The sequence below is a fragment of the Pinus tabuliformis genome, chromosome 9, assembly GCF_031772625.1.
Source record: "Pinus tabuliformis cultivar Carrire ecotype Pingquan chromosome 9, CPIR1, whole genome shotgun sequence".
Lineage (NCBI taxonomy): Eukaryota > Viridiplantae > Streptophyta > Pinopsida > Pinales > Pinaceae > Pinus > Pinus tabuliformis.
In genome coordinates this window covers 1,358,824,821-1,358,896,909 of record NC_142307.1, presented here as the reverse complement: position 1 = coordinate 1,358,896,909, position 72,089 = coordinate 1,358,824,821, and the positions used below count along the sequence as shown (strand labels likewise).

General features: G+C 34.7%; 1 protein-coding gene across 2 annotated transcripts; it reads left to right on the top strand.

The window, feature by feature from the left end:
• Positions 1–19,866: 19,866 nt before the first annotated feature.
• LOC149153555 (Leucine-rich repeat protein kinase family protein) lies at positions 19,867–24,212 on the top strand. Of its 2 annotated transcripts, none has more exons than XM_089439554.1 (3): positions 19,867–20,883; positions 21,021–22,630; positions 23,140–24,212. In XM_089439554.1, the coding sequence occupies exons 2-3, from the start codon at positions 21,124–21,126 to the stop codon at positions 23,856–23,858; spliced, it is 2,226 nt and encodes a 741-aa protein (XP_089295680.1). In that variant the 5' UTR covers positions 19,867–20,883; positions 21,021–21,123; the 3' UTR covers positions 23,859–24,212. The 2 variants fall into 2 exon arrangements, with proteins under 2 accessions (XP_089295680.1, XP_089295681.1); XM_089439555.1 differs by having other exon boundaries at positions 20,982–22,630.
• Positions 24,213–72,089: the final 47,877 nt, after the last annotated feature.

The window sequence follows — 72,089 nt, the reverse complement described above, 5'->3', positions numbered from 1 at the left end:
TTCACAGAAGGAAAAGCACGTATACCTTGGAAAACTAAGTTTCTAGTCCGAAGTATTTGGTCCATGATATTTTGATCCATGGTATTTTGTCCAAGGTATTGACCCTAGGTATTTGTCCTAAGTGGTTTTGGTCCATGGTATGAGAAAGGCCTAAAACTATATAAGGAGGAGACGATCATTAGGCCAATGTAGACAAGTATTTAATATTTGATAAAGTGTGAGATCCAGTATGCAGGTTATGGGTCTATGATGCTCTGCTTGATCTGAGCCAAGGAGGAACCTTAGCGGTTGGTGGAGTACAAGATCAAATGATGGATCAAGATCTTAAGGCTTGGAATGAATTATCTTTATATGGTTTGATCATGTTTATTCTAGATCTGTACACTGACGCATGTGTTGTTCTGTAAATATTATGATCTGGGTATAACTGAAGTCTGGAATAGCTGCAAAATTATGAATGAATATTTATAGATGTATACGTTGGTTGACTTTGGTAAAAGCGTGTATGCACGCAGGTTTGACACATCGAAGTAGCGTATACCTTGTGAACTATGATGTTTGAATTTCCAATTGATTCTTGTTGTTGATGCAGAGTTCTGGGTTTTGCTTTATGTTCTGGTGACTACATTCTAGTAACAGTGTTCAGATTGATAATGATTTGCTTTAGTGATGATGGTTGATGGATCAGGATCATAATGACTTATCATTATGTGATCTGATTGGCTAGATCTGGTTGCTAACACATGTATTATCCTTTATATGTGATGATCTGGGTATGTCTGGAGTCGGGAAGTGTAGCGAAGTTATAAGTAAGTATTTGTAGATCTATATGTTGGTTCGCATTGATGAAGTTGCATATACACATTGGTTTGGCTCTTCCAAGTTGCCTTTACACTCTGATGTATGGTTTTGAGGTTACAGCTGGTTCTAAATGATGATGCAGTGTTTTGGGTTCAGATCTGTGTACTAGTTACAGTGATCTGTCTGTTCCAACTGATTGATTGAATTTGATTAAGTTTGAATGAATGCTTGATTCAGTTGTGTCAGAGGTTCAGTAAGTGTTTGATTTAGTTGTGTCAGAGATTCATGGATTGTCAGTGATTGATTGATTCAGCTGTGGTTGATTCAGAAAGTGATGATTGAGTTTCAGTGATTAGTTGATGCAGATGTATTTGATGGTTGTATTGATTTTGAGCTTCAATGTTGTTGATGGGTCCAGTATGAAAATTGGATGAAACATGGCCTTTAGATTATGGTGTTGTGTTCTAGGAGTATCCAGTTTGAAAATTTATGAAACGTGGTCCCTGGAGGAAGAAAGAAGGTTGTAGCCTTTTGTAGGTCAGTGCCTATGTACTAGTAAACATATCGGCTAGTACAAGAGCTAGGGGGTTGTAGCTCCCTTACAGTAGAAGCTGGAGAATGAGAGAATGTTGTAGCTTTTTGTAGGTAGAAGCCTGCGTACTGGTATGAGTCTGCACCAGTACAATGTTGTAAACAAATTTTCTTATTATTAAAAGAAGACAGAGATGACAGCAGCAGGTGGTTTTCATCCACATTGGGTTTCCACCTTAAATCTTGGTGTTCATGTGTGTTGCTTATGTGTGATGGTTAAATCTGTTATTAACTGCATATGGTTACTATTTAATGTTTAATAAAGTATTGATGCACAGATTAAAGATCAACATATGATGAATTAACTGAATCATTAGTTTGCTTGAAATAAACTTGTTTCCTTAAACACAGTTGCGTGTACACGCGGTTTACCCACATGGAAGTAGCGTATATAAATTTGAGTATGAAAAAAAAAAGATTATTGACTTGAATAATACTGATTCACCCCCCCTCTCAGTGTTATTTCCAACAAAGAGACTTTCTCTAATTTACACCAAAACTAGACGTTATTTGTAAAGGCTTGCAGCCTAGAAGCTGCCAGTGTTGAAGTTGTCAAAGTGGAGTACAACATCTCCCATGTTTTCTTGTGCATGTCTATTTGATCAATTGGATGAATTTGATTAGTATTGAAGGAAAAAAATGATTTTTTATAATCTTCATGAGTCTTTGGGAAAGGGACCTCAGCATGTGGGAGGGCTATCTGTATTTCCCCTTTCTCTTTGTCAAAGGCAAAGAGTAACCTATGTTGTGAAGAGGTTGTCTACTTCCAAAACTGTGTATATGTTGTAGATTTTCACAGTCCATTTTTCTTCTTAATCTCTTTGTACTTAGAAAATATGTTTGGTTCCGCTTAGTCATGAACCAATTCCCCTGATTGAGAGGTGTCTAATGGCTCCTGGGAGGTAGAAGAGGATGGAGACCCTACAAAAATATCTTCAGTTCTCCTTGAAGCATGAGGGTATGTCAAAATAATGGTGGACTATGTATTCTCTTCTTGAAAGATTTCTTTTGTTGGATTAGTCCTTTGCCATTTCTTATAGATTTGAAACTCTTTCTCTGGATTTCTGTGATTGTAGGGGAAGTCTCTTCCCTTGGTCTCTTGTCCTGCTTCTCTTTTGGTGTAGAAGCCTGTGTTGTTGTAGTGGAGATTACCTGTTCGTTTGCATCCTGCAGAGTGTTTTCCAACCATTGATCCTAGTTCATGTATTTCTCAATCGCTGGCCTGGTTGTGTGAATGTATGGAGTAGTGAGTGGGGGAAACCACTTTTCAGATCCCCACACCCTCACCCCCTTGGTTAACTGTCAGAGGGGCAGGGGGTCCGAACTCCTCACTCACCTTTGATCTGGGTGGGTTAGATCTTTTGTCGTTGATTGTTGTGCCAACATTATTTACAAACAGAAAAATCAGTTCGTGTCATACAACTTTATTCAACCACTATACATAATCGCGTTTATACAATGCGATAATTTTATTACATTAACTTTATTTTATTCTAATTTAACCACGATTACACAGTGTGGTTAATTAATAAAACCTTAACTAACCTAATTAAAACTCAGTGTGGTTAATTAATAAAACCATAACTAACCTAATTAAAACTAATCCGGCCACAATTAAAATGTGTGGTCAAAAAATTTATATTATGACTAAACTAACTTTATTCAACAAGTCTAATCACACTTAAACAATGTGATTAAACCATTAAACCTATCTTGTTCTAACTTTAGTGTCGCATTTTAACTAGCTTCACATTATTTAAATTTCTAAAGGCATTTCTCATGCATCTTTCTTTATTTTTGAAATGTGGTGGCATTTAGATTTGCTCACTTATTGGGGTATTTTCATTTTTTCACACATATATTATTTTTTATATATCCCATTTTTCTTTTTCTTTTCTTTTCTATTTTATTTTTTCTTGGAAAAATATTTCAAAACAAAACATTATTTACAACAATCACAATCATGAAAATTCATAGATAATCAACTTATGATCCTATAAATTATAGGACCCTAACACCAAACATATATATATTTGGAATCATCATTTACGAGACTGTGTGTAGAGGCTGATAATGTTGCTACAATACATTTCGATAGAGGAAGAAGATGCTGACATCTTAACAAAGGCCTTGTCAATCAAGAGGGAAGTTTGAATTCCACCAGTGCTGGATAAGGGTGGTTGAAAATCCTTTTCTTGCTTAGAGGGAGTGTTGAGAAGTGTAGCAAGAAAGTCTCAATTTTTTTTTTCATTAGTCAAATTGAGAAAATTCAAATTTCCACATCAACAAACAACTTGGAGGAAGTTAACTTGTGTGACATGGCTATTGACACTCAGTTAGCTCATTAAATTCGAGTTAGAGGGCTTGGATTTCAGTTAAGAATGTGTGATTTATAATTTGTAGCAATCAAGGTCAGTTATGTCCAGTTGTATTCAGTTAAACTAGTTCTAACAGTTGATAGACCTAGTTGGAGGTCAGTTGTGCAGTGGGACAACAGTCTAACTCAATAATCATCCAATTAACTAATCAATCAACTCAAAGTAGCTAGTGAATGCAGAGAATTCGATTTCCCCTGTTGTGGTGGACATTCCAAGGCAATGTAACATCATTTGCAGACTAGTATTGAGTGTACAAGTGTTGCATGCAATCAATGATCCAACCTTGGGAATTGTGCAATCAATTGGAGGAAAATTCCTATAGAATAGGGCCTAATTTCCTGAGTAATTGCGCAAGGAAATAGGGGCTCAAGTAGAGGTAGAAATTGACTAAGTCTAGGTCAGAGCTTCTCATTAACTAGAGAGATAGGTTATTCACTTTCAGGTTGTGCTCATAGTGGGAAAGAAATTGTAATACATTATCTATTCATCTTATTAATGCAAGGAAGCTTGAGGGGTTTTTCCCAATTGGGTTCCCATAGAAAAAAATATTGTGCATGTGTGGTTTTTCTTATTGCATGTTTGTGATTGTTGTTCTAAATTGTGAATTAATTTTTGCAAAGCAGTAGAGTAGAATTGTGTCTCTTGATTTAGATCAAATTTCTTGAGAAGTTGCAATTCTATCATCATATTTCTACATAATGTTGATCGATGGCATTTTCTTGGTATTAAAGGTTAGGTGGATTTAAAAAAAAATAGAGGTAATATTAAACTTTCCGAATCCACACTCACAAATGAGGTGTGAACCTTCTTGGGACATGTTATTTATTATGGAGATTTCATTGAAAACTTTTCACAAATTTCCCATCCATTATTTGATTTTCTTACAAAAAATGTTGAGTTTGTATGGACAAGAGATTTCCAACATGAATTTGAGGAACTATAGTCTAAAGTGTCTGAAGCCTCTATTCTAAGAGAGTCCACTTGGTCCATCCATTTTCAAATCTCTACAGATGCATCAAATAATGGCATCAAAGCTATTTTATGGAAACTAGAAGGAAACGATCCATATGCAATATAATTCATAAGCAAAAAACCTCTCGCTAGAAAAAATGAATTATACTATGAGTGAAAAATAATTCTTTTCCATGATTCATGCAGTAAATAAATTTCAACATTATATCATCGGGTATCAAGTAGTTTTTCATATTAACCATGATGCTACAATTATTTATTGAATAAACCAATTACTATTAGCAAAGCCACTATATGGTTCTTTTTACTGCGGGAGTTTGACATTACCATCTTGAACAAACCAAGGAAGATCAATGTGGTGGTTGATTTTCTTTCTAGACTAACATCTATTGATAATGAGCCATCTATAGAAGATACCTTTCATGGTGAAAATCTCTTTACATTATCTACTAACTATTTGTTGTTTTCAGATATTGTAAACTACTTGTTTACAAACAACCTTTCGGAACACTTAACTCTAAAGGAGCATTAGAAAATTATCAAATAGAGTTAGAGATTCTCATGGATTGCTAATAATCTTTTGCACATTTTCCCATATCTAATTATTATAATATGTGTACGAGAGGACGAGATTCATGAGATACTAAAAGCTTTCCATGATGACTTGTGGGGTTCACTTTGCAGACAAAATAACTAAGTAGAAGGTGCTCCATTAGGGGTATTATTGGCCCACCATCTTCAAATATGCCAACAATATGTGAAGATATGTGATAGCTTCCAATGCATGGGAATACTTGTACAATCAAATGAGATGTCATTACAACCACAGTTGGTGTTACAACCCTTTCAAAAATGGGCCATTGATTTTATGGAATCAATCAATCCTTCTTCTCATTAGAATTCCTACATTCTTGTCTGCATGAACTATGTCACAAAGTGGATGGAACAATGTAAACTTTGAACTGAGAACTATAAATTCAAAATGGGAACTCTAGCCAAAAACATGAAAAATCAACTCGAAAATGAAACGTGTTGATGGTGGAATAACACTTATTTTTTCTAGGGTAAATTTTCAACATGTTTTAAAAATGACGATGAAAACCAATTTTTGTGCAAAAAACACCCTAAAAGCGAAAATTGTTGATGTTGAAAAAACATCTGTTTTTTTGATAAATTTTCAACATTTTGATAAAAAACATAAAATATTTTATCATGACTCCAAAAAACATTAAGATTTCAAAAGAATAATGACAACATAAATTTAAAAATAAAAGCAAAAAAAAAGGTTAAAAAAATAACAAAAAGTAAATAAAAATATATATTTAAAAAAGAACATTAAATTAAAAAATGACAAAAAAATCAAATATATAAAAAAGCCAAAAAATCAGACGTAAAAAAATAAAAATAAATAAATAAATATATCATAAAAATGTTAAAAAAGAAAAACAAAATTAACCTATAAAAATAAGAATTTAAAAAAAAAAATACAAAGAAATAAATAATAACAAAAACATGTTTTCTAAAAAAAACCATTGAAAAAGTAAAAAAATTAAAATTAAAAAAAAAAAAAAAAATTAAAAACAAACCTGATTAAAAAAAATAAATAAATAAAAAAATAAATTAAACAAAAAACCAAAAAATTAAAACAATTTTAAATAATTTAAAAGCAAAAATAAAAACAAACTACCAAAAAAAACTGTAATTAATTAAAAAATTTAGAACATTAATATTAAAATCTTAGAAAAATAAAAATTATTAAAAAAATGTAAAAAAAATAAAAAAAATTGGAGGGCTGGGCTGAAATTCGATTCTGAGAATCAGATTTTAGCCCCGCCCACTTAAATTTTTTTTTATTAACAACTATTAATTTTTTTTTAAGTGGACGGGGCTAAAATCTGATTCGTGCAGCTCCACCTGCCCAGGGCCGCGCCCCCTTTGGCCCCTAGGTGGGGCTGAAACCTGATTCTCAGAATTGGATTTCAGCCCCGCCCACTTAAAAAAAAATTATTAACAAAAAAAATTGTTAATAATTTATTTTTATTTTTTAAATGTGCGGGGTGAAATCTGATTTTGAGAATCAGATCTCATTCTCAGAATCGGATTTCAGCCCCGCCCACTTATACAAAAAATTGTTAATAATTTATTTTATTTTTTATTTTTTTTAAATGGTCGGGGCTGAAATCCGATTTTGAGAATCAGATTCTCAGAATCGGATTTTAGCCCCACCCTCCAATTTTTTATTTTTTATTTTTACGTTTTTTTCATAATTTTTTTTTTTAGATTTTAACATTAATGTTCCAAAATTTTTAATTAATTATGTTTTTTGTTTTTAAATTTATTATATTTGTTGGGATATTTTTTTTTAATAGTTTTTAAACTTTTGTTAGTTTGTTTTTATTTTTGTTTTTAAATTTTTAAAATTGTTTTAATTTTTTGGTTTTTTTGGTTTAATTTTCTAGTTTTTTTGTTTTTTTTTTGTTTTTTAATAATCGGGTTTTCTTTTAATAGTTTTTTAAAATTGTTGTATTTTTATTTATTTATTTTTATAGTTAAAAAAATCAAATTTTTATTGTTTACCGGATAATTTTTTATTTTTTACATTTTTTAATGTGTTTTTTTTTTCTTTTTATATATATTTTTATATTTGTTTTTTAAAGTAATCAACATTTAAAAAAAGAGAAATAAGACAACTAGAATTTTTTTTAAGTAATCAACACTTAAAAAACAATTGGACATAAAAATAACCATAGTTAATAAATTAGAAATTATAAAGTGTCAAAAATAAGCCCTCTAAAAAAAGGGGTTGACACTGCATCAACACGTTTCAAAATTAGTATGAAAATCACGAACATTTAAAAACAAATATTTATATTTGATACATAAGAAAAAGTGTCAAATATATATATATATATATATATATATATATATATATATATATTCTGCGTCACCACTTTTCAAAATCGGTTGACCTTTTTTGCTACCTCAACAAAATAGGTAATCGTAACAGTTCCTGTTTCAAAGTTTACATTGTTATGGAAGCTAAGGCATTTTCGGTAGCAACAAAACAAGTAGTGGTGGAATCTCTCCATGAAGAAATATTCATAAGGCTTGGAATACTTCGGGAGATAGTGACCAATGGAGGAACTCCATTTACTTCAAGGCTCATTGAAGGATTAATAGACACATATAAAATCAAGAATAGGTAATGACACCATACCAACCCTAGTCTAACAAATAGGTGGAAGGGGATAATAAGATCATTGAGGAAAACATCACCCTAATTGTTTAGATGCACCTTATGGATTGGGCCAATCAACTCTCTAAAGCTCTATGAGGTTGGAGGGCTACTACCAGATGCTCCCCATATGAATTAGTGTATGGGAAGGGAGTTTTTTTTCTAATAGAAACAAAGATCTAAACACTAAGGACAATTATACAACTTGAAATGGATTTAATAGAAGCTCAAAAGTAAAGGCTCCTTCAAATTAAAGATTTGTATGAACTTTGATAGGATGCCTTACATCATACCACATTGGTACAACACCAAAGAGCCAGGCGACATGATAACTTCATAAAGAAAAATAAGTTTAAAGTTGGAGATTGGGCCCCACTATTCAACTCCAAGTTTAAATACTTCAGAGGGATATTTCGCACATGATGGTTTGGACCATATGAGATTGAGACAATGTATGAAAATGGAGCCATAATGTTGCAACACCATTGATGAATTTAGGACTCTTGTTATGGCCAATGGACACAATATTTGACTATATTATAGACCTATGTCTAAAGAAACCTTTTTGTAGAGGATCACCAATGAATGCCCTGATAGTAACCTAGAAATAACACGATACTTTCCATCATCGCCCGTCTCTATGCGCATTTGCAGGTCCTTCTCCTCCAAGGTACTGAATAAACTCTTGTTGCCGGTCATGTGGAATGAGGCTCCACTGTCCAGGTACCAAACACAACCCACCATCGATGTAAAGGCTCCTTCAAATTAGAGATTTGTATGAACTTTGATAGGATGCCTTACATCATACCACATTGGTACAACACCAAAGAGCCAGGCGACATGATAACTTCATAAAGAAAAATAAGTTTAAAGTTGGAGATTGGGCCCCACTATTCAACTCCAAGTTTAAATACTTCAGAGGGATATTTCGCACATGATGGTTTGGACCATATGAGATTGAGACAATGTATGAAAATGGAGCCATAATGTTGCAACACCATTGATGAATTTAGGACTCTGTTATGGCCAATGGACACAATATTTGACTATATTATAGACCTATGTCTAAAGAAACCTTTTTGTAGAGGATCACCAATGAATGCCCTAATAGTAACCTAGAAATAACACGGTACTTTCCATCATCGCCTGTCTCTATGCGCATTTGCAGGTCCTTCTCCTCCAAGGTACTGAATAAACTCTTGTTGCCGGTCATGTGGAATGAGGCTCCACTGTCCAGGTACCAAACACAACCCACCATCGATGAAACCATGCATGCGATGAGGGTGAAATCCAATTCGAACTGTGAGGCCAGTGCCTCACCATATGATCCTTTTGAGGATCCCTTCTTGGATTTCTTCTGTGGACAATTTGTTGCATAATGGCCCACCTCATGACAATGAAAGCATCACACTTTCGATTTGTCAATCTTCTTCCCACCATGGGAAGAACTTGATTTGGAATGGGAAGCCTTCCCTTTCCCTTTCCTCGCCTTACTCGCTAAGCCTATATTTTCTTCATCATCATGCTTTGACGAAGAACCATCTCTGGTGCTTCTCCTTATCTCCTCCTACAGCAGATTCGACCACAATCTGGGAGTTTCTCTCTTCCATTTACTGAGTCTTGGTAGCTATGCCAGCTCTTAGGAAGACCGAGGAGAGCAAGACTCACCATGTCATCATCGGCTGTCGTGATTCCTACACTTCCAAGCTCATCCCTGCAGGTGGTGAGCTTGTTTAGATATGTAGAGATCATGTCACCCTTTTCACACTTGATTTTCTAAAGCTTGTCTTTCAGCGCCAGCTTCCTTTTATCGTTGTTGTTCTGATATAGATCCTTCAATGTTTTCCACATTGAAAACAGTGTCTCCTTCCCATGGAGACTCGAGACAATGTGGTCTCGAACTCCCTCCAGAAGGATCCTCCTTGCTCTAGCCACACATTTCTTCCATTCTACCAATTCTTGGGCATTAGCAGCTGCTGGCTTGGGGACTTCTTGATCAATGAAGTCCTTCAAACCGTTGTCCTCTAATACCGCTTCCATGCGATCCTTCCAGGCTATATAATTCGAGCTACCATCCAGGGCATACTCGAGTCTCAAACCATTGAATTCCATTGGTGAAATTTGAGATGTGATAAGAATTCAATTTCTATAATCAAGAACTTTAACCTTTGAACTTCTCCCTTCTTTGTATATTGTTCTCTTCTTTGATCACCTTTGCTCCGATACCATGTAGAAATTCTCACTGTAGATCACCTGATAATGCAATATACTAAAGCAAAATACTTGATCTACTTCTACAAACAAACTTGCGGAAGCTTAATCGATTTTGAGCAAGATCAAATTGAACACATACAACAGAGAATGTGAAATCAATCACACATTAACACAAAAGAATACTCTAGGGAAAGCCTAAGTTAAAAACCCCGCTATCTGTATTATCATACAAGTAGAAATATCTCCAGATTACACAAAGCTTTAGCTCACAAGCTATCCAGCTCTCAGTACAATCCCTCAATGCTACTCATAGACAGAATAGACAACACATATGTCTTCCTTCAGTTCTCCAAGCCTCCTATTTCCTTGCGCAGTTTCTCCTGGGTCCTCTAGCTGCCACCTGTGTGAATTCTCCTCTCACACACAACACTGTCCTCATACTATACTGCGCAATCCTCAAGGAATGAATTCCTTATGCATGCAAGATATATCCTCAAGGGAATATTCCTGCAAATGATAGTACACTGTCCCATCCTTTGATCTCAACTGGGTCCCTGTCTGAACTGACATGCATGAGTTATTTATGAGAGAATATTCAGTTATCTGAAGTACACTAGTTGCATGCATGCATGCATTGACTAGCTGAACTCACAATCAGTTCCACAAACTGTTGGAACTAATCTAACTAGACTTAACTCAGTTAACTGAGCTAACTAATTACAACTCAAAGTATAACTCATCCTGATCTCCTTAATTAATGGATAACTTCCTCAATCAAAGGGATAACTGTTGCATGTCTTCACATAGACTTCATGTTTGATTTTCTCTAACTAATTAACTTCATGTTTGAAGGGACTAATTAAAATTTGAATGTATCCCGAAATGCTATTTATAGGAATGCTATTTTTAGCACTTCTATTTTTAGCATTTCTTGTTGCTATTTTCAACATAGGCTTCCTTTTGATGTACCATTTACACTCTGCAAAGAGGTTAATGTTTACATTTCTGCAAATAGGATTAACATTTACATTCATACAAAGTAGAATAATTTTTCCTTTCTGCAAATGTAACTAAGATTTCCTCTCTGCAAAAGTAATTAGGTTTCCTTTCTACAAATAGAGTAACATTTCCATTTTTGCAGTTAGTTTAGACTTGGATTTCATGGCATTCACTTCATTGCGTCAAATCAACGAAAGAAGGACACTTTGCATGTTGCACATATAGTGTCAACACCTTTTAAGTTTGCACGAATCTTGAGTTGATAATTTAAGTTGGTAGCCTTGGGAATTGCAACATTCTTGTTGCAATATTGAGGCTCATCGATACACATACAATTATATATATGTGTGTGTGTGTGTGTGTTTGTGTTGTCTCTTCTAAGCTTATCAAAATCTTGGCCCAACTTTTAGCATATACCTACATATAATTGCTAATCCTCCTGAGCATATAATTTACAAACCAAGGCCTACTGGCCTCATTATTTTCATACAATCATTCAACTAATTAGCATAGGTTTTCTACCTCTTCAAACACACGTCATATGGAGCAATTTGCAAACTCAGGATAGATATAGGAATAAACCATTTCCGAAGGAAGACATTTAGGAGAATTTCTATATAGGAATTCACATTCCTCAATGTTAACATGAGAAAGTTATCAACATAGAGACCAAATATACCAATATATCAGTGCAAATAGCTATTCTTTAATGGAGATTTCCATCTCTTCATGCTCAAGTAGTCTTGGGTTACTTTCATGCTCAAAATATGCATAGGAAATGAACCATTCCATAAAATATTTACAAAAGATAATGACATTCCTTACTCATGCAGGAAAATAACACTCCTCAACATTAACATAACATTATTTCAACTCAATAAACATAGACATAATAATCACAAGTACAAAACATAAGAGTATACTTATCTTATAAGAAATTTCGCAACTAAGAGTGGGACTCTAACTCTCCACCCAACCTTAGACAAGCTACAACCATAGTTACTTGTAGCTTTCACCATCGAGCCAGATTCAGTGCTTGAGGTGGAGTGCTTTTGAGAGGAAACTTAGATAATATTGATAGCTGAAGTAGGATGTCATAAGGCCACTCTTCCTTCATCCATCATCTACACAAGACTCCACTCAGTTTGTCCAGTTTTTAATACATGATTAACATCCATGCAAGGATACCATAATACAGAGAGTCTCAACTCACTTTTTGGAGGAGTCCACATTAAAGGAAGGTTCATCAATGGATAAGCTATTGATGACTAAGAGATCACCCTTCTAGGTAGTTCATCAATGAGTAAGCACCAAAGCTTCAGCCCCAAGGAAATTCCTAGTGGTTCATCATCCCTCACAAGTACTTGGGTGTCTCTTCCCAATCTAATAGGTTCATCAATCCACAAGCTTCTAATGGGTTCTTCAACCTTCTAGAAAACCACTGCTCTCTATAATGTTTTCACCCAGCAAGCCTCTCTAAGGGTTCCTCAGCTGGTTCCTCCTTTCCATAGTGATTGTTTCTCTCTCTCTTGATACACCTCCGACCCTTAGAGGAATTACTCCCAATGTTCCACACATTGTTCTCTTCCACTGCATATGCATGAGAGCGATAGTTCTTTGGATCTCCACTACGTAGATTTGAATGAATTCTCTGCCTCCCTTGTTGATTGGTTTTCATGCGTTCCCAAAAGACCAACTGCATGTCCTTTTCCAAGGCTTCATGCAGTAAACCTCCTTAGACAACACATCCCATTCCTATTATTCAATGTTTTGTCCTATATGATTGATGTTTGATCTAAAGGATGCCTGGGCCTGCCCTTTTTTTTCTAGTTAAATTTATTGCACAGTTAGCCCATTAACCTTCTCAACCAACCCATGGATGATGCATTTAAAATCATTAATTCCTTAAGAAATATCCCATCTTCAAGCAATTGGAATCCATGTCCCTTTCTATCAACCCCCCTTTTTTAATAATTACAATTATTTACAATGAGGGATTATTAACCAGGGGATGTCACAACTCTATGAGGGCGAGTTGAGGGGTCTAAGCATTAGTCTTTCCATACAACTTCCAGTTCTTCCCTTTCCCATCTATGATTAGATCTTGTAGTCATTTGGCACACCTCCCAAACCCGCTTAAAGAAAGGGCATAACATGAATAAGTGCTTGATGCTTTCTTCATCTCCTTTATAAAGAGCACACCATCCTGACCCCACAACAAATGCTTATGGAGTATATCCCATGTGAGTACCCTTTTTTCCATAAGGCACCACATGAATATTCTGGCTTTTGAAGGGCATTGGGATTTCTACAGTACCCTCCATCTCCACTTTGGCTCATCTGGAACTCTGTCTGCATTTAGGGCTATATATTCTAGGTTGGGGGTGTAGAAACTAGCCATAGAGACACTCCAGACTAGCTCATATTCACGATTGATGATCCTTATATGACTGTTATGCAAATCATTCAAGTATTCATTCCAAGCCTTAATAATTTTTCCTTGATGCCTAACTTCGTAGTAGGTTTCCAACCTGGCCTCCAAATGGTAGTATTTTTCGGGTTGAATATAAAATGATAACTAATTAACTACATCATTATACTAAATAAAAATTTGCTACACTCCGTTTTTAAAAATATTATTTGATAAGCATATGTAGATGCCATAAGAGAGAAGTTCAGTCAATAAAATTGTGGCACTATTAAAACCCTCACTAAAATTCATATCCTCACGAAAGACGCGTGCTTCTACAAGAGGATCATTGAATTAGTTGAGTAACGAGTTATCATCACCATTTACATAAAATTGACTATAAACAATATCCCACCTCCTAGTAGGTAACAAATGTTCCCAACTACAATGTAATGAAAAAAATTGTCCCAAAAAGTAATGTACAAAAGATTTTAATGCTTTTAAATTTTGTTCAAAATGAGTTGCACCAAGCTTTTGATTTTTATGTGTTTGTTTGTTTTCTACTTCACTTTTATACATAAAAACATCGATAAAAATAATATATTTTATACAAATTATAATAGAGTCTCATATATGCTTTTGTCTAGTAAATGTGAGGTGCATTTTATATCATAGGATGAAGGAGAATCTTTAACACTAAGATGGCATGACATGTAGTACAAGTTGACATGAATATAATATTTAAAAAATAATAACTCAATATAGATTATATATCATTGTTTTTGAAACATTGGAATGGGTAATTCATTAGAGTGATCCAAGTTAGACTTGGGATCAAATCACTAAGATGATTCCCCATCTTCAAGAAAAACATCCCTAATAAACCCATTGATATAAACTAGTTTGGACCTCAGTATTTGTTGGCACAAAATTAGTCAAAGTCCTAATAACATTAACAACATTCAATTGAGCTAACCTTTGAATTCATTAAAGATAAATCAAAGAAAAAAATGTAATTTTTAGTAGTGAATAAAAATTACAATTTGTTTACCCAAAATGATGCACTCAAAAAGGGGCTTGTGAAGCCACGAGTCAAGAAAAAGATACATAACCATGAAACAACTGAATGAGTAGTTTGTAGACCACTGCTATATATGACAGTATGTGATTATACATCACCCTATCAAATAGAATATCATCATATAAAATTATAGTAAGTAATGTTTAACTACAAAGCAAAAAAAACATCATAACATCATTATTATAGAATATCTACATAAAAACAAGATAATATCTACCCATACATCAATATAAATATATTTTAATTTAAACATTTTTTTAATACCAAACTTTTTAATTTATTTTAATATTTATATATTCAAAATAAAAATAATTAAATTAATTTATAAAATAATATTAATTTCATTATTAACATAAAAAAAATGTAATATTTAAAATTTTTAAAATACTATCCTACCTACCTATCTATAACTTTTAGATATAAATTAAAGTAAACATACAAACAGAATATCATTATAATTATTTCATATATTAATATCATACCTACATGTCTATAACTTTTAGATATTATTGCAACAAGAGTATTGTACTTGGATACTAAACATATTCACTATCACAAAATAGCTAGGTCAATGAAGTTGTTATAGGTTAAGAAGGAATTATCAAAAACTAAGTTTATTATCAATGCTATTGGTTGATCATTAGTTAATTAATATTGAATATAAATTTATCATGCATCTCTTTATCATATTTGATTAGAGGTGGTTTATTTTATATATATAATAAATAGTGAAAAAAATATTATAATTTAATTGTCAAATTAATAGTGGAGAATAATTATAGGCTATTTTGAATCATTATTGTTATTTAAAGAAAACAATATCATTTATAATTACTTATTTATGGTTTGTAAGGGGAAGATTTTCACTCTTTCCAGATGCTTTTCAGTCTTGGGTTGTTAACCTGTTTCTTTTTGTCCAAAGAAGACGAGCTCTTAGCCAAGCATAAACACTTTAAGGGCATACTTCAAGCCCTTTTCTTTCACAATGGGAAAACCTATCATAACTCACTTGTTAAAACAACAGTGAGAACAACCATCACTCGCTACTATCGGTGAATGCACGCTGGCTCATTATTGTTATTTAAGGGAAACCACATCACCTAGAATTACCTGTTGGCAATTCATAAGGGAGTAAGATTTCACTCTTGCTAGAGACTTTTAGATTTTGGATAGTTAACCTATTTCGTTATGTCCCAGAAAAACTAATTCTTAGCCAAACAAAACAATTTTGAAAAATACTCAAAACCACTAAATTCATATTTTCAATATTAAATATAATTATTTTATATTTTAAAATATGAATTAATTATATATCTTTTTATTTAATCACTTTACATTTATTTATATATATATTTATATATATATATATAAATATATATTTCAATTTTTTCCATAGACTATTTATTTTCAACAACCGTTTTAAGTATTAAAATTCATTATGTTATTTATACAAATTAATTTAAATAAAAAAATCAATTCCCAACCACTCAAAATAAATTTAATTAACTAATATTATTTATAATATAAACTTATATTTAAATATTAAATATAATTATTTATAAAAATATTATTTATATGTAAATACTAAAAATACAATGAATAAAATACTATAGGAGTGAAATTTATATAAATTTTATTTGATTTTGCCAAGACGATGACAAGTCTTAATTGCATTATTGCACACCCACCAACTTTGAAGAACCTTCACATCTTAATTATTGAGTTATGAAAATAATAAAAAATATTTCACATAAATTTAGTCTTTTTAGTTTTTCAAAATGCGTAAGTTGGGAATTCAAATGATGGAAAGAAAGCTAATCTTATTGAAAGGTATGGTACGGTGCACAGAGACAAAATGGGAACCCCAAGACAACAAACGATTAATATTTTTAACTCACACAACTTTGGAGTTGGTCAGAGGTGACAAGTTGAAAAGTTCCACACATCTATGTACTTATGTGGCACCGGAAAGTGATGTTACTAGGTATCCATGGAATCAAACATGATATTAGTTATTATCAATTACTTTCAATATAAACATGATTATGTTTATTTTAATAACATTTAATAAATATTAAAATATATATATATATATTTTTAAAGTTTGGTAGGATTATATATTTATTATGTCTAATGTTTAATGTATCATTTTGATCGAGACATAAATTGAATCCGATGATATAAAATCTAATAAATTATTAAAAATAATTTTTTTTATTATTAAAATTATATATATAAAAGTTTTTATTAAATAAAATTTAAAATTTATTATTTCATTGTAAAAATATATATTTTAAAATAAATTATATAATTTAAATTTTATCATAAATAAAAATCTAATTTAAAATATTTGTTTAAATGATTGGAAAAAAAAATCATTTAATTTTAGATATCGTTTTTTAGAATTCAATTACAAATTTATATATATATTAATTTGATTACTTAAATGAAATGAAATGAAATAAGATAATATATTTATTCCTTATTAATAAAACAATATGATTGAGATTGGTCATTAAATTTCGGATTAGGTAACTTTTTCATATTTATTATAATAATATGTTTCTGAGTATGTGTAAAAGTTTATGATTATATTCTTATATAAGTGACAAACCATTAAAAAAAGACAAGCAACATAATTTAAATAACCTAAATGTAATATTTTATATTTAATTATAACTTTTAATTTAATATCTTATACTTATTTATAACTTTTCATTTAAAAAAAATAACTTAAATTTTAAAATAATCAAATTATAAAGAATTAAAAGTTTTTTTTAAACAAATTAAAATATTCCAAAATAAAATTTGAAATAAATTAAATATTCCAAAATAAGATTTCCATCCATTAATTTTTAACATTATTTTACTTGAATTTAAAACTAGGTTAATATAGTATTTAACTTACTCAATAAATTCACACCTAACTAACAACACGCAACTAACGACTCGTAAATCATGACTTTAAACTCTAAAGCAAAAACTGGTTGAAAAACAAATACCATGTTTTGTAAAACCAAAGTTACCTCACCATACAAGGGCTCATCAAATCTAGCCAAAACTTTTAGTTATAGGTTTTGTTATTGAACAAGTCGCCTGATAGTGACTTGTCACAATGGAGGAAGGGGGAGTGGGTTGGATGGTGACTTGTCTCACTGAGGAAAGAACGGATAACAATGATTACAAAAAAGTGAAATAAAAGGATAAAATGGGGAAATTCACCACAACAAGAAAGGAATAAATTCCATATATAAGCATAAGTAAAAGATGAAAGGGTAAATTTGGGAATCTCCATATATTAAAATGAAACAAACGATGTAAGTAGGAGGAAGTAAAAGAGGCATCATTTCCTTTTCAAACACTCCCTAAGTGGTAAGACCACTTTTGAATTTTTGTTTGTATTTTGATATTGGATGGAATATTTATTTAAAATAATAAATGTTTTTCTATTTTATACCAATTTATTCAAAACACTAAACATTTTTTATATTTTATATAAGTATTTTCAAAAAAATATATAATTATTTAAAAATATATATATGTATATATTAAATTTAGTGGAATTATATTTTTATTATGTTTAATATACTAGTCAGATTAAGGCCGAATATATCTAATCTATCATCTTGATTAGAGTGAGAAATTGAACTTGCAACTTTATATTAAAAAATGCTTAACAAAACATTTTATCAACCTCTATCCAATATCCCTATAAACTATTTAAAAAAAAATATTTTGAAAAACAAAAAAATTAATAATATAATTTCAAAATGGGAAAACCTAAGTGTTTAAACCTTGAGAATGGAGAAACACAGAAATGATTATCTCTTTGAAGCAATTCCCAAAGTTAAGAGTAATTTGAATTGGGCAGCCGGGTCGTCATTCCCTTAAAAGTCAATGCGAGTACAGTCTCCTCGGGCGGGCAGGGTTGTGGTTTTGTATTTTAAAATATATATGGTTTTGTAGTTTGAATTCAATATTTTTATTGAATATTGGAAAGGGATAGTTTAATGGGTAGATATTTTTTTATTGGAATAGAGTAAAATATAATTTTTAAGTAAAATTGTGGTTTTTTATTATTTAAGAAGGTGTTTTTAAATATATTTAATATTTTTAAAATTATTTTAATTAATTATTTTTTTAATTAAATAACATAAATTTTGTTTAATTTAAATGTTTGTTTTTTTTTTAATTAAATAATATAAATTTAAATATTTGTTTTTTTAAATTAAATAGGATAAGTTTAAAATTTTTATTTAAAAAAATACAGTTTAAATAGGGAAAGATTTTGTTGGAAAATAATATTTTTTAGAACATGATTTTGATGTAATCTGGCAGAAATTTTTGGAAATTCAAGTTACAACTTTTTCAAAAATTTTAAATATTTCAGAATTGTTAAGAATTGTGAATCTATTTCCACCATTTGAAAAATAATCCAAACACTCCCAATTTTGAAAATACTTCGGGATTGTTAAGAGTTGTGAATCCATTTCCACCCTTTGAAAAATAATCCAAACACTCCCAATTTTATATTTTTTTGACGAGATTCTGATGAGAAAATTGCTCTCCAGTTATATCCTGCCTAAACAAATCCTTCTCAGAAATTTCTATGAAATTTTGGGAAAAAAACCAAACACTCCCAATTTTAAATTTTTTGAACAAAATATAACGAGATTCTGATGAGAAAATTGCTCTCCAGTTATATCCTGCCTAAACAAATCCTTCCCAGAAATTTCTATGAAATTTTGGGAAAAAAACCATTTCGTCTATTAAGAAACAGTGGTATTGGAAATGATATTACGTCCAGTCCAGTTCCCTCGCAAATGAATTGTATTGGCCCCCGAAATTGTGTCCAGTCCAGTCCCCTCCCAAATGAATTGTATTGCCCCCCGAAACTGAACACAGGACGTCCAAGTTGTGGGGCAGTTCTGAGAGCCGTACCTTACAAGTGCGCATGCAGTCTGCACATCAATAGGGCACGATTCTCAATATTCATTCATACAAAATTGCCTTAAAAAATCTTCCCCATATGAAAATTTCATGGATATTCAAAATAATAAAAAAATATATTCAGACAATCTCTGATCGGTGAGATTTTCCTGCTGCAAATCTCTATATGTAGCACAGTGCTAAATCTAGAAGCTTGGCTCCAGGAAAGATGAGATATTGTAATTTTTTGTTTTGTAATATGGGCGGGCATTATTGGTTTATGTTCTGTGAAGACAAATTTTGAACCTTGATACGGACAGGGGCAATCAGCGTTTGACCCCACATATATATTTATGTATGCATGCAAACTTGTTGCAGTCTCCACATGGGATGGCCAGTGTTCAACGCCTTGTTTGGGTAGGCCTTCCCTTTATATGAATGTCAAATTAATTAAATGCAAATCACCCACCAGCCCAAATTCTTGAAGCAACCCATAAGGCCACATATTTTGCTGCGATGGACAGTTGGGACGGAAGAAAACAGTCTGGTAAGTGTTAAACAGTGCTAAATGCCAGAGATTTTTATTGCTTCTTTATGACAGTGGGTACCCTCAAAATGCGAGGCGCCATAGATCTGAGTGACCTGTTATGATGATGATAACGATGGGTGATGGAGGAGTCTGTGGCAAAGATGTTAATGGTGAATCAATCCATAGAGATGTTTTCAATGACTTATTTGAGTAGTGGAAGAAGAGGATTGCCATGAACAGACCAGGCTCATGAAAATGATTAGCAAAGGAATAATAGGATGTAAAAGGGTACCTACTGACCAGATTAGTCATCTGTTTTTATGTAGAATGCAATGATACAAGATTCTTCCCAAGTGCTCTCTGGGACCCTGGGACCCTTAAACCCCCTACACAACAATGGGGAAGGATAATAACTGCCTGGGTGTGTTGTAGTGCTTCCAACGAAGCATTCTGGTTTTTGCTTGGAATGCAAGAAGCTCCTCCATGGCTGTGGGGACGGAGCTTCTTATGAGTGGGTTTGCAATTAGGTTTTGCTTGGCAAGCAAGCATATTTGAGATCAGTGGAGAGTGGAGAGGAAGCAAAAATGTTTGAGATCAGTGGAGAGTGGAAAGAAAGCAAAGTATGCACAGGGCTAAAAGCGTTGAGAAACCCTTTTCATCATTAGGAGTATTGTGCATCTGCATCCAAATACATCAATGCCAGTAGCAACTACTCTGCTTTACACCGCCTGCTGTATTTATCAGGTTTGTTGAGTGAATGCTTTTGGTTCCAAGTTTTTTCCTTTAAGAAACTTGAATTCCTGATAAATGTTTGAGAGAGATAGGGTTTTTTGGCATTTCAGTAAAATTGAAGTTTTAGAAGACTTTTCATATTCGTTCAGGACATGACCGTGCCCCTGAAGATGCAAGCTTTTGAGTTGTAAGTGGACAGGAAGTCGTCCTCCATTGCAGAGGTTGAGCCTTGAGAGGTCGTATCTGTTGAATATGATGAGGGTGTGGGTGGCATGGATTGCTCTGCAAATATGGAGCTTATGGGCTTTGGGTGCTACTAGTGTTGTATCCTTGAATTCAGATGGGCTTTCTCTTTTGGCATTCAAAGCTGCAATGACTTCAGATCCAATGCATGCACTCCTGGACTGGAATGAGAATGATACAACGCCCTGCAGGTGGACAGGAGTCTCTTGCATGACGCTGGCGGGGATCTCGGACCCTAGAGTTGTGGGCCTCACTGTAACAGGAAAATCTCTGGAAGGGTATATCCCTTCTGAGTTAGGAGCTCTGGTTTTTCTCCGTAGGTTGAACCTTCACAGCAATAATCTGAATGGCGCAATACCCACCCAGTTATTCAACGCTTCTGCGCTTCATAGTGTATTTCTTTACGAAAACAATCTCACGGGATCTATTCCTGTCGAGGTTACTAGATTGCCCAGACTTCAGAACCTGGATCTCTCGAACAATTTCCTCAGTGGGTCTATTCCTCAAGAGTTGACGACGTGTAAACTGTTGCAGAGGTTGCTATTACAGAACAATTTCTTCACAGGGCCGATTCCAGTTGGGCTTGGATCAAACCTTAATAATCTAGTGCAGTTAGATCTTTCTTATAATCTTCTGAATGGCTCAATCCATGGGGATCTCGGTAACCTTTCTTCATTGTCGGGCACTCTCAATCTTTCCTATAACAGGCTTTCGGGCCCAATTCCTCGAACTCTTGGTAAGTTGCCTCTGACTGTTAGTTTAGATTTACAGAACAATAATCTCAGTGGACCGATTCCACAAGATGGATCTCTTGCAAATCAAGGACCCACGGCCTTTGTGAACAATTCAGGGCTTTGTGGATTCCCCTTAAAAAATTCTTGCAAAAAGTCTGCATCAACACCTCCTAATCTCAATTTTCCTTTACAAGGCCCTTCCTCAGGGAGCCCTACTAATCAAGGGGCGACCCCTACAGTAAGAAAAGGTCTTAAAACTGGTGTAATTGTTGCAATATCGCTGGGAAATGTTGTGGGCATTGCCATAATTGGCCTACTCTTTGTCTATTTGTATTGGAAAACTAGGATCTGCCAAGCCAAATGGTGCAGATGTGGAGGAAAAGAGAAGTTGGCAGGAGGAGGGATTCCTCAATGTTTATGTAACAACACGGAGACTTCTGAAACAACCTCAGAGAAGGGAGACCAGGGAGATCTCATTCCCATTGACAAAGGTTTCAGCTTTGACTTAGATGAATTGCTCAGAGCTTCTGCTTATGTCTTGGGGAAGAGTGGATTGGGAATTGTGTACAAAGTGGTACTTGGCAATGGGATTCCAGTGGCAGTGAGGAGGTTGGGGGAGGGAGGTGCTCAGAGATTTAAGGAATTTGAGGCTGAAGTTCAAGCCATTGGACGAATTCGACATCCCAACATAGTGAAACTTCGAGCATATTATTGGGCAGCTGATGAGAAATTGTTGATATCTGACTTCATTCCAAATGGAAGCTTGGCAGTTGCATTGCATGGTAAATTTTCTTTTATAGATTCAGTTTTAAGTTTCTTTGATTTTATGGTGGATTTTTTCTCTTCACCTTGGTTGCTCAAAATACAATATTTGCAGGGTATAATATTGATAGTTTTAAGGTTGAGGATTTTAATGAGAAGACAAATCAAAAAATGGTTTTCAGCATTGCTTATTGGATCTATTTGATTCATTGTTTTCTATCAATCATAGAGTGTTGCTTGAAAAATGTTTTCTGGCCTACTTTGTTCGTAGTTCTGAGGTAGGAAGGCTTACTTCCAGGTTAAAAAAAACAGTTGTTATTGCAAAGTTGCTCAGACCACTTCAATCGATTAATTCATGACGACTTATATCAAATGCATGATTTTTTTATTTGTTTAAAAGTAGTACCGATTTCAGCTTTGAAGCTAACTCTTTATTCAAAGATATCATCTTTCTTATATGTTGTAGAAGAATTCTAAATTGCATTTATTGGTTGACAACAAGCCTGACAATTCCTACCAATTCCTGCAGGTAGATCAGGCCATCCAGCTACACCTCTGCCATGGGCGTCTAGGATAAAAATTGCCAAAGGAACCGCACGCGGTCTGGCCTATCTGCATGAGTGCAGTCCTCGTAAATATGTACATGGAGACATTAAGCCCACAAATATTCTGTTGGATAACAATATGCAGCCATATATCTCAGATTTTGGCTTGGGTCGTCTCATTAGTATTGCAGGCAGTGGAGTTGCACCTCAACAAGGTGGAGGACTCCTTGGTGGAGCCCTTCCATCAGGAAAAACCTCAGTTGCTGCTCGTGGAAGCACATTTCCAGGAGGAGTTATAAGATCGGCTGTAGAATGGCCAACTAATGGTGGAAGTTCACATTCATTTGTGAGTAATTACCAGGCTCCAGAAGCCTCTGTTGCTGGCCATAAATCAACACAGAAATGGGATGTTTATTCATTTGGAGTTGTCCTTTTGGAAATGCTTACAGGTCGATCTCCAACATTCCAACTTGCATCCTTTGACATGGACTTGGTCACTTGGGTTAGAAAAGCATTCAAAGAGGAACACCCACTATCAGAAATTGTGGATCCATCACTCCTGCAAGAAGTATATGCCAAGAAAGAAGTACTTGTTGTATTCCATATTGCTCTTGCATGTGTAGAAGCAGATCCTGATTTGCGACCCAGGATGAAGAATATATCTGATTCTCTTGACGCAATTGGAGCTACATCACAAAATTGAAAAGGCTACCAAGCTATGCAACTTGGTCATCTGTTTACTCTGTTTTATGGGAGCTATTTTTCCCAACTTTTGACTCGGTATTCTGCTGAGAGTCATATCCAAGTGCAGAATCCATGACATGCTACACATTCTCTCCATCTGCTTTATTCCTGTATCTATAGGAAGCAATCTTCTGTTTCCTGTCGAGACCATTCAAGACCATTCAATGTTAAATTGAGGGTGCAGTTTAGTCCCCATTTTGATTAAAGTAGCCTTCTGCTAGCATTTATTTATTTATAATGCAATTTTCAACTATTGTAGAGCAGCAATGCCCAAATTTTCACTTTAATGCATATGTTTCATAATTTCATTTCATTTTGTATTAAAATTAGAATACATATTTTTCTTACTATAACTAACCTGATGGCACTACGGATCCTAGATCTACTTTGTATCAGAAACTTGGGATTTCTTTCCTGTACTCAAACGACACTAATTTTCAACGATTGGAAATTTGTAAGTTTTTGGATTTTGTACTGTGGTGGAAGGAATACCGAGGCAAACAGGCAGATATTCTCAATCGTGTATTTTTCTCCTTAAAGGAATAATAACAACTTTATGCTTCTGTATTGGCATTTTTTTTCTTTCAGAAATTGCAAAGTATCTCCCTATAATGACATTATCTCATTATATTGGTGATGGGATTTTGTTCAACACTAATACTCTCCTGCATCTCTGCATTGCATAGCTTGTACACAAACTGGCCTTCACTATTATTCACTCATTTTGTTGGAGATGTTTTAAACTCAATTCAGAGATGCATAGCTTGTACACAAACTGGCCTTCACTATTATTCACTCATTTTTTTGGAGATGTTTTAAACTCAATTTATAGATGTTACCAGTGCTCATTTTGAATGCAACCTCCTGATAATAAAAGAGTGCCAGATCTTGTATCTGAATCATTGTACTTCCTAGCAGTTAGTTGGATGATTGATCAACTTGATATTATGAAAACTTTAATCATAGCAACTGCTTACAGACACCTTAACTGTTTGCAGTCTGCTTTCTGTGCCTTTTCAGTACTCTGTAAATATTAACCAACTTACAGTACTTTGTACTCACTGAGACTTATAACTAATATATGTAAGAGATCATAAATGAAGAGTTGATGAAAATACTTGAAGAGGAAATTTGGAAGGGTGTTTAAGACTACTAAATACTGAAAGATGTCAATCATACAGGTGAGTAAAATTTGAAAAACGATGATTGAAACTGGTGGATAATATTGTGCTTCAACTTCGGCGGGAGGGAAGAGGATAAAATGTCACCATAAAATGCTTAAGGGAATCAAGTTCATCTTGAAAATGTAAAGGTCAAATATGATGGTATTATTTGAAAAATAAGATGAAGGAGAGATCAAACACAGAGGCTAAAGTGTGTTATTGTATTGGACAGAAAACCAAAGACAAATCATCAAAGTGGATTTTATCAAAATCCTTGATACCGAAAAAATCTCTATGAAAAAGAAAATAACATCCTCACTGTGAAAGTAGCAAATTTGAAAAATAAGATGAAGTAAAGATCAAGCACAGAGTCTAAAGTGTGTTACTGTATTGGATAGAAAACCAAGACAAAGCATGAAAGTGGATTTTATCAAAAGTCCTTGTTACCGAAAATTTTCTATAAAAAGGAAAAGAACAACATCCTCACTGGTAAAGTGGCAAATGGTAGAAGCAACAACATTCGCTGAACATGACATTGATAATTTATTGTGACACACGATATTATTGAAGACCTTCAACTATAACCAATTGGGAAAGTTATAGCAATAAATGAAATTCAAGGAAAATAAATGATGCAACTAATAAATGAAATTGATAATTTATTGTGACGCAAGATATTATTGAAGACCTTCAACTACAACCAGTTGGGAAAGTTACAGCAATAAATGAAATTCAAGGAAAATAAATGATGCAACATCAAACAACTAATAAATGAAATTCAAAGAGATAAATTATTCAACATCAAACAAACAAGGATTGATGGTGATCAAAGTCTATTATGAATGGATGGATAATTAACACTAGCAGCAAGAAAGCAAACAAATATAAAATGCTATTACTTAGCTTGTTTTATAGGACATAGTGGTGACCTTATATATATATATATATATAAATAAATAAAATGAATAGTCATTGTATACCACGACTAAATGAATATATTATAGGGATATATTAGGGATATTTTAGAGTTCCTTTAAGATTTAAGAAGTTATAATTTATATGTTGATGAATAATGCTCCATCTCAATATGGGATTAATAATTATGGATTTAAAAATCCCAAAATTATTATTTATTTAAATCTATGAATAAGTTTACATAACTATCAAAGTAAATGAACTAGCAATTGCTCTAAAAGGTGCAAAAGAGGCCAATAAGTTTTTTAAATTGGAAAAATTGGATGAAAATTGGAAAAATAGTATGAAAAACGTATTTGTAGATATGTATGTCATATACTATATGTATTGGTAAATTTAAATTTTATATAGATATTGTAAAAGATGATATTTTAGTTAATATATATATATATATATATATATAATTTCCATATCCCAAACTAAAAACATTAATTTCATATACTTCTAACAAAATATTAAAAATAGAGAATAATGGATGATGGAAACTGCATATGTCATACATCTATAGTGTAAATTATATTAATAATTAATATTTTTTTTAAAATCAATTAAAATTTAGTCACAACGTATTTTAAATTATATTATTAATTAATTTTTTTAAAATTAATTAAAATTTAGTTACAACCTATTTTAATTTACCGTGTGAATGATAAGTGGTGCTATTTTAATTTCATATATAATCCAAATTAAAAACTGAGATGGAATTAGACAGAGAAAAACCTCAGAGAGATTGGAGGTGAGACTGTTGTTGGAGAGATAAACTTTTTTCAGGGCATGTTCTTGACAAGGTGACTTATATCTCCTGTAAGATTCTTGTTAGAAAGATCAATGGAACTTAGCAATGAATTCATGGCAATAGGCTTCCATGTGCTCAGACATTGTTTGACTCCACAGCTTGCAAGGAGATTTGTCATCTCTTTTCTGGTTATCCAGTGTGGATTCCTACCTAGATGCAAACTAGACTATTGTAAGGCAGATCAAGACACAACAGAGTAGAGGCTTTGGCTAGGCCAAAGGGAAGGGGATCAGACAAATGGTTTTTTGAAAGATTCAGAGAAATAAATAAATTTAATTGTTAGGTTTTTTGAAAGATTCAGATAAATAAATAAATTTAAGAGGCTTTGGCTAGGCCAAAGGGAAGGGGATCAGACAAATGGTTTTTTGAAAGATTCAGAGAAATAAATAAATTTAATTGTTAGGTTTTTTGAAAGATTCAGATAAATAAATAAATTTAATTGTTAAGTTTTTAAAGGATTCAGATTAATAAATTAATTTAATGGTTACTTTTACATTTGAAGCGATAAACTATAACAATTTTCTTCATTTTCTCAAATGTTTTTAAATATATGGAAAATAGGATGATTAAAAAATGGTTATCTTATAAAACAATAAACATTGACTACCCTTTTAAGTCTACTCTATATATTACGTTCCCAATTATGTGATTTGTTGGATACGGTTGCCAAGAAGACGTGTGTATTAGAAGAGTAAATAATGTTAGAGGCAAACATTAATTACCATCGATTTTTTTTAAATGTTATTATGAGAGTCCATTTTAACAAAAAAGAATCACTTTGCATTAAAATCTTTATATTTAACTCTAGAGATTAGAATATAGATGAATATGGTTACTGAGCTCTTTTCCGATGCATCGTTATCTGATTGAAAATCTCTGCTAGTTTTAGCGTCTCCAATCGCAATTGTATTGTCAATTTGGGGTATGGTTACACACAATATGGGTTATGGTACACCAAAATGACCAACTATATGTACAAAATTTAACGTTATTATCTGTCATGATCGACAACTCCCCTTCACGCCCTTTCCTTCTCTCGATAATTAAATCCACAATTAGATTCCTTTTACAGTCTGTCTACAGAAATGAGTCTACAATATTTTTTTTTTGTCAAATTGGAAGACCTGTGATACCTTTTATGTCGCGCGGTGGTGGAGTTTCTGTAGCATGGCACCAGAGCATAAAGATTGTTTGCTTATACACCACAGGCACATTTGTTACATGAGGAGGCACATGGGGAAGAGAGTTCCAATTTATCCCTGTATCAGTCTTATCCCTGCTTGTTTCAGCCCTTTTACATTCATTTTTTAAGCAAGGCACCAATATGGATTCTGTAGAATCCACTGTAACTTTATTGGATCTTCCTTCGAAAAATTTTCCCGCTCGAGTCCAAGATTTAAATTGAACAAACCATCGTTCAAGCAATACGTGTCCACCTTCAGCATGGGTTGGAGACCATGCTCCACCTTCTTTGATGGAACTTGAAGAAGGTTCAAGCAATATGTGTCCACCTTCAGCATGGGTTGCAGACCATGCTCCACCTTCTTTGATGGAACTTGAAGAAGATACAGTACCTTGGACTGAGAAGAGTTCTTGCAGGCCTTGCCCTTGGGGAATCCATATTTACCACCGATACATGAAGAGGTTTCATGCTCTGCTGCAGGAAAATGGTAAAGTCATGCGTGAGAAGTGGAGTTCTTGTGACAACAATGTCATTAGAAACCAAATTTGACGTTCTTAGATGGATTATGAGTCATTGAAAGAATCACTCAATCAAGCTTAAACTCTGGAAATGCTTGAGTCCCTATCTCCCCAAGGATATCGAGGGGGTGGGGTTGTCACAAAAGTAAGGAAAATCATTTTCCCATTTCATCTTGAGAAAGCCTTAGGCTCGCGCAGTTTCAAAGAAAGATTGAGAAAATTCAGCGAAAATTTTATCAATCTTTCTTTGAAAGAATCAAAACTGACTTGGTTAAGGTTGTTGAATAGAGTAGGCTAGAAGGAAGGATAGGGGGTGGAATCAACTCCACCTTTTTAGTCGCCATATTAAAAGATTCCAATGCATCATTTTTCCCAGCCAATTTCTCTATGCAATATCTTGTACAATATATTCTATGAAATTATAGCCCGTAGATTTAGGAAATTTATTTTGAAGCTAACTCTAAGAAAGTAAGGAGACTTCTTGGGATATTCATTAGATTTAGGAAATTTATTTTGAATCTAACTCTAAGAAAGTAAGGAAACTTCTTCCAAGGGATATTCATTAGTGAGAAGATCACCTTGGTTCAAGAAGCAATTCACACCAACAGAGTAGCCAAAAGGAAAAATACGCTGATCAAGGAGGAAAAGTCCAAGTCCTAATTTGAAATGGGAAAACCTGGAGGTACTATTAGAAAAATCACCCATTGTTACCTCAGTGGCATTGCCCCACTCTCTTGAGGGATTCCTAGTTTGGGAAACCCTATGGTCAATCTAAGCCAAATTGTTGAGTGTGGAGACACTCTATATATGGGTTTACATATTGATTTTCCCCTTGCAAAGATAAAACTAATACTATTTCCTATAATGCTTCTTTCCGAGCTTCAAAACTTTCTTTTATTAAAATGATTGATTCAAAATTTTACTATTTTAAATATATATGATTTTGTATTTTGCCGGCATCCGTTAAATATACTACCTTTTAGTCAAATATTTGAGTCATATCTCGGTGGGTCTCGTACAATGGCAACAATATTTGTTTAGGTTGATTTTTTTTGGATTAGATTCCTTGTGATTCTTGCATAATTCAGATTCCTTAGTTTGATACTCACCAAACAAACAATCTTCCAGGATGTTTGGGGGACTTCAAACAATAAATGTAAGGGGACAAACCTGGCAGACACAGTGCATTTCCATTAAATACACCAACAACACATGACATATTCAAAACATTTTAATTGCTTCATGTTTTATTTCTTTCAAAGAAATTAATCAATGGTAAAATTCACTAAATAACTCACTAAAACATCGTAATGTTTCAAGGTTATTTTTCTATAGTGTAAGGGTTTAAAAGGGTTGGTGAGAGTTTCTAAATTGCAATCCAGTTGTGCTATTGATCCATGGTCTCATTTTTTAATATCAATGACAACATTTAGGCCATCTTTATTAATTTCACCCAACCATTTAAAAATACCCATTACCAAATAAATTTCAGAATTGCTGAAAACTAAACACGTTAATAGTTAATAGGTAATTTTGTAGCAGAAATAAGTGAGATATTGTAATTTCAGAATTGCTGAAAACTAAACACGTTGATAGTTAATATGTAATTTTGTAGCAGAAATAAGTGAGAGATCAATGATAGATACAGCAGAAAAATTCACCAACAAAACCCTTTCTGAAATTTTTATTAACTCAGAAGATATGGGTCAGACCCACAAAGAAATACACAGGAAATTATAGTTGATAAGAAGACCTGTAACTTGGCTTCCTTCTTCCTCCAATTCGGCCTCTAGATTTCTTCCCAAAATCTCGTCAACGTCATCTTGGTTAAGTTGAGTCTTCTCACTTAGCAAATCACTTGCTCAAGTGCTCAATAATGTTTGTGTGTCTTAGGCTCTTTTATTAAGCTCAGTTTATAACTTCATTAAAGCCTAGATCAAAGGCTAAGATTAAATCGTCGAGTTACAAAAGATAAGTCACATAAATTAACTTACTTCTCTCATGCCTTCTGTTCTTAAACATAAGAAAGAAGTTATAAATAGCTTGCATGTCATGCATGTCACACCCAAGCTCCTGAAGAGGCAAAACAATATCTCCATAGCTAAGACACCAAGCTAGAAGACTTTCAGCAGATACATAATTCAACAATGTTAAATGGTTGGATGGTTTTATTAGCATAATTATACGTTGCTGGTGCATTAGAATGCAAATCTGGATGGCATTGTCCAGACCTAATTCACATTCCAAACACCCTAAACAGCACTAATAAATCTAAAAGTGATGACGGGTTCAATCTCTATACACCCATGTTTTAAAATTTATGAATTTTGCTGTCACTAAATTTAATGTATTTTCAGCCCTTTGATATCGTTGAAACAAACATTTATGAATTTTGCTGTCACTAAACTTAATGTATTTTCAGTCCTTTGATATCGCTGAAACTTTGGATGGTTTGGATGTTTATAAAATCTGAGATTCTAAAACAGACTTATAGCCTGAACGCACAAATTTAAGTTTTACAGTATGCTTTGATTTCTCTGGGCACCAAGTTCTGTAAATTTTTTTGAGATGTAATTGGATGCATTACTGCACATGTAATAATCAGAATCATGCTAAGTTTGTCTTATGGTAAATGCTCCAGTGACATTGACAACTCTCAGATATCATGCATGGTTTTCAAAGTCCGCTCAACACTTATGAACTCAATAATATTTTGGAATACCCTATGTGAATGACTTTACTGTTTCAAGTAACATGATAACAGCACATGGTTATCTCATATATTGGATGGTTTGGTTTCCAAGTATAAATTATGTTGGATAAGATTAATTTGATGACCATTTAATTATCTACAGCATTTGCGTGTATGAAATGAACTAGAATCGTAAATCCATGCTTAAATTTCAAGTTGAGACTCAAATTTGCATTTGTTTCCAAGATCATTTACACATTTGTATTATGACTTCAAGCAAATAAATGAGCAGCTTGTGGATGTTCGCAGAGGTAATGCGGAATTGAGGATGGAATTGAATAAGGCGGTCGATGTAAGCATAGACTGTCACAAACACAGAAAAACTGTACTTTAGCATACCTCAAAATCCTGTCCAGATACCGCTCTATGCACATTTCTGGCACCTGTACAGCGTCGAACATGCGGTCTTTGGGAGGCAAAGAGACGGAGCTGTAAGAGGTCGCAAGCCTCTCGTTTTTGGCGAGAGTCCGCTCCAACAGAGATGACAACACCGATATGACCGAGGGACTACATCTTCAGATTCATATTGGAATGAAAACAGATGTGATATGTCTTGTACCGCGGATAAATCAGCAATGGAACCAGGAATTGGACTTGTGAATTCATCGTCAGAAAGGTCCAGGTATGCTGGATTTCTGGGCTCTTCTCACAGCAATTCTCTCATTCGCAGCAATTCTCGCATTCCGGTATCCTCCATGTTCATTTACATAAATTCCACTGAATTTTGGGAAAATAATGCATAACAGGTTTGAAGTGGAAAGCTGAAAGGTGTCATAAATGTCATAAAAATCTGTTTACAGGGTTCAAATAGACCAGAAAAGTGTAGACTATCGGCCTGATTCAAAAGAAGGCCTATCGTCTTAAAGGCCTAGCGTCTTAAATATATTTTAATGCAGCAAATTATCTATGTAATAATAATAATAAAAAATTAACATGATCAAGAAAATAAAATATATAAAATGGTGGCTGGGATGGTTCATTGAATTGGTCAGTTCTGGGATGGTTTGTTGAACTGGTTGAGTTTTTGTTGTTAAAGGACCTTTATTAGTGAGAGGTCATATGTTCAATTCTTTCGACACTTTTGGGGTCAAACTCTATGGTTGGTACAAATATTCCATAGATGTAGCGGTCACCAATCTTGGTACAAATATTCCATGGATATAGTGGTCACCAATCTCTAGAATTCGTTAGTTTAAAAAAAAGAAGAAAACTCCACCTTCTTCTCCACCTTCTTCCCACCGCATTTTCTCCCCGTTTGAATTTTTATATTGAAAATATAAGAAAAAAAATTAAAATAAAAAACCAATAAATCCTTTAAATCAAAGATTTCATGGTAAACGTGAAGCCTGATCTATTTTTTCCCAATATCAATAATTGTATGACCAAATGTAAAAAAAAACTCCTAAATTATTAATGCACAAACAATCCTCAAACACATTTTTTTTTACTCTTACCTATTTCATGCGATGCAATGAAACAATTTGGAGAGAAAACTTCATCCCATGAAACCCTCACATGGTTCTAAAACATATGTTCGACACTCTAGGTGTGAACTTTTTAGATTATACACAACTTATTTAACGAATTGTTTCATGGGCAAGTCTTGCATGGGTAAGTCTTGCCTTTTTGCATGATTTTCAAGTATCACCCTAACTTCAACTATTATAATAAGCTCAAATTATTACTGTCACTTGCATGATTGACAAAACAGTTGCTTTTTACTCCTGCAACGATACCATACACAAAAATGTTGCTCTAGGGATTTCAAATGATGCTTATTGTTGGCTTTGATCAAATGATTTTTTTTTGAAATATATATATAAGAATCAATAAATGATTTTTTTTTGAAATATATATATAAGAATCAATAAAAATTATGGATAATTTCTAATCATCTATTATTATTGACATTATGTATTTAACAAATACTTATTAATCATTTTTTTTTTTATAGGTTTGGTCTATTTTCCTTGAACATGGTATCAAGAATCACAACATGCTATATTCCCTTTTCTTAATATGATCAAAATGGATAGAATCTACTCATGGTATTTTCCCATGGAATCAACTCATTGTATTTGCATTAGTTTTTCGAGTGAAAATAATAAAATAAAATTTCTAAAAAATCTCTGGAGCCCACTAAAGGGATAAGAGCTAGTCATATAGATCACCCTGAGTTGTCCATCTATTTTGTATTTATTGAGAACTTTAAAAAAACAGGATAGGAGATAGGCCAGTTATAGTTTGATTCCAAGGACGAAAACCCATGGATGTAATTTGTTTGGTGGATCCATCCAAATTTACAGGTGTTCTTCAGAGTTCCGTTGGTTGTTTGAGTCTGTTGCGTGATTTTTTAGTCATATAAATCACCCTGAGTTGTCTATCTATTTTGTATTTATTGAAAACTTTAAAGAAACAGTATCTATTTTGTATTTATGGAGAACTTTAAAGAAACAGGATAGGAGATAGGCCAATTATAGTTTGACTCCAAGGACGAAAACCCATGGATGTAATTTGTTTGGTGGATCCATCCAAATTCACAGGTGTTCTTCAGAGTTCCGTTGGTTGTTTGAGTCTGTTGCGTGATTTTTCAGCGGCCATTGAGGTGGGCTAAAGGGCCATATTTTGTCGCACGATCTACAGTAGCCATTGAGGGGGTGCAGGAGGGCAGCGTTGAATTGTGGGGCCCAGACACCAGCGTGACAACACCGTGGGATCGGAAGAGGGTCGGTCGAGTGGTTGTGTGGACGCAGAATTCTGGACGCTGACCCAGATCAGAACCCCAAGAAGCGCAGACCACAATCGCAGGAGGATGAGGCCGAAAGGCCAGTTCTGAATCTAGAGGGTCGAATCAAATCTGAAACGCACGCTAAGATCGTGCAGAGGGAAAAGATTGTTGCCTATGGCTGTTATCCAGACGCTAGAAATAAGGCGTGACTTGTTTTTCTGGACTATGCAAGTCATTTTTATTTCTGCTCACAATGTTGGGATCCATGAGGGCGACGGAGGAAAACACCAAAATAGATAACACAACGAGCACGAAATCAAGAAACGTGAGCTTCTGTCGGTGAATGAATCTACGAAGCACGAAATCAGAGACCAAGCAGTAAGCCAGTCAAGTATTTGATGGCGTTGTATCAGTGGCCTCCGTTGGAGAAATGGGTGACATATAACAACGGCTACGTGGTAGTTGGAAGCAGTTTTACAAGATTGGCTACGCTCGCAAAAGTCCTGTCGACAACATTCTCTGTCATGGAATTTTATAGTCTGGTTGATTCGTGAAATATTTCAGCCATTAATTAACCAACTTATTGGTTGCCTTTCTAACTCGGCATTTTACTACTGGGATCTGACATCAAAATAGGCTCAATGATCGTGAAAAACAAAAATAGTATCTACGAAAATGCTCTGTGAAATCTTGTTGATTGATCAAGCCCCCACCATCTAACGCATCCATTCGACTAGGTTTCAATATTTTGTAGTCCTTTCTAAAGCAACATGGTGAAGAGTGTTGGACTTCCAGGTTTGATTCAGGGAGAAATATTCACATCGTTATCCACTTCTTCTTCTTCTATTTAGGCTATATCTTCTTGCTACAGGAGAATTCCCTACACAACTCTCCCCCATATTATCCATAGTGGTAAGGACTTTCCAAACAAGGCAAGGAGCCGTGTGGCCATGTGATGTGGTGGTACCAACTGGGCGGATCGTGAACAAGGAGGATGGTGGCAGCAGGAGTATGGTGGGCCATGGGCCGTTAAGGTAATTAACAGGGCAAGTGAGGAATCACAGGGTCGTAAGCAGTAGGATGTGGAGGGAGCATCACATGAGTGTTGAAGAGCGCACAGGTGTTGAGTGGTCAATCAGGCTCTATTCACAGTGGTTAAGGGATGTGCAGGCAGTGGAGGGAAGGAACATGGCTCATAATGGACACCCATTGAGAAACACACCAAAATAAAATGGGTCCATGTATCTTGCAGGTTGTTTTGCAGATGTTGACTTCGACTTTTGTTTTACAGAGCTATAACACCACTGACAGCATGAGAATACAGAGACTTCCTGTCATCATACAACGGTTTCGCAGATTTCATAAATGGAGGAGGACAAGCACAGTAAAAAAGAACGCAGGGAGCACGCTTGAATGGCGATCTGTGTATCTTTGCAGAGGCATAAGGTTTTGAAAGCTAGGAGTTAGCGGGTCGATATTTTCCAACCATGATGATCCAAGTCGAAGTGCTCTAGTTCGAGTAGCAATTTCGGGCCAGAAGGATTCTTCGGCAAACAAAATGGTTTAATATGATTGTTTGAATCTATGGGATGGGATTTAATTTATTTGTTTTTCCTTTTTATATAAATAAATAAATATTAATTAATAAAAAAAAATCATATTTTATTTTTCTAGTGAAGCTTCAACCGGGCCAAAATTTGAGGCGGCAAAGTATATTCCTGTATATTTCTTTGCTTTGCTATGTGAGGATGGGTTGTATTGTATATTTCTTTGCCTTGCTATGTGAAGATGGGTATGTGAAGATGGGTTGTATTGAAGAGACTTTGGAAAACACTCAGAAACTTTTTGATGAACTAGTGAGAATATATGGTCTTTTACGCAACAATACTTCCTTAGACCAAAATGATGGTCAAAGCAGCGAACCATTCTCGAAAAGAGTCAATGTCATTCTGCAGCCAAAGCACCCATGGGAAGTGAATGAATGACACGGAAGAGGATCTAAGATCTTCACACTTGGATCTGAATTGCAATGAACAAAGTCAGTCATGGACCTTCATAAATTGGATAAATTAGACACATGTCTCTCTGAGGTGGAGCAACCAGAATGGAAGAAACTCAGTTGAGCTCTTAGGCCATCCATGGTTGCGTTGATACAACCCAAACTTTGGGAATATCCTTGTGAAGAGGTCAGGCTCACAGTTTCTTCTTGTCTCAACGATATCATAACTTTAACATCACCACTATTGCCTTACAATAATGATATAATGAGAGAGATATTGCAGTTAATAGTAGAAGCCCTTCAAGGGTTGAACAACATCATGCTTCCTACCTTTCAGAAGCAGCGCAAAATCTTAGAATTCATGGCAATGTTTTACTTTGACACATTCATGCTGAATCTGGAATGTGAGGACTTAATCTTTCAAGTATTCCAAAACTTTCACTAGCATTACATCAACTCATCTAGACCGGGTAAAAACAAGCATGCAAAAGATTGTGTCCGTATTCCTAGAAGGAGACGCCGACATCTGCAAAACACTGAGATCTAAACTTTTGACCATTTGGAGGAAGTAACTAATGGTATCACCAACTGCCTATGATCTAGTGGAGAAGTTGGTCATGCAAAACATAAAATTTCTTAGAAGGGCGTTGACTAAGAAGGAGCTTAAAACAATTGATAAAGGAAGCAAGAACAAAAATAATGAAACTTGTAGCAAGAATGAACTAAGAAGGAAAGGACTATTTTTAATCTGCAAGGGATCTTGGGCAATTAACCATTTATGTCCAGGCGATAAGGAGGCAACAAGGGTAGAACAATTAGAGACTCCTTCAGGTCATGGGGATTCATCTATAGTTGGGTTCATCGGTTTTCAGGGGAGCACCCACGAAGGATCCAAGCAGTCAAGTACAGATGGTGAGCAACAACACAATTTTTTTCAGAGAGACTTGCAGGACAAGCCAATAATAATCAATCAGCTTGACAAAATACACGGGAAAAGGAAGGAGGTAATTCCTCCTAACTATGTGGCAGACTCTTTTACAGTTCAGTCCATAGATATCCAGGAGGATATTCATAAAAAATATAGGCAATCAAGTGTAGATAACAGTCCACCAGTACATCCATGTTTGACAATTAGAGAGGGTGAACAACATATTGTCATCACACGCAAAGAAGGCGAGGAAGACATCAAGGAGACTCAAGTGAGGAGCCAACAATAATAAACTGGCATGATGAGTATGATCATGAGGGGAAGCATGAAAAATATAATATGTAGGATGAGCTATTTCTAGAGAGTTGATCAAAGGTTCAAGTTGGAGCTATGATAGTTCAGCATCTGATGCAGACAGATACAAAGACATTTAGCAGGGCACCGTAATTTCCAATAGAGGACTTTAGGGAAAAGATCATGCATTTCAAGACAGACCTTATGATGTTGAAGCGTAGAGTCTGGACAGTCTGAGACACTGCCTTACAAGAGAATAATAAAATTGAGGAGCTCATAGGGGTATGTTCTGAATCGACAACCAAGTTGTCTAGTGTTGAGGAATGACTCAAGTCCCTCACAAGGCAACAAGAGGAGTACAAATGGGAGTTCCAGAGCAACCCTCTACATGAGTACATAGATAAGGCTTGTAGCACTACAAACCCACCTTTATACATTGGGGAGAGTAGGGAAGAGTTCTCTAAATGGATCATGTTGGGTGATCGAGTGGAGCATCATGAGTTGAGCATCAGAGAATTTCAACATAGTAGACTTATTCCATGTGCAGGGATTCCTACATAAGATCCTTCCCACAGGATGGATTGGCCAAATATTATGAATTGGAACTCTATTGATGAGATGATTCCTTGGAGGATACCTTTAGTCAAGGGAATATTACAGCTTGGGCCCTTAAGCACGGGCAATGATGGAGGGCTGAGATGGTATCATAACCCACAGGTCCCAAGACTTAGGTGGCATTGGGATTCGGGTGAATCTATTGAGCGCAGGATTGGCCGAAGGATTGGTTGCGATCCAGGTATCGAAGGATCAATTCAAGATCATTTAGCATGGAGGCATGGGATAACACATTGGTTTTTATGGGATCCAAGTATAAGTATACAAACACTTTTGTTGTGGATAGAAGTGGTTTGATTGAGGGCAAGCAATATTTGGGCGGGAGGATTTGTAATATTCCCTTTTCTTGATGTGATCAAAATGGATGGAATCTACCCATGGTATTTAGCATGGTATTTTCCCATGGGATCAACCCATAGTATTTGCCTTCGTTTTTTGAGCGAAAATAATAAAATGAGGTTTCTAAAGAGTCCCTCAAGCCTATTAAAGAGGATAGGAGCTAGGCATTTGGATCATCCTGAGTTTTCCATCTATTTTGTATTTATTGAGAACTTGGCAAGGTCAGTTCTAGTTTGATCCCAGGGATGAAAACCCCATGGGTGTAATTTTTCTGGTGGATCCATCCAGGGTCCAAAGTGTGCTTTATAGTTCAGTTGGTTGAGTCTGTTGATGAGCAACCTTGCATTCCATTGGCAAAGGTTTCTATGTTAATCATTCTTGCATGTATTATTTGCAGTTATTAATTAAATAAATTGGTTTCTATTTCTGGTTTTACCTGTGTTCCGTGTTTTGGAAAATTGATTTCTCAGATATTATCATTGTAAATGCATGCATTACAACGAGATCCAAAAATTGTCATTAATTGGAACATCTTGGTGATCCTAATCCCTTCAGAATTTTCCTATTGGGAATCTTACACAACACTCATCTGTAATGCTTTGAAGTAACACTAATTTTGAATATTTTGATATTTTGGGTAATTCCATTATCCATTACTAGCCAATGATTAAAAAGATGAAGATTAATAATAAGAAATGATAGAGAATATTAAAAACATGAGATTGATAATGAGAAATGATTCAAGAGACAATTTCATTAATGTTGATTTAAAACAAAATTTAGGGAAACATTTTAAAATGAAGTTAAATTAATATTAAATTTTTGTTTAATGTTATGACAGAGAAAATGAAATAATTAGTAAAAATTGGGAATTATTGTTGTTCTCCTGGTAATCATTATTATGAACAGGACAATGTTGTTAAGGTTTTATTAAAAAAAAAAGATAAATTTAGAGATCTAAATTGTTCTGCAAGTATATTATGAAATTAAAAAAAAAAAATGTAGTTAACATTATTAGTTGTTTTTATGTTTAGAGTTTTTATAGTAATTGTTATAGTTGTATTAATAACAAGTGTGGGTTGGAGTTACACCTATATAACTTAATACAAATTGAGGGAGGTTAGATCTCTCAACGTCTTATTTAATACTAAGGAAAAATGGGGTGGTAAGGAATTATTACTTTTATGAACTTCTTATTTTAACTTATGAAATGATTTGAATAATGTTTGATAAATTGTCATTCAATGAATATATAAAAGGATATCTAAAATTTAAAGAAACATTACATAAAGTAGCCAAATTTGACAAGAGAAACTTGTGAGCTTAGCAATGTATTCAAATGAGCATCTCTTTCCCAACTTTTTATTTCTCATTATTGACAGAGACCACGATGATTTTTTCATTTGATCCAGTGTATGAGGGAGTTCATGGATCCATTTTTTGTGCTTCTTGAGTCATTTCCTTTCCTTATTTTTCTCTCTTCATATTTACCATTGGTTCATTCTTATCTCACCTCGATACTTCCTCCACTTCTCAAACTTCCTAGGATGATGCATTATCTTCCAGTGCCTTCAAGATCTATGTCACCTCAGTTAACTACCTCCAAGTATTCTGATGAAATTGAAATTCGAATTTCTCCTAATTTAATCAAGGCAAACTTAAATTATGAATTTCTTGCTGCACTTTCAACACTCCCTCTCAGCAAGAAAGATATTATCAGATACCCTAATCCTGCTTCTATGGAACTCTATTTTTCCTCTTGACAAGGCCTTTGTCAAAATATTTGCATCTTGTTCCTCTGTTGGAATATACTGCAACAACATAATCTGTCTCTGCATGTTAGGTCCCTATAATACTAGTGATTCCCCCATTACTATTGTCATTGTAGCCCTTATTTTCATTTTTGTGCTCCTATTGTTATTATTGTGCCCCATAGAAGCCCACTATTGTTATTTTTGTGCCCTTATATTATTATTTTTATTTCAGCTTTGATTATATTGTGACCCCTTAGACTCCTATATATAGAAAGTAGGTTTTGTCATTTGTATCATCCAATAAATTTTCATTTGTGTAATGTAGAGGAGGTTTCCCCCTAGAAGAGGTTGATTTCTAAGTCGTTGATCTATCTTTTTTATCTTTTTGTGAGCTGGTTTCATAATATTTGGTATCAGAGGTTTGGATTCTAGGGTTTCAATGCTCCAAAATAGGTCATCGTGGAATTTTGGCTATAACCGTTTTTCTGCGACATTTTAGAAGCTAAACAACAAACCCATTTGAGATGAAATATTGGTTATCATTGAGTCTGAATTTCAGATCTTGTCTCACCATATTTTCAGAGATATGATACAAGAAAGTTAGGGTATTTGCAGGCTCCCGAATTACATCCCAAACAGGTGACCTTGGGAAAATCATCACAACTTTATCTCTGAGTATCAGATTGAAATTTTGTAAGAAGTTAAAGAAAGAGGACAGACTGTAGTTTTCTGTGCATTGTTTTTAAGTCCGAAGGTTGAAACAAGGACGTGGCACTTCGTACAAGTTCGCTCTATTGAAAAAGTGTATAATATGGTCATCTTAGGAGATTGGGCATAACACTTTCTTGGAGAATCCAATTTCGATCATACTTGTGGCATTGGAAAGAGGACTCAGAGGGCTACCATAGTACGCAATTTTAGACCTTGGAGATCCGAAATTTCAGAGATACATCAGATATAATATCGACATCCTACAAAGTGAAAAAAAGGTGTGCAATTTTTTATTTTTTATTTTTTATTTATTTTTTTAATTTTTTTTTAAAAATTTGGCATAAGTTTGATTTGAAAAATTAGTTTGAAGGAATTCAAAGGGCATAATGAAGCATAATTATCATTAATTGATGCCCCAAAGAAAGAAAATGGAAACACCTAGTAAACAACTTGAAATCTCTAGCATGACTCATGAAGAAGAGGAAGAAATGCAACATGATATATCAAAATTATGAGACCAAGTGCAACAAAATTCACTCTCATAAAAAGTAACAGAAGCTAAGATGGATGGTTTAAAGAAAGACAAAAGCTAAGATGGATGGCGTGGAAACTGATATGGATGGTTTAAAAAAAAGCGTGAAAGCTAAGATGGATGGTTTAAAGAAAGACGTAGAAGCTAAGATGAATGACATGGAAGCTAAGTTGAATGACGTGGAAGCTAAGATGGATGGCGTGGAAGCTAAGATGGAAGATTTGAAGACAGATTTGACAAAGTTTCTATAAGAAATGCTTACTAATGGTGAAAGGGTAATAAAGGAAACTCATGATGAGAATAAAATAAATGTTAATCAGGATTTCATAGACTCTAACGTTGGATCAAAGACCCACCATGTTCCAAAAATTGATATGAGGAATTTTGATGGAAATGATCCCATAACATGGATATTACAGATGGAACAATATTTCGATCTCCATAATATGCAAAACAAACAAAAGATACACATTGCAATTTTATATTTGGAACCAAATTAGTTTATTTGGTATCGATGGCTTTGCTCTTGTAAAAAAATTGTCACTTGGGCAATTTTTACGGATGAAATGATAGCACATTATGCAGATACAAAAAGCAACACATTTTTTAGCCAATTGATAAATCTCAAACAAAAGGGTTCAATGGTGGAGCACATTGAGGACTTCCAAAAATTGAATATAAGGGTAAAATATATTCCAAAGGAGCATAGGATTGTTGTGTTCATAGGGACTTTAAAGGATAACATCCAACATGAGGTTCGCCTTTGAAAACCTAATTCATTGGAGAAGGCATTCAGGTTGGCAAGAAAAATGGAAAACAAATTTATGGCAACAAGGAAGCCTACCACTCACAATTATAAAGATGGAAGTGTTGTTGCCCCTAGCCTTCCACAACCTACAAGGTTGACACCACAACAATTGGAAGGAAAAAGAACAAAAGGGATTTGTTATAGTTGTGATAACAAATACACTAAAGGTCATAAGTGTGCTAAGAAGAAATTATTTTACATAGATTGTGAAGAGGAGGAAGAAAAGGAACAAGAAACATCCAAAGAAGAGGATATACACTAGGAACAAACCCTGGAGAAAGAAGAAATGGATCCGACCATATCTTGTCATGCATTGGCTGGAATTACCACTCCTCAAACTATCAAGATAGAAAGACATATCAAGAAGAAAAAGGTAATAGTGTTGATTGATTCGAGCAGTACCCATAATTTTATTCATTGTAAGATAACCAAGGAATTGAATTGCTTCCTATATCCAGCATCAGAGTGTCAAGTGATGGTTGCAAGTGGAGGAACCATAAATTGCTCTGGAAAGTGCCATAATATCAAGCTATCCATGGGAGAATATGTATTGAATAGCCCAATGATTTCCATTCTAATGGGTGATGCTGATGTTGTACTAGGAGTCAAGTGGCTACAATCCTTGGGTACAATAGATTTTAATTTTCAAGAAACTTTCATGAAATTTTCTTCAAAAGGAAAGGAATTTGAATTAAGGGGTCTCACAGGGAAACCAGGAAATATAATTAGCTCTAACGGAATGACAAAGCTTCTAAAGAAAGAACAGTGAGGCATAATTGCACAATTATGTTCACTAGAGGTTCTCACATCGAAATCATCTATTTCTCTAGATCTCCAAAAAGTCTTGGACAATCATTCCAAGGTATTTGAGACTCCCAAAGGCCTCCCACCTATTCATGATCATGATCATGCTATTGATTTGATTCCAGGAAGTGTTCCTCCAAACATTAGGCCTTAGAGATATCCCTATGCCCAAAAGAGTGAAATTGAATGTATGGTTGCAGAAATGCTAGAGGCAGGTATAATTCAACCTAGTCAAAGTTCTTTCTTTGCTCCAGTAGTATTGGTTCACAAGAAGAATGGATCATAGTGCATGTATCGAGATTATAGGGAGCTCAACAACTCAGTTTTAAAGATAAATTTCCCATTCCCGTCATTGATGAATTATTGAATGAATTGCATAGATCAATTTACTTCACCAAGTTGGATCTTCATTCAGAACATTATCAAATCAGAATGAAGATTGAAGACATTCCGAAAACAACATTTAGAACTCATGAGGGTCATTATGAATTTTTGGTCATGCCTTTTGGCCTTACCAATGCACCTTCTACACTTCAAGGTTTGACGAATTCCATTTTCAAACCCACCCTTAGAAAATTTGTGTTAGTATTTTTTGATGATATACTAATCTACAACAAATCTTGGAAGGATCATGTTCAACATGTTGACAGGGTTCTCAAACTATTGGAGGAGAAATAATTATATGAAAAAAACTCCAAATGTTTCTTTGGAGTACAAGAGGTGGAATATCTGGGTCATATTGTATCTCATGAAGGTGTTAAGGTAGACCCTAGCAAAATTAAAACCATTAAGGAATGGAAAATCCCCACATCCATAAAGCATCTGCAAGGATTTCTCGGGTTGATAGGGTATTATCGCAAGTTTGTGAAGAATTATGGGAGAATAGAAGCACCTCTAACAACATTATTGAAGAAAGATGCATTTTCATGGACTCCAGAAGCAACAAAGGCCTTTGAACATCTTAAAGAGGCAATGTGCCAATCACCGATCTTAGCTACATCGGACTTCACAGAAACCTTTATTGTGGAATGTGATGCCTCAGGAAATGGAATTGGTGCTATTTTATTGCAAGAAGAAAGACCCATTGCTTTCGAAAGTCGTCCAATCAATGGAAAGTATTTACGCAAAGCTATTTATGAGAAGGAAATACATGAACTTAAGAAATGACGACCCTACTTAATGGGAAGACACTTCAAGGTCATCTACAAAAAAGGGAAGTACAATGTTGTGGCAGATGCACTCTCAAGAAAGGAGGAGGATGTGGAAACATTTATTTGTGCCATTTCTATTATCCAACCAGATTGGATAAACGAAGCAAGGAATGAATGGAAGAATGATGAAGAAGTGTGGGCACTCATTCAAAAGATATAACAAGATCCCAGTACATCTGATACATTTAGCTGGAAAAATGATTCGTTATGGTACAAAGATTGATTATACCTATGTAAAAATTCCCAATTCAAACAAAATATTCTTATGGAATTGCACACCTCTCCCTTAGGAGGGCACTCAGGATTTCTAAAAACTTATCACAGGGTTAAGAAGGAATTTTTTTGGGATAGCTTTAAATCGGATATTCAAAATTGTGTGGTGGAATGTTTGGTTTGCCAACAAAATAAAGTTGAAACAATTAAGACCCCATGTCTATTACAACCTTTATCCATTCCAAGCCAACGTTGGGAGGAGGTTTCAATGGATTTTATCACAGGTTTACCCAAGTCCGAAGGAAAGAGTGTTATTATGGTGGTAGTTGAGAAACTTACCAAGTATGCACACTTTTGTGCATTATCTTATCCATTTAAAGCGAGTACAATTTCTATTGCATTTATGGGAATAATTCAAAAGCTACATGGAAACCCAAAGATTATTGTAAGCGACAGAGATCTCATTTTCACTGGAAATTTTTGGACATAATTATTTTTTGGTCTTGGTACTCAGTTAGCTCATAGCTCATCTTATCATCCTCAATCTGATGGGCAAACTGAGATAGTAAGCAAATGTTTGGAAGGATATATTCGTTTCTTTGTATTTGATAAACAAACATAATGGGTCAAATTGTTGCCTCTATTTGAATGGTGGTATAACACTTCCTTCCATACTGCAACAAAAATAACCCCATTTATGGTACTTTATGGATATCATCCACCGTCCATCACATCATATTTAAGAGAAAATTCTATGGTTCAAGCAGTGGAAGATCACATCGAGCATCAACAACATGTTTTCCAACTCTTAAAGGATAACCTCACTTTGGCGCATAATAAAATGAAACAATAGGCAGATCAACATCGCAGCGAAAGAAGTTTTGATGTAGGTGATTGGGTATTCCTACAGCTAAAACCATATAAAAAAATGTCCCTCAAGCAAGCTAAGAAGGATAATAAATTATCACCAAAGTATTATGGTCCGTACAAGGTGTTGCAAAATATAGTTACTATGGCATACAAATTGGAACATCCTGCAACTTCCCAAGTGCACCCAGCTTTCCATGTTTCATGCTTAAAGAAGGTTATAGGTGACAAGCTCCTTGTTCAAACAATATTGCCAGAATTTGATGAGGAACGAAAAATCATATTGGAGCCTGAAGCAGTCATAAGAACAAGAACTCGACAGCTACGAAATCGATCAATTTTAGTGTATCTCATCAAGTGGAAGAAATTACCTACTGAAAATTCCACATGGGAGGATGAGAATTTTATACAGAAACATCTAGAACTAATCAAGCGTTGAGGACAACACTTTTTTGAAGGAGAAAGGCATGTTAGGTCTCTATAATACTAGTGAATCCCCCATTACTATTTTCATTGCAGCTCTTATTGTTATTGTTGTGCTCCTATTGTCCCCATCTTGTTATTATTGTGCCCCATAGAAGCCCACTATTGTTATTTTTATGCCCTTATATTATTATTGTTATGTCGCTTTTGATTATATTGTGACCCCTTAGACTCTTATATATAGCAAGGAGGTTTTGTCATTTGTATCATCCAAGAATTGTTCATTTGTGTAATGTAAAGGAGGTTGCCCCTCAAAGAGGTTGATTTCTAAGTCGTTGATCTATCTTTTTGTGAGCTGGTTCCGTAACACTACACATAATCTCATAGATTGTGATATCGGATGTCGATATGCTTGGATCGATCATGAAATATTAGATTCTCATAGAGTTTGATACAACTATTATTATCACAGTAAATCACTATAGGATCCATCTTCTGCCCAAATAACCTAACAAGAATATTTCTCATCCAGATAGCCTCACATGCTACTTAACTTGCAGCGATGTACTCTTCTTCTGTTGAGCTGAGTGCCATAGATCTCTGCTTCCTATTGTACCAAGAAACTATTGTTGACCCAACAATGAACATTCCTCCAAAAGTGCTCTTCCTGTCTAATGGACTCCCCTCCCAATCTACATCTGTGACACCTTACAACTTCACTCCCTCTTTCCATCTGTATCAAAGACCAAACTAAGTAGTGCCTCTAAGGTATCTCAACACATGATTTGCTACCTTCCAATACAGTTTGGTTGGCTTAACCATGGCTTGACTAAGCTGGTTAATTGCATAACACATGTCTGGTCGTGTGTTCACCAAATACATGAGTGAACCCACAAGCTGCCTGTAAATGGTAGCCTCCACTTCCTCACCTGAAGTGGCATCCTCTTTCCTCCAGTTACCTGCTAGAGGAGTGTCCATGGGTTTGCTACTCTCCATGCAGAAATTATTCAGTATCTCATTGGCATACTTTCCCCGAGAGACAAATAGTTCCCCGTCTCCTTTCCATACTTCCAAACCGAGGAAATAATGCATAAGTCCCATGTCCTTCATCTCGAACTCTCTTTCAAGGTACTCCTTGCAAGATTTGATAAATTCTCATCACTAGTAAGGACCAAGTCATTGACATATAACACAATAATCAATAATTTACCTTCTACCATAATGTGATAAAGGTTTGCATCTTCTTCACTTTTGGAGAAGCCCAAACCAGTGAGATGGTTGTCGATCTTGGTATACCAAGCACGGGGTGCTTGCTTAAGTCCATACAATGCTTGCTTGAGTCTGCACACATGTGACTCTCTGTCAAAAGTATGAAACCACTCTGGCTGATCAATGTACACCTCCTCCCCAATAACTCCATCGAGGAACACTATCTTCACATCCATCTAGTAAATCTTCCATCCCATCTGCATTGACAGTGATAGAATTAACCTAATTGATGAATAAATTGCTACTGGAGCAAAGGTATCCTCATAGTCAATTCCCTCCACCTGAGAGAATCCCTTGGCCAAAAATATGGCCTTGTGTTTCTCTATGCTCCCATCTGCTGCATGCTTTACCTTGTAAAGCCATCTCGAACTAACCACTAATTTGTCTGCTAGTCTTGGGACCACTTCCCAAATATTATTTCTGACAATGGAATCATATTCCTCTACCATGGCATCAACCCATAGCTTCACTGCTTCCTCGAATGAGGATGGTTCTGTATCAGCTAGCTCACTCATCAAAGCCATGTACTCAGTGTATTGATCCGGTGACCTCCTCTACCTGCGCTGTGATGTGGGAGATCCCACATTCTCTTTAGCATCCTTCAATAATCTGTTAGCTTCCCTGGTCTGTTTCCTTCCTTCTCTGGATGTCTCTTCTTGAGTGGATGTCTCCACTCTCTCCTCCTTTGCTTGTGGCTGCTCCACAACTTCTCGAGGTTCTTCCTTTGGAGAAAAAATCTCTTGATCAAGCTACAATTGAAGCTCCCTCTCAAGAAAACACCTCATTGCCTTCTCCTCATCAAACTTCACATCCTGTTTGACCACTATCGAGAAAGTTACACACACATCATAGTGGATCCTTTCAAGGATTGCATGCGGCCTGTTGTCTCGATCATTGAAGGTGTATTTTGTGTACTTCCCCAAGGTACACCCTTTGCATGTATCTTGCCTCTCTAGTGCTCCATTGGGGAGGCCTGTAGAAATATGTTGCATGATCTTCAAAGTGCCATTATGAAAATGGCCAAGTCTTCTATGCCATAATTCGTCGACATCTCGACTCTGCACCTTCTCTGCTTTTGTGCTCAATGCTACACAATCTTCCACATATAATTTGTAGAGTTTATGCACTCAAACCCCGATCTACTTAACTTGTCCCGTGGCGATGTGTCTCAAGAAAACATTTCTTTTTTTTGAATATCAAATTGTAGCCACGATCTTCCAACATTGTGACAGAAACTATATTCTTCTTCAGACCTGATACATACATCACTTCTTGAGCCTAAGAGGGGAGCCAAAATCCCTCTGAAAAGTAATGGCACCAACTCCAGTCACGCTATACCTTCCATCATCTCCCATATTGTTGTGCATATGGAGATCATTCTCCTCCAAGTCACTGAAAAATTCTTTGTTTCCCATCATGTGGAATGAGGCACAACTATCAAGATACCACACAATACCCATCATTGTGATTTCCATGCATGTAATGAGGGTAAAATAAAGTTTGAAATGTGAAGCCAAGGCTTCACCCATTGCTCCTCCCACGGTCTTCTTGCCTGCTTTCTTGTGTGGACATTTCGTAGCATAGTGTCTCAGTTCATGACAGTGAAAGCACTTAATCTTGGATAAATATTTATTCTTGCCCCCTTGACCAGATTCTACTTTGGATTGGGATTTATTCTCTTTCCCTTTCTTTGCCTTTCTATCCAAGATAAAATTCTCGCCATCCTCTACCTTGGATGAAGTCCCATCTCTGTTTCTCCACCTTATTTCTTCTTGTACTATATCAGACCATAACCACTCCCAGCTTGGTAGTTTCTCACTACCATTTACCGAAACTTGATAACTATGCCAACTTTTGGGAAGGACCAAGAGAGCTAGAGCTACCAGATCTTCTTCAGGGACAATAATATCGACCCCTCAAGTTCATCATGACACTGTGTAAACTTGCTCAGGTAATGCATAATTGTTTCATTCTTTTGCATCTTAATACTTCGAAGATGGTCCTTGAGTGCCAACTTCCTGTGGTCACTATTATTCTCAAAAAACTCAGTTAGTGTTTTCCACATCGCGAACAAAGTCTCTTTCCCATGGAAATTCGAGACAATATGATCTTGAATTCCCTCCAATATGGTCATCCTTGCTTTAGCCACATGCTTCTTCCACCGAGAAAGATCTTGGGCATCAAATGCCGGGGCTTTTCTACATCTGTCTTGATGTATTCTAGCAGCCCATTATCATCCGTTATTGCCTCCATTTAGATCTTCCATGCCACCAAATTTGTGTTTCCTTCCAAAGAATACTCGAGCCTGAGTCCATTGAAAGACATCTTCTCAGTCTTAGAGAAAACCTGTAACACTGATCTTCAAATTCAAACCTCTTGCAATGACAACTTCAAATTCTCTTCTCTACTGTGAATTTAGCTCTGATACCATGTAGAAATTAATGTGTAGATTTTAGGCTGCTCATGAAATTTTCTAGATCACAAAACTAGAAGCTAATCTACTCATCTTCTGAAGTAAATTCACAATTAAGAACACGAATCATTAACATGCACCAATATTTAACACACATACACAAAGATTTATCTAAGGGAAGGCAACTGCTCAAAACCCCTTACTATTTGTATTGCATTAGTCAAAGAATCTATATGAATACAATATGCTCTGCTCAAGCTTGAGCTCAACCTGCACCTATATCTTCTATCCTCTACTTGATTGACTGACCTTGGACAATACTTAGCCAAAATTTCAAGCCTTCAAGCCCCTATTTCCTTGAGTTTTTCCCTTGGGAATTAGGCCCCTATTAATTAGGAAATTCCTCAATTTGGATTGTGCAATTCGTATAGGTCTTTCTCTGATCGCATGCACACTTGTACAACTTGGAATAGTTTACAACTAATAGTACACTGCCCTTGAGCTCCAATCTCAACTGGGTAACTTTAATTCTCTGCATGCATGAGTTAATTTAGGCTAATTGATCAGTTAACTGGATGATCACTCAGTGCGAAAAAAGTTACACACCCTTGACTGAACCTCCACTAGTTCTACTAACAGTGAGAACTACTTACACTGACAATAAATCAAATTAATTGAAACAGATTGCTACAAATTAGAAATCAATCATGCATATCCGAACTCAAGTGTCTCCAACTCAGATTTACTGAGTTAACTGAGTGACAAGAGCCATGCCACCTCAGTGAACTACCTCCAAGTATTCTGCTGAAATTGAGATTCGAATTTCTCTTAATTTAATAAGGGAAAAGTTAAATTAGGAATTTTTCGCTGCATTTTCAACACAAATCGACCTAAAGATCATCAAATTTAGACAAGGGAAAGTGTACTTATGAAGAAAAACCCTCATTGCACATTTGAACAGGTCGACCCTAACGGTAAATTGGTCACCCCTGGAAGCCTATAAATACAAATGACCTCAAGCTCATTTGGACATCACCAAGCATCTTCTTCTTCTCTTCTTCATTGATTGGTTCACATAGGTATGAGGTTGGGTTGAGAAAAGAAGTTCGCAAAGGTCTGAAATTACAAGGTATAAAGCTCACATCTATTTTTAGGGTTTTGGGTTATAGTCGTTGTCTCGTTAAATGATAAATTTGACTGTAGTCGTTGGCTTGCAGGCTCAAGTGAGAAATTGGAAGCCTTCAGTCGCTCGCACAACTCATCCTCCCTGCGATTGGAATGTTTGGCTAAAATTTGAACGTTAACCAAAGTTCACCGTAGTTGATTGCAAACAGAAAAGGATGTCTCTGATATATATTGGTGCTGGAAATATATTTCTGATTGTTATTGGGTTATTTTGTTTAATGATATTGTACTGGGATCATTGTACTCTCCGCTGAACATTTTATGACAATCTAATAGAAGAAGAATATCAAATGATTTTCCCTCTTGTGGGGTTTTTCCCTGGTCTTTGACCAACCCTGGTGTCTCTTGTTGATGTTTCGATTGTCTCATTTGTCATTGCATTTATTGCTTTATCTTCAATATTGTTGATAATTGAAAAGATTAATTGCTATTGGAAAGATTGCTAATTGAAGTGTTGAATTGGGCTAATGTAATTGATACATCGTAGAACAATCTAAAAATTTAACATGGTATTATAGATAAGGTGAAGGACAAACCCAAAAGGAGACAAGAATTGAAGCAATCATCTTTGGAAAAGTTGAAGGAGCCAATCTACTCAGGTTAAGATGTCTTCTTTATTCAAGGAAAATGAGAAGTTGGGTGACTCATCTAACTTTGTTGCATGGAAATTCAAGTTGGAGATCATAGCTGACAACAATGACATTTTGGATTACATTTAAGGAAAATTACCAGAGCCTCCAGATAATGTGATCCAAAATTAAACAAGAAAGAAACAAATTACTGATATAACCATAAATACAGAGATACATCAGAAAGAACTCTTCATTTAATTAATATCAAATACTGAAATATGCTCACAAACAGAATAGAAATAAGACTAGTCTCTGAACTTGTTGTGGGGAAAACCCAACACACCCCCATTTTTCATTTATTTTCTTCAAATAATGGGGACCTTTTACATTAATTTTTGGCTAAACACCTTTTATGATTCTCATTTACTTAATAGTCCTACAATTTTGCTTCTTTTTTTTTCATTGGATTTCAATTTTGATTATTTCATTGAATTCACCTTTTAGCAAGATTTCCATCAATACTTGTTTCACCTCATTTGGTTAACCAGTTTGTAAATGACACTCCTTTGAAGTTTGATAATTTTGTTGCCTAAGTTAAAAAATGTACAAAATGTATAATATTTTAACTTTTGTAATTAAAATAATCATTCATTGTAAATATTAACTCCTAATTAATTTTTATTAATTTTTTCATTTTTCACTAACTGTCCTACAAAATGACCCAGCCAAATCATAGAACAATTAAAAAACGCATTTTTAGAATCTTGGTAATTTATTCCAATTTCTTATTTTAAAATAAATTACTAAACCCGAAATTTCAAAATTGCATAGTGGTTGTAGTTCATTTTGTAGAATATTTAATTCCATGTGGGCCCCACTACAAACCACCTCTTCCTTTCCAAAACCTTGATTTAAAAATCCCGATTTAAAAAACGTTGAAATAAATTGCCAATATTTTGATATTGCATATCGACATTTTTAATTGAACACACATTCCTCTGATATAAAAAAACCCTCAATCACCGATATAATTTTATGTGACTAGGTATTTTGATTTTAATATAAAATTTTGTAAATATCATATAACTCCCACTCCATCCTCCCACTTATTTCACGCTCACCTCACGCCACCCTCCACCTCACCTTTAACTCTTCCTCCATTAACTCCATTCTCACGTGAGTTTAGTTTATTAAGAATGGGATTAATATGGTTTTATTATAATATATGAATTATATTTTTATTATAAATTATATTGTAATTATAATATTAAATTATAATTATAATATAATATAATTATAATATTAATATAATATTTTAATTAATTATTAAATCAGTGTTTGTTTGTTTGTTTGTTTTGTTGTTGTTTTTTTTTAACTTAATTCGGTTTATAATTAATTAATTTAAATTATAAATACAATTAAATTAATATTTTTTTTGTAAGTTTGGTAGGACTACAACTTCATCATGTCCAATTTCTCATCCCGAGCGGGATAACAGAAGATTTGAACATATGCTTTTCGGTTTGGTGAGACTTCATTTCCACGACCATTGCCAATTGAGCTACCCCAAGCAGATACAATTGAAATAGTGTTAATTAAAAGATAATTGTAATTTAATTTAGCATTAGATTGTAATTAAAAACTCTGATTTTAGTCTAGGCAACAATTTTTTTAAGAATTCTGACAGTTTTAATTCCCCAACTTTAGAAGCTTTTAAATTGAGTTTTAATTGGCCAAATGAGGCCCAAGATGACTCATTGGATAGATAAAATCATGGAGAACATTGATGAAGTGGTTTCATTACCAGATTTTATCATTTAATGGGTCTAAAATTCAGTAGAAGATCAAGCTCTAAATTTTTAAACAAAACTATTTTTTCGAGTTAAATTTTCTGCATTCTCATTTGCTATAGCATCTACTGAGTACAAATCCATTTGTCTATGTTCCCCTTGACCAATTAAATCTTCACATGCATCAATATAAAACTCAGATTTATTTTATTTAATTAAGTAATTAAGTTTTGATTTGATATGCGTTATATTTTAGATTTAGTGTTTTGATTTTAATTTGCATTTTAATTAAATTATTGATTGGTTTTTGCAAGGAAATAGTTTGAAGAAATGAGAAGAAAAATATTTCAATCAATAAGAATGCTCCAACAATAGAAGAATAGAATTTTGGGCCAATGAAAATTTATGGAGCAAAACTACTCTTCGGCAACTTCCTATTGAGCATTCTTTTTGTAAAATTATAAATAGTAGATTGTAGAATCTTTAAGAGGTTGCCCTACCCTGCAATTCTAAAATTCTTAAAAGAATTATTGTAATGGAGATTTAGAACTATAGGTGAGAGGAATCCAGGAAAAGAGGATCTATATTGCTGTATTTTTTTCTGTTTGTAGAGAAACTCCTTTTTATCATGTAATACTACTGTAAGGAGGAGGCCATTTCTGCAAACAGAGATCGATTGCAAGCCCATAGCATTGTGCACTACTGCCAAACTGTGAGGATCTGTAATTTGATTTCATTTATTAATAAATGTTTATTTTAGTTAATGATATTTAACATTATTGTTTACAAAATTTAATTGAAATGAATTCTTATTTCAGTTTTTCAATTTATATTTCAAATGTATGAGTTAATAATCATATTCAAGCACTATTGTTCAATCCTGAATGTTAATTGATTTAAAATTCCGCTCAAACTATTCTACAAACTTAATTTTAGATATAATATGAAAACTGAAGTTTGCATAGGAACAAATAGTTTTAATCTTAGATTGGAAAGCTATCTTATGATTTAGGATAATAATTGTTTGCTTGCATAAGTGATGTCTTATTTGAACTAATTCAGTAATTCATCATGAATCTTTTTAGTTCTTATGCATATGATAAATAAGGAATTGGATATATTTTCAATAGGCTCTTATATAACTATTTACTAAGTGTTTAATTGTTAGTATTTTTTGCTAATGATGAAGCGGATCTTGTGAACTATCTCCTTGATCTAATTCCTTCATCTTAATTCCAATTATTTAAAGCTTTTTTTCCATGTTAAGTTAATTGGCTCTCAATTGAGAGAATGATTTCCCTTTCCTTCAATCGAGATAGGTTAGTCTAATTTCATCTTAGATTAGATTCTGCATGTGTTATCATAGCTTTTGCATTCTAGAAGTCCTCTTTTTAAAAGGGAAAACTTTAGAGTGGTTTGACTGTGTCGTTAAAACAACTTAAGGGTCATTCCCTTACCTGATCAGCAAGAAGAATCGATCCAATGTCTCTGCCTATTGGCAACTAAAGACATATCTTAAACCGATAGCAATAGGGAAAAGGTAATTGGACCTAGTTAAACCAGTTGGAATCACCATTCCAAATGGAAAAAGAACTGATTTAAGGTCTGGACCGGGTGGTCTCCCTTATATTGTTGTAGGCAGAGAATTTCGAGCCTTCAATGTTTTTGGCACTAGAAGGAGGGTCTAAAGACTTGTTGTCTATTGGAGTTTTTGTATTTTAAAGCTTTATTTAATCACAATGGCTCCTCTTAAACTTCCAATTTGGAGTTGTATTTTTGGATGTGCATCTGCCAATACTCCACCAGAAGTGATAACACTCTTGTCTCATGTAAAGTTTAATAGTAAGAGGAATGCTTCTGCATTTGATCATGCCTTTCAATTTATTCAAAAATTTTCAAATTTTGATTTTCAAGGAATTGATGAAGGTATTTTATGCAGGATTTTTACTCTTACATTCTTAGGAAAATCCAGAAGCTGGTGTCAATCTCTTCCAGTTGCCTCAATTCACAGCTGGGATCAGTTTATTACAATGTTCCTTTGTAAATTTGACAGCTATGACTACGAACAAGTATGTGATGAAATTGAAGGTCTACGAAGGTTTGAAAATGAGTCTTTGATTTATTTTACTATTAGATTTCATTTAAATTGTTTAAAATTAAAAATTGAAGATAAACCTTCGAAAAATGAATTATTTCATTGGTTTGAACATATTTTCTCTCTTCCTTCCATTCATAATCCAAGTGAAATTATTTCAAGCTTTGCTCATTCTCCTCCCAATTTTATTAACATAATTGATAATTCCATTATGGAGGTGCAAACTAATGATGATGAAGTGGCCTCTACTATGTATGATCAATTCCTTCATTTAGTGCACACTTCCTACAATATTAATAATGATCAGGATACACCTTCACATGTTAGTGAATCTCAATCACAAAACTTGGAAAATTTTACTATTCAAATGCTAGAAGATACTAGCAACAATCTTGGATAAAAAGTTGCTTTGAAATCTGAAAAATCACTATGCATTAAATTCAGAAAACCAGAGCACAAATCAACAAGTACAAGCAAAAATTCAAATTCTATTAATATGCAGCTTGCTGTACAATTTATGAATACTTTCATGATGATGAAATATCAAATTCAGGGCAGCCAAACAATATTCTTCAAGAAAACAAAGTCAATCAAGTGAATGATTAAAATTATGAAATTAGTAATGAAGAAAATACAAACAGAGAATATTGTAGATTCATTTTTTCAAAGTCACAATTTTCCCTTTATCCCGATATTTTTGCTGATAGTAATTTACCTTCTCATTTCATGAATAATGTTCTAGAAAGCAGTGAGGTTGATTTAAATAAACTCCCTATTATATTTTATCGGGATACAAAATTATTTATTAATCATTCTTCCAAAATTGATAAAGATGGGCTTAATCTTTCTTCTTGTTTTGATTTGCCATGTGGGAATGAAGAAAATTTCAATGAAATTCATGAAGTCAATTGTGATAATAATTGTGATATTGAGAAAACTGAAACATCTTCTGCCCAATTAAATTCCCATAATCAGAGATCAATCATATGTGGGAAAGAAGAACATTCTAAATCAAAAGATGTTCCAAATGATTATCATTCTCATGTAAAAAATGATCTTCATGATTTCAACATTCAAGAGTCTTATCCAATCTACAATTTATATGATCATCAAGATCTCACACTTGTTCTTGGTTCATAATCGTCTCCTCTTCCACAAGTCAATGCCAATGATCCTTCTTATTTTCTGGCTAATACTTGTGAGAATGAACTTGTCTTAAAGCAATTCCAGTTGTGCTGTAACACTAGTTGTACCAATAATGTAAATTATGATTTAATTTTATTGTTGTTTCTTAAGTTATTTTGTTTATTTTCATATTTTTTTTTTTTTTTTTTTGTTTTGTTTTTTGTTTTTTTTTTTTTCGATTTTTAGATACTTTATGTTGGCATATTGAGCAATTCAGTATTGAACACTCAATTGATGCATTGCCTGCATGGGAAAATCATGTTTCAAATCATAATATTGAACATCAAGAACTATTTTTCTTCTAATTTCAATTGATGTTTATCTCTGATCAATTGTTTCTTTCTTCTCAAAAGCAGTGCCAACAAAAGAGTGTATTTTCACAATATGACCAACAATCTAATCCAATTAATGATCTTCCAGTGAGTCTATCTAATTTCCATCCAGTTTTAATTGGCCCATTTGAAAGATATTTGGAAAGTTTTCCTTCATAGAAGATTATTAATAATTTAATATATGTAACAAAAGACATATAATTGTATGCAGACCATTGTATCTAACAATCTATTTCCACAATCTACCTGATCTTTTCTTTTAAACCACTTACAATCATTAATGAAAGTTCATCCAGATTTCTATGATCCTATTGAAATTCTGCTGGAATGGACATTTAAAGAGAAGGTAATTGTAAATAGATTACTTTCTATAAGTAGATTATCAATTAGTGTACATACCAAATTCAATTTTTTTTTTCAACTATATTCTTGTTACTAATGTTTGACTTGTATATACATATAGGAAACAAAATGCTTGCATGGTTACATTGGAGGTATGACTATACCTAGTCATGTTTCCTTTCATTTAGTTAAATTATAAACAAATTAATTTAGATTAGATTCTTTTATATTTTTATTTATTTTATTATTCAGATTTTTAATAAGCAAGTAATAAATATGAGTTTTCTTGGCATCCCTTTTATTTTTAGAATAGAGTGGCTTAAAACATAGCAGAAGCTTATGAACCGCTTGATTGTCTTACTTTTGCAAAACTCTGTCACATTGACAAAAATGTTTTAAAATAATGTATGAAGAAATTCCAAAGAATTTCTATGGCTTGGAAATCTTTGATTCATGAGTACTTCTAAAGAGCTCATTTTCACTACTCTTGTCCTCCGATGAAAATTTGAGGTAGATGCAATTGTAAAATTCATTACTTTGCATTTTAGAGTAAAAAAAGTAGATGATTTTCAACATATGCAAATTTTGAGAAATGCATGGGAGAACTTGAAAATTCATAAGGTAAATTTATAGTCAAAATTCTTCCAGGTATGCATTAACAAGTTTATCTCCATCTATTGTTTGACTTTCTTTTTCATAATTTATTTATTATTTTTGTTCTGTTTCTTTTTGCAAGTCTTCATTCGCTTGATTTTGGAGACTTGAAAAAAGCAAGCAAGACACCATTTCTAAATCTACAACATGCTTAGGGAAGTATTTGTTGTTTTGTCATAATTTGAGGATTCTTTAATTTTTCTTATATTCATTAAAACCTTGATAGACCTCTAATACATTATCGGAAAATTCATATAAGATCATAACAATATCACAGCTCTCCTCATAATAAAGTTTCGATAATATATTTTTCCGATGGAATACTCCCGATGGTTAATTAAATTATTAAAAGGGGGTTTTTTATTGAAAGGTAAAGTTAAATTTTACCATTTTCTTTTGAATTAAATAATTCAAGAGCTGCTTGCCCCATAGGATTGTCATGTAGCCTTATCGAAGCTTCCGAATATCAAAACATTTCATATAAGCATCAATCAAAACATTGCGATGTCCATACGACCCCCAAACCCAATATGACATTTAAATACAGTTTTAAAAAGATATTGCGTCCATTCATAAATCAGAATTTTGGTTGGGACATATGTTTAAAAGTTTCGTCGATGTGTTAGATCTTATATGAAATTAAATCCACATAATAAAACTATCGGGTCCGTTCCATATCGCACATTGGTGTATCGACAATGTTACATCCCATAATTGTTTCAAATCTTCCGATTGTTGATATTCGATATTCCCAAACCTCAATCCCCGATAAACTTCCTGCTACTCATATCAGAACTTTTATATCAAAACTTGCGATTGGCTGGTATCCTTTCGCACACCTGATATTAAAACTCCGATAAAGGACTTCCAATATCCCTTCCCACTTATATTTTTAGCTGTTACGTTCAAAGACCTATTAAAAGGTTATAATATCGCATACTTAAAAGATATAACCATATAATTTCACCGATATTTTTCTTCTGATATGCCGATGTATGTAGAAACTTGAGAATTTATATTTTACTTAGCGATATGAGTAAATAATCATATTTTGTCTCTCATCAGTACAACTGGAGTCAAATGTTTATGCTCATTATCTCTCTAATTTGCTACAAACGGTGGAAATTTTCACAAAAAAACCCTTGCAGCGAATGATCTTATCCATGATTATATCTATGCCTGTTCTAAATCTTACAATTGCCAAATTGAGTAGAATCATGACATCACATTCATTCATATTATTTTCCCTTTAGTCATATTTGCTTTTCCGAAGGGACTCAAAGCCTATTTGAGAGCTTGGATGTATTTTAATTATAACTTCAACAAATCCAAGTATTCATTCATCACGATAACCTTCTGACTATAGGGATATACATTCTTCATGGTGTACACAAATCAACAATATTTTACTCTTCTTAGAAATCTGCTTGGTTAATAGAAAATTTCATCACTTGCGGTTCGTTTACGTTTTTTCCTTTGACTCATTATGCGATGCATATTTTGTCATCTCAATCATCTTTTAGTAAGCATCTTCATTTTCTTTTGAAGGCACCCTTGAGAAACCACTAAGGTAATACAACAATTGATAAGAAATTTCGAACAGGAAAAGGCAAGAAACCATGGTTAATTCGTTTTTGAATTCTCTTTTATTTAAATTTTTGATATTTTGCTCCATGCTTATCATATAAAGATTCAAGTCCTCTTCATATACACAATTGGTACATTATTTGGGATTTTGAGTCAATTTCAATCTTTTGGAGTTGATATAAATTCGGAATGGAAAAACAAAGAGAACAATCATCACTGTAATTCATTAAGAAACATATCTTCATTCTCATTTTTTATGGATTTGATTTACTTCTGATTCCTTGAACATCAAACTTTGTTTTCTTTTTACTGCTTTCTTTAGTATAATAATAAGCGATGATTTTGGGTTAATAAGATTTTAGTCAACTTCTTCACACTTTTAGTTCTAATTAAAATAAGAGGTTATCTTCGCTTGGATAAGATGATATATTTTAGGTAAGATTAAATGAATTTCTCCAATGGTAAGTTTCATATTCCCACTTTCATTCATTTTCATTTCTTTACTTTTATTTTTTCAATTTTGTTTTTAGTTTTGACTGATATAAAACTTTATTTTGCAGGTCTTCGTGAGCTTGGTGAGCTTGGTGTCCAATAGTGTCCAGAGGCTTGACCATAATGTGCTTAGGAACCTGCTATCCCAATCTAATATAATGGTCTACGAGATCCCAAAATGTACTTATACTTGTTCAAAGAAGAGTTTGGTAGTTTCCTCTGTTGTGATACTCTTCTTGAAGGCTGCCAATATAGCTATCTTAGAAAATCTATCCACGACCACAAATACACAAACATTACCATGATTGGTAGAAGGGAGGCCAAAGAGATGGATTCCCACAGTTGGATGGAAGTAGGAAGAGGAGTGTACATGCCTTGCTTCTTGATGGTTGGATTGATGATGGTGCAGACAATGCAAGATCTGATATATTTCCCAACATTTAGTCAGATTTTGGGCCAATAAAATTACTTTTGTAGTACAACCACAGTTTTCTCCACACCAAAGTGTCCTCCGACTTGAATGTAGTGCGACTCCCAAATAATCTTGGCACGCTCACTTGAAGGAACACAAAGGTGGCCCATGTAGCATAATAATGCACCATGGAGGTGGAAATAAGAAACTTTCTTTCCATCTACTAGCATCTGGTATGTGGAGGCAAGCTCTGGATCATTTTTGTATAGTTGCGGCCATCCAAAGGTCTCGTTTCCACAAGAGTTGATAACAATTGTCCGTGTTGCAACTAGGGATCATTTGAGGTAGTTTGTAACATTATTGGAGTTCCCCTTTTTGTATTTAATGTTGAAGTGGAATTGTTGTAGATATGTAGACCACTTCTGATGGTGATCATTCTACAAATTCCCTTGTGTCTGTATAAGCTAAAGATGTCGGTGACCGGTGTGGATGACTGTCTCCTTCCCCAAGATGTAATGATTTCATTTCCAACAAGCTTGTACGATGGAATACATCTATTTATCATAGGTGGGGTACTTCCAATTTGTATCAGAAAGTGTCTTACTATGATAGGCCATTGGATGCCCGTGTTGGGTGAGGACTCCACCAATAGCATAGTTTGAGGCATCTATCTCGATTTCAAATGGTTACTGTAGGTATGGTAGGGTGAGTACTGGTGCAAAGAAGAGTTGGTGCTTCAACTCAACGAACACCTTCTGTTGGGATTCAGGCCACGAAAACTTTGCTTTTGCCCCGCCCTTAATAATCTGACTCAAAAGCCAAGTGATATGGGAGAATCCCAACATGAACCTCTGATACAAATTTGAAAGGCCCAAAAGGTTGCGAAGCTCCATTAGAGTGGTTGGGGCTGGCCAATCCCAAATGAATTGGATCTTAGTCAGATCCACATGCATGCCACACTAATCTATGATGTAATCCAAATATTGGACCTGTCTCATGCAAAAGGTTCATTTCTTCAAGTTGGCACATAGTTTGTGTTGCAAAAGGGTTTGAAGGACCTGTCGAATGTGTTGCAAGTGTTCTTCCCAACTCTTGCTGGAGATGAGGATGTCATCTAGATAAAAAACGACAAATGAGTTGGTGAAGGGCCTCAAGATGTCATCCATTAGCCTCATAAAAGTAGTAGGGGCATTTGTTAACTTGAAGGGCATAATCAACCATTCAAAAATTCCTTCCTTGGATTTGAAGGCGGTCTTCCATACATCTATGGGCTCTATTAGAACCTGGTGATAGCCAGACTTCAGATCGATCTTCTTGAAATACTTGGCCCAGAAGGTCATCAATCCATGGGACTGGATACTTGTTCCTGATAGTTATTTTGTTTAGTGCCCGATAATCAATGTAGAGCCTCGAGGTATCATCCTTCTTATGTACAAATACAATCGGGCTACCACAAGGTGAGGAACTTGGTCAGATGTGCCCTTTTTGCAACGAATCCTGGATTTTCTGCTTGATCTCTTAATTTTCCAGAATGGAGCAGTGATATACTGACTCGTTGGGTAGAGGTGCTCTGGGAGTCAGATTGATTGAATGCTTGACCTAACAGTGCAAGGGTACCCTCGTGGGTGAGGAGAATATGTCCTTTTATTCTTCCATGATCGTATTCACTTGATTTTGCTGCATAGAGGAACCTTTCCTGGGGGCCATGGATGTGGCTATGATCTTCGCCTTACTTTGAGATTGAATCAGAAAGAAAACTACTTTCCTAGTCTGGGAGATGATATTACTGCATTGCTTAGTAGATATCAAAGAGATGACAGTAGGCAGGGCTACCTCTGGTATCCTGTATAACTTACTACCCAAAGAAATAATAATAGATTGGGGTTTAGACTCATATATAGTATACCGCTTCCACAAGTATGGTTGTCCTAATAATACATCACAAACTTCAAGAGGAGAAACATCACATATTACTTAATCCATGAGGGTCTTGATATTGTAGGGAAGGCGACACTACTGGATGATGCGAAGATCTCGTCCTTGGTGAAGCCACCCAATGGAGTACAACTGCAGATGTGATGTAGTCGATAAGCCCAGCTGCTTCATGACCTTTGTTGAAATGAGGTTCTTTTGGCTTCTGTTTTCGACAATGAACTGCAACGGAGAACCCTTCACCCACATCTATGAGTGAAATAGGTGTTTCCCCTCCTCTGGACATTTAGGTCCAATCTTCTGGATCTTGGTGGTGGCCATAGTGGCACTGGGATCCACGTCAATGATCTTCTTCCCTTTTTCATTCCCCTTGTTGGGTTCTGACTCAGAGTCGGAACATGCATCTGACGCAGAAGCCTTAATCTCAACCACCAGTGACTGCTTGGCCTGAAAATCACTTGTGTTATGGGTAGATCTCTTATCAAACTCACACCACTTTTCCATGTCCTTGTTAGAATCCTTGAAACCCAACTTCGTGCAAAGGGTATGAAAAACATTGGTAAACTTCGACACATATCGGTTCCTTCCTTGCCGCGGCATGGTCCACTTTATGTATTTATCTTCATAGCTCCCGACAGGGTATTACTACTCCTTGATGGTGTCCCAGAACGAATTCCAAGTGGGTTCAGCCAAAACTAGCGAGGTTGTACTTTCATCCTTATTCTCACAGTAGTTTTCCCACCAATCCTTGACGTGGGGGCGACTTTGAGAAGTGAAAAAGTAATCTTTTCACAGCTGGAAAAATATTGAACAGAAAAATATCCTTCTAGTAGATTGAACCATTTATCTATGATTTCCACATCTATCTGACCCTCAAATATGGGGATGTAAAATTTAACTTGTACCTTAAAGGGTGTGGCACTTCTAGAGTAACTGTTGGAAGGAGATGTGCCTCCCTTGGGTAGTCGTTGAAGGATTTGGGAAAAGTTATTTATCATCGCATTCCTCTGTCGCTCAAGGGATTCTTCAAGCAAGATTTTGAAAGGATCTCCTACCCTGTCGTCTTTCTTCTCTTCCACCATGGGAGGTCGTCGTGATTTGCAAGACTGGTCTTGCATAAGTTTGACCAGTTCGAGCCCTAACTCCTTATATCCCGACCTCGTTGGGGACATGTAAAGAAAAACAGAGAAAGATAAGACCGCTCTAATACCACTGATATGAACTTAAACAATAATGCAACAAATTACAGATATAACCATAAATACAAAGATGCAGCAGAAATAACACTTCATTTCATTAATATCAAATACTGAAATATGGTTACAAACATAATGGAAATAAGACTAGCCCGAGTGATGGTAGCTTATCTCTGAGAAGAGATGTGGCGGCTACATGCCTCTGAAATGTGTTACAATGAGGCGGGAAGGCCTATTTATTATTGAGAAACAATGGAAAACCCTAAACATTCAAAGACCTAACCCTAGGAGATGAAGCGCCAAAACTATGGGCCCCATTTGGGTAAATTGGTACATCAACTCCTCGGGGTCGTAAGTTTTGCATAAGATCTCCGTTTGACGTGCATAATACCTCGTTAGAAAGATCTAGCCAAGGAATTGTTGAAGACTCGAAAATCGTTGCTACAACATGGGGCAAAACCACCTAGTCCGAACCTTGGTTAGCAACTCCTTTTCCGTTTGGTGTAGTGGCTTCGACTGGGGATAATGGGACCACTTTCCCAAAAGAGATTTTGATAGTGTTGATGGGGTGATATATGATGTAACGGTGGAATGATTAAGCTAAGTATAATCCAATCTAAACTATTAAACAAATGCATATATCCTAATTTGAACACTATTAAACTATAACTATGCCCGAGAATAAAGTAAAGTATGCGATCTACAATAATGCCCTATAGCAATTGGTAATAAAGATCATTCATCTGCAATAAGAAGTGAAATAATTTAACAATAATCATTTTGGATAAATAGTTAGCCAAAACGATTGTGAAAAATATATCACATATGGAATCGTTCATATATTCAGCATAAATTTAAAGCCAACACCATACAAAAGTGCAATAATGCTAACCGTAATTCAAACTTTCATACATAAAACAATTTAAGAAAAGTTATTTCCTGATACATAAATAAAACATAATCATAAGATAAAAGTACCATAAATGATAAGTTATTCTCATGTGTTTCAGCAATATCAACCTAATTCCAATCAATCCAACATCATCTAAGAGTACAAAAGTGAAATTTTAGTAGAGCATGCCAGATATTCAAATCAAAATAGATCATGTTCCATTTATTCCATCATAACCTCCTCGAAGGTACAGAAGTGCATGTTTTGAAGAATGTTTTTGATAACATTTTTGGACCCCTCTCTAAATGCATGAGAGGAGTTTAAATACTAAACTGTAGGTCCTAAAATAGATTATTACAAAAATAGATGAGGAGGTTTAAACGTCCTTCCTCAGATTATGCGAAACAAAACTAAAAATAAAAATAAAACAAAGTGACTAATTCCTTTGCATTTGATCCTTAAGATCGCATATATTTGTCATTGGCTTGAGCTGTGTCAGTTGGTTGATCACACATTTCAACTGTCTAGTAAATATAGCGTCCATCAGTGCTGGCACCATTTTTTGTGTGGAGGTAGTTAGGCATCGCAAGGTCATCCACTGGCTGTATGGTTTGACTAAGAATTTCCAGTATGCTTCCCAGTTCAACTTGCTCGTTTGTCTGATCACCTCCTCCCTTTCCTTTGCCGCCTGTCTCCACTGCTGCTTTAGTTGTTTGGCATTTGGAATAAATCCTGGTATAGATTCTGCAACCAGGTTGGTGCCATGTAGATTTTAGTTTATGGCTTCAATAATGTTGTTTGCTGCTGCTACTGCAACCGCCATTTCCCTTTCTGATTTCTTGAGCCGAAAATCTCAGTTTGTAAATAGAATTTCTTTATGTGATTCCTCCAATTTCGGAAAATCAACCTTCCTCCCATCTTCTGATTCTTGCCAGGTGATAAAGTCAGAAATTCTTTTATGGATTTCGTCATACTCAAGCCTCATGTCGACGACTTGGCTTGTTAGCTTATCACTGGCCTCACAATAAGGAATTATCTGCGAGATTTTCTGGCATATAACTTCCTTTTGTTGCATTAGTTGGGAGTTAAGGCTGAGTGCTTCTTTTATGAACTGATCGATTTGCGAAATGTCATTATAATTATCTATCATAGCTTGTATACATGCATCTCTTTATGCTAGGCTGGCTAGATGTTTTATTTGCATCTGTTCAAACTCCTACTGAAGCTTGGCTACTTGTAACTCTGCTTGTTGGTTAGATTTTTCCTGCTCTAATTGTTGTTCCAACAATAGAATCTTTTGTTCCTTTTCTCTCAACAACATTTGGACCTTTGTCACTTTATCAATAGTTTTTGTGGCATAGGCTCCTGCAAATTGCAAAAGTCTCATAAGGTTTTCTGATGGGTCCATGGGCGAATCTTTCCAGACAATGTCCATTGGTTCATTTTCGGGAGTGGTAATAGCTGCAGCATCTAACGTTATTTTCTTCCTCTATCTTTTGATGACAACTATGTTGGTAGGGATATAAAACACATCTAATGGAGGAATTTCCTCAATTCTCAAAATAATTTTAGAAGTGGGTGTGGCAAGAATGAGCTCCACATCCTGAGTGCCTACATTTTTTGCCACTATAATTTTTTGAGTTGATTTGTGCTGTGGAGTTTGTATTTTAGATGTTTGTTCCTCTGTATGGAACTTATTATTAAAATGCTCCCATTCTTTTTCTAAATCAATAATTGGGGGTTTTTCCGACTGAGTGGAAGTAGAGTTAACTTCGGCATGTTTCTTTGCCAAGGTTTGCTCGGCTGCTTTCTCTGTAGTTTTGACTGTGTCCCTTTCAGACTCTCTATTTTTATTGCCCCCATTTTGAGACTGTTACTGTGAGTGCTCTGACTCACGAGTAGACTTCTCCTGGGACTTTGCTTCAGAATCTTCTTTGGAATTTTCTCTAGAGCTTTCCTCTAAGCTTACACTGGGAGTTGGCTCCCTTATTGGTTCAATCTGTAGCAGGTCCAATGGGACCTTTAATAATATCCTCTCCCTATATTCACAGAAGGCTTCAAGATCATCTGGGGTAAAAAGTAGTGATGCCATATGTGTCACTTCTGAAAATGTCTCCTTTTGTAGGAAGAGGTCATCGAAGGCATCTTCTTCATGGGTAAATGGTTTCACTTTCACCATAGTAGCGAAGTCTTTAGCGGTGCCATTTAGTTCATACTATCTTCCTAGGAATGTAACTAGTTTCAGAGATTTCATAATCTCTGCTTCTTTGCATGCATGTTAAAAATCATGTAGTGCAAATGCACCACATTGCAACGGAAATATAGGGAAAATGCCCTTTTTCTGTTCCTTCAATCCTTTGCTCAGCCACCTTCCCCTGTTTTTTGGTAGGCTATCTCCCTGACCATTAACTTGTCGGGGACATAGTATGGGAGGACATGCGGCGAAGCAATTCTCCCAAATACTCTAATATATGTAAATGTCTCCTCCCCAAACCATCTAGCTATAGGTAGGATATCTACTTCTACTTTTCTGGAAAGCCTAGGGGCATTTCTGTTGTAGACTTGTTTATGGATAGGAAACATAACTCCTTGACAAATTTTGTAAAAATGGGGGTGAAACTGAGACTCCCACATACTCTTATGATATATATGGATAGGAATCGAGTCTTGCACAATCCACTTCCATCCCATGATAGGAAATTTGGAGCCAAAACATATTGTGTCCATTACATAGGCACTCATGAAAAATGGAGGATAAACCCTTGAAGAGATACTCCTCTTTCTCCTATACTCCATAATAGCTTTTGCGAAATTATCAGACAAAATTTGGGTCCAATTCATTATTATTGCGTTTACGGCTGCATCTATTAATGGCAGCCATTTTGGGGAAAATTTGGTACTATCGGGCTTGCCAAACATTCTACATAGCATGGCTGCTGCAAAACTATGAGGGGGAGAGATAGATGCTATAGAAACATACCCATCTTATCATTTTTTATCTTTCTTTCGTTCTTTGTCCAGGTTTGCTTGATGTCTACTGGATCTTCATTCTCCTTAGCAAATTTCTCAAGGAATTGTTTATTGTAGAGGTTATGTGGCTCTGGTAGATTGTACATAAGCCGCAGGTTGTCTGGTGAAAAAGATCCCATAACCTCCTGCCTGCTATTCTTGAATTCTCTGTCTGAGACGTCCACATGATCAATTATCCACTTAGCAATATCTGTATATGGAATTATCTTTGGTCTTGCGGCTATGCAGTGCAGAAATGAACGTGCTGTCTCAAAGAAGGAGGCGTCGGAGGAAACATGACCATCGGCTGTGGCCTTTGTTACCAAAGGTCTTGGTTTCTGCTCTTCTAATAAATCATACATTGCCTCCCATGTTGAGGTTCCTACGTCTCTGCTGCACGTAGTATCAGAGAATAGAGGGATCATTTCTGATTTTTCAGACGCGGCTGCCTTTCCTCTCTTTTTCATTACTGCCAATGACTTTTGCTGCGGATTTTTCCTGAAAATGGAGCAAAGCAGAAGCTATCAGGTAGACACAAGTAAGAATGAAAATAAGAATGAATGATACAGATAACCTTGAAAACGTGACAAGAAAGGAGTTTTTATTAAACGTGAGTGAGAAGATATCGTATCACGTCGAGTGGCTTTTCAAACGTAAATGCCATTAACCCATACTAAATGCCCACTAATGGTTCCTTATCCCTAGATTTATTGCTCATTAATGTTTTGCATCGTAAGTCAGGAAAGAAACTTATTAGGGTGGCGAGCTTTTTAACTGTGAAAATGCTGATTTTGCGATTGCGATGCAATATCACAAATCACATTATCGCATTTTGTGTGTGCACTTTCTTTAACATTCCTTTGGTTTCTGCGGGATGTGAAATGCGGGACGTTCTTTATTGTTTTCAAAGCACAGCTTGTTCGATAGGATTTCCTTTATAAAGCCTTTTTTAATTGCGTGGCAGACTTGAGTGTTTTTTATAACATAGTTGGAAATTGGGTCTGGGCTTCTATCACATTTCGCAATATCGCATGGTTGGTAAGGTTTTAGACCTTTCCTAAGGGTTTCCAATGCGATGCAATAAGGGTGACCGTGTCATCGCAATATCGCATATTGCATGGTTAAATATACTTTATGAGGGTGCACCCTTTTTAAGTGGCGATATGCGATGTGAGCCTTATTTTAATAAGAAATGCCTTAGGACTTAGTTCAAATGAAAAAGCCTAATAGTTTCGAGGTTAAGCGTGGTAATCCCTTTTGATCATTTTTCGCGATTTTTGGTCATTAACAAGGCTTTTGACACGTTTGATCGTGCGATATGCAAAAATGCGAGCATTTGCTAGCTTTCCAAAGGGTTTTATCTTGATGTCTTGCTTTATTCTAAAAATAACAAGAAAATGACTAAATGCTAAACTTATTATTTGCAAGGATTTTTTTGATGGATCTAAATCCAATGATGGAGCAGGAGCATGATGCATATTAGTTAGCCCGGAAGGGGAAAAAACTATGTTAACACGCAGACTTGAATTTGATTGCAAAAACAACATTGCTGAATATGAAGCATTAGTTCAAGGCTTGTATAAAGCCATTGACATTAATATCAAACACCTTTTAGTGTTTGGAGATTCAAAAATTGTGATAAAACAGGTAAGAAATATTATACACTGTTTGTTTGGACATTTGAAACATTATCAATCGTTAGTCCCAGACCTTACTTCTCACTTTAAAGCGTTTAATATTTCCCCTATCCCAATATTCCAAAATGCAAGCACCAATCTTTTGGCTAATGTGGCTTCCAAGCTCATTCCACCAGGAGATTACAGTGCCGATCGCTGTTCTATTGAATTGATTTTTAGGCCTTCGATTCTCGACAATGTCACCAATTGGTGAGTCTTTAATAACTATCCAGATATCATAAGCTTTTTGACATCAGAAGGCTCTTATGATGACCAGATAATTGATGAAGATCAGCATGACAACCAACTTAAGCAAGAAGAAACAATGAATGCCATACCTAAGTCTGTGGTTAAGATGGAAGATTTATATGACCTTAAGGACGGATTCAAAAGACCCACCAACTCAAAACTTCAGAGTTGAACTTTGAGGTTTGAGTTAGTTAATCTTGGAATTGACCTTAAACCTCAAAATATCAATCTAGGCCTTGGTCTTACGTCAGATGAAAAGTCAACCTTCATACATTTGTTTAAGAAATATAAGAATGTCTTTGCGTGGAACTCTGAAGATCTTAAAAGATATGACACTTCTATAATTCAACATACCATCTCCATGACATTTGATGAAAAGCCTGTACAACAGAAATTGAGAAAGATCCATCCCAATTTAGAAAATCAGATTAAATCTGAATTGAATAAATTGCTGAAAGAGAAGATTATTTTCCCTGTCAGAAATTCCAGGTGGGTCTCCAACCTTGTCCCAGTCAGAAAAAAGAATGCTGATATTCGAATATGTATAGGCTTCTACAATCTCAACAAAGCCTATCAGAATGAAAACTTTCCAATGCCTCCTATGGAACAGATATTGCAATCAGTTGCAGGCTCAAAACTAATGTCTTTCTTGGATGGATTTTTAGGTTATAATCAGATTCTAGTACATCCAGATGACTGGATAAAGACTACATTTAGAACCAAGTGGGGAACCTATGCCTATCAGAAGATGCCATTTGGATTAATCAATTCTGGTGCAACATTTCAAAGAGCCATGGACATAGCTTTCAAAGGTTTGGTGAACAAATCAATGGTAATCTATTTATATGATATGACTATATACTCTAAAAAGTGCAGTAATCATCTGAAAGATTTAAAACAAATCTTTGAGCGTTGTCAGAGGTATGGAATTTCTCTTAATCCTGAGAATTATTTCTTTGCATTGAGTGAAGGAAAACTCCTTGGATCCATTGTATCCAAAGAAGGGATTCACATCAACCTTGATAGAATTAGAGAGATTTTTGAAATTCCTTTACCTCATAACAAAAAATCTATGCAATCTTTCCTAGGTTAGATAAATTTTGTCAAAATATTTGTCCTTGACTTTTCACGAATTGGATTACCTCTTCAATCCATGATTAACAAAAATTCTCTTTTTAAATGGGGACATACATAGCATGAAGCCTTTAATCTGATTAAATAAGCAATCATAAGTGCTCCCTCTTTAGCAACCCCAATTTTTTCTAATCATTTCATTTTATATACTTTTGCTTCTGAGAAATCATATGCAGCTATATTAACACAGGTCAATGATGACAAAGCCTACTCACCAATTTCTTTTTTTAGCTCCAATTTACAGGGGGTTGAATTAGGCTATTCAGATGTTGAAAAACAAGCTTTTTTTGTTTTCAATTCCATAAATAGTTTCAAACCCTTTCTCCTCAAAACTCACACCAAGGTAGCAGTCCCATTCTCAGTAATGAAATCTATTAATACAAAGGGATGTAGGTGAGAAGAGGGAAAATTGGGTAACAACACTACAAGAATATGACATTGAAATCAGACTAGCGAAAATTTTAAAAGGTCAAGGTTTTTGCAGAATGTTAGCAGGAGCATCCAACTTATCAGCGCTACAAGATTCAAGTGATGATATACAAGTATACGAGGTAAGCCTTAATGATACTAAATCCAGATATGCTGATATCATATTTTATTTAAGAAATGGGTATGCCCCTACACAACTAAGTTACCAAAGAAAAAGGGCTTTGAGGCTAAAAGCTAGACAATACCAAATCATAAAAAATGTGTTATTTACAATAAATTGTGATTCTGTTTTGCTTATATGTCTTGAAAAATATGAGGCAGAAAAGGTTTTGCAGGAACTCCATGATGGACCAGTTGGTGGACATTTTGGAGGGGACACAACTGCACATAAAATCCTGCATGCTGACTATTATTGGCCAACCTTATTCAAAGATACACACATTTATGTAAGGAAATGTAAAGTTTGTCAAACAACTGCTGGGAGATAGAGGAAACCCGCATTGCCATTGCAGCCAGCTAACATTGAACATCCATTTGAACAATGGGGACTGGACATAGTAGGTGAGATCGTTTATCACTCCTCTAAGCAACATAGATACATCCTTACTTCAACTGATTACTTCACAAAATGGGTGGAAGCAATTCAACTTAAGGTAGCCAATTCTAAAAACATCATTGAATTCATTGATTAGTTTATTATTACTAGATTTGGTCTGCCATCTTCCCTTATGTTTGATAATGCATCTTATTTTTCAGGCAATGCTATGACAGAATTTTCTCTTAAAAGAGGTTTTAAATTCAAATACTTTGCTAACTATTATCCGCAAGGAAATGGCTTAGCCGAATCTACAAACAAAAATCTCATAAGGATTATTAAACGAACCGTTGATCAAAGTCATAAAAATTGACATAAATCTTTAATATTTGGTCTATGAGCAGATCGAATAACACAGAAGGCCTCCATAGGCACTTCTTCTTTTTATTTGGTCTATGGGAAAGAAGTTTTCCTCCCTACAAATGTAGCTATTCCCTCTCTAGCCCTAGTTCAATGTATTGAAGAAACTCCTTCCTCTTCTACAAAAGTGAGACAATTACAAATCCTTAAGCTCAAAGAAGAAAGGGAAAAGGCCAAAATTAGACACGCACATCATCAACAGTTAGTCAAAGCTTCCTTTGATGCAAATTTTGTAAGTTCAAAATCCTTTCAGCTTGGAGACCTGGTATTGAAATGGGATAAAGCACATGAGGAAAAAGGTAAGCATACCAAGTTCCAACGAATGTGGCTTGGCCCGTTTCAGATTGTGGAACAAATAGGCCCATCAACCTTTTTATTGCAAGATTTATCAGGCAAGAGAGAATATCTACCTATTAATGGGTAGATCCTCAAGAAATATTTTTCATAGAAGACGACCTCTTCTATTCCTTGTATATTATTGATTTTTCTTTTTAGAAAAAATAAAAGTTGACTGGCATTTACTTTTGGCTTTACAAAAAAAATAAAAATAGTCTCTTTTATATTTTGACTTTTTGCTTGTATAAGTAGAGATTGTTAAGAAGATGAATTTCGCATTTGAAACATGGGTTAAGTTCTATTACTCTGAAATTGCTTGTTCTCTACCGAAATTATTTGTCCTTTGCTAAACCTCGACTTTATAAAGAAACCTTTGCTCTACCATCAGTCAAGAAAAGTATCTGTAACAAAGCAAAGTCTCTCTACAGAAAAACATCTTTA

What these genes read in the sequence shown, in the direction of transcription:
- LOC149153555 (XM_089439554.1), top strand. Translation starts at nt 21,124, where the DNA reads ATGATGAGGGTGTGGGTGGCATGGATTGCTCTGCAAATATGGAGCTTA. An exon ending in CTTGGCAGTTGCATTGCATG is followed by an intron (nt 22,631 to 23,139) that starts GTAAATTTTCTT and finishes CAATTCCTGCAG; the next exon opens with GTAGATCAGGCCATCCAGCT.